The sequence below is a fragment of the Alnus glutinosa genome, chromosome 13, assembly GCF_958979055.1.
Source record: "Alnus glutinosa chromosome 13, dhAlnGlut1.1, whole genome shotgun sequence".
NCBI classification, from domain to species: Eukaryota; Viridiplantae; Streptophyta; class Magnoliopsida; order Fagales; family Betulaceae; genus Alnus; species Alnus glutinosa.
This window is the reverse complement of record NC_084898.1, coordinates 13,344,793-13,416,881: the sequence shown is the minus strand read 5'-3', so window position 1 is coordinate 13,416,881 and position 72,089 is coordinate 13,344,793. Positions and strand designations below refer to the sequence as shown.

The window sequence follows — 72,089 nt, the reverse complement described above, 5'->3', positions numbered from 1 at the left end:
CCCTCTGTGAATGACACACCAACACAGGCAGCTTATAACACTTCTCCCACAACACCTACATGTGATCCTTCCCCTTTGATACCTCCTGAAACACATTTAACTCTTCCCACCCATGTAGACCTTTGCACCACGTCACAAGCACCTACATGTGCTTCCCTTCCTTTGACACAAATTCCTCACTCCACTCCTAGTGCTGAATTAGCCACACCTCCTAGGCCTATCGCCCTTACTGTGTCCCTTCTTCCTCAACCCATGTGTGCCCCCCTTGCCTTGCCACATGTCCCTCTCTCACCTACTGCCGGCTTGGTCCAGCCCTCCCCATCTCCTATCCCACCTAATACCAAATTGGTTGCACCAACAACAACTCCATCTCCTGCTTCTTCAGGTGTCCCACGTGAGCCACATCCCTCTCAACCACTTCCCTATCATCATATGATCACCAGATCCCGCACTGGATCCCTCCACCCAGTCCTTTGCTGACTTTAAGCTCTACCATGCCACCCGTCATCCTCCTGTTGCTCTCCATGTTGTGCTTTCCGAAACTTAACCCACTTGCTTCACCAAAGCTGCTGCTGACTCTCGGTGGAAGGCTGCCATGACCCAAGAGTTTGAAGCTTTAATCTCCAACGGCACTTGGACTCTTTGTCCAAGACCTCTCAATCAACATGTCATTCGGAATCGATGGGTTTACAAAATCAAACAACGGTCAGATGGTTCAATTGACAGATTTAAGGCCCGGTTGGTAGCTAAGGGTTTTGAGCAACAAAGTGACGTGGATTACACTGAGACCTTTAGTCCAGTGATTAAATCCTCAACCATCCGCATCTTGCTAGCCTTGGCTGTCCACTATAATTGGCCAATCAAGCAATTGGATGTTTCCAATGCTTTTCTACATGGTTCTTTGATGGAGGAGGTTTTCATGGAGTAGCCCCAAGGCTTTATTGATGCTACTCACCCTGAGTTTGTTTGCAAACTCCATAAGTCCAACTATAGTCTTAAACAAGCCCCTTGGTCTTGGTATCAATGTCTATCATCTGCTCTATTGCATCTTGGTTTTCAAGCATCATTGGTTGATTCTTCACTGTTTCTTTTTATCCATGGGCCTGTAAAAAAATTTATGCTCGTTTATGTTGATGATATTATAGTCACTGGCACTAACATGGTGGTTATACAATCACTCATCTCTCAACTGCAGAAGAAGTTTCCCTTGAAGGATCTCGACCCTCTTGGTTTTTTTCTTGGAATTCAAGCACATCGCATTGCTGATTCATTGCATTTGTGTCAAACAAAATATGTTGCTGATTTGCTACATCGCACTGGGATGCTTGGTTCTAAACCAGCTCGCTTTCCCTGCTCTTCCACCTCAAAACTATCCAAATATGATGGTGAGCCACTCCTTGATCCTTTGGAGTATCGGTCTGTCGTAGGGGCACTTCAATACTGCACCCTTACTCGTCCAAACCTCTCTTGTATTCTAAAGGCTCTCTTCATCTTCAAGCCTTTCGTGACTCAGACTGGGTCGGAAACCCGGATGATCGTCGCTCTACCTCTGGTTTTGGTGTCTTTTTGGGTAACTGTTTGGTCTCCTGGAGTGCCAAGAAACAACCCGTCGTCTCCCGTTCAAGCACTGAAGTAGAATATCGCTCTATGGCCCTCACTACTGCTGAGTTATTCTAGATTCGCATGCTTTTCCCTGAGTTGCATGTTCCCTTGCTCGTTGCTCCGGTGCTGTGGTGCGACAATGTAAGTGCTCTCGCACTCGCTTGTAATCCTGTCTTCCATGCTCACACCAAGCACATCGAAGTCGATTATCACTTCATCCGTGAAAAGGTCATCAATCGGGATATCCTTGTCAAATTTATCTCCACTGTGGATTAATTGGCCGACATTTTTACTAAGGGCTTGTCTTCCGCTCGCTTTGCTCTTCTCAAGTCCAAGCTACTGGTCCTTCCTTCCATCATTAGCTTAAGGGGGGATGTTAAACTATTAGCCAGAAATCATGATCACAACAAATCACTCCATCACAACAAAGGCGCCAATTCATTCCAGGAAAGTCTTCGACCAACACACAAGGAAAGTAGCCGTTAGACCAATTGATGACCTTGCAAGAATGGAATGTTCAGCAAGTCATTATGCAGTAAAAGGAAACCAAGGCTGTACACCCCTCAAGGATCCTAACGAAGCGTACAGCACACAACAATATGTCTAAATATTTTCTGTAAATCATAATCCCGTAATTATGGGATTGCATTGTAAATACACATGCATCAGTTGTGTATATATATATAGCTTGTACACCTCTGTTCAAATAATCAAGAAGAAAAACAAATAATATTCTCTCAAGTCTATTTCTTTTCAGGCGGTAGGTATTAGATAATCTGGCTGTTGAGAATTTAAGCTGGATAGTGGTTTTTGTCTTGATTCTTCCCCACGCTCTTTTCTAGGGAAATAATTTAATCGCATTTTTCGCAACCAGGAATTTCTTGTTGGGTTCTTTGTCCTTTTCCTTGTAATTGGTTATAATAAATTTAGTTTAGACAAAAGAAGGAAACTCTCCTATTTCATTCTTATCTCATTGCACGTGTGATTTAAAATAATATGATAATATGTAAGCAGTTAAATATAATAATAATAAAAAATGATATATATATATATATATATATACTAGATCTCCATTCCATTCTTATCTCATTACACTTATGCGCCAGTATCCATTCGTCCTTCATTGTTATGTTGTGAATTTATTATTATACTATTTAAAACAATAAAATAAAAAGAGTAATGATATATACTAAACCCTCATTTTATCTTTATCTCACTTGATTGATGTGGTAGTGCACATTAACCCTCAGATTTTATTTATTTATTTATTAACAAATGATGATCCAAAAGTTTATAGACATTACCACATCAACCCATTAAAATAAAAAATGTTAATTTAAGGACCTATATACACACTTTCACATCAATTTAATAAAATAAAAATATAATAAAAACGTATATAGCATTAATCTTACTCATAATAAAATCTTTATAGACCACCAATTTGGCCATTATATCATTGGAACTAAGTTTAACCTAATTTACTAGTGAACCCAAATTCTTGTACTCAGGCTCCACATGTTGCTAAACCTTAAAATTTTTAGGGTTAAATGCTATTTTGGTACCTATGCTTAGGACCTTTATCAAATAGTCACTTTGGTTTAAAAAAATATCACAAGTTTACATGGCGTTATCTAATTGGCTGCATTGTGGGTCCAGGATGCATGTGTTTGCCGCATGTTACAATTGTGGTCATATTTAATGTACAAATATAATTTGTCATTTTGTTTATTGTAGATAACTACTGTATGCAGAGCTTATGGTGGCTATGTTCTTTAATGTGCCCTTTTCATTTTTAGTTTGTGCCATGTTCGTTTTATTTTTACTTGTACTTTGATTGTAAGGTTAAAATAAATAAGGATTATGTGCAGGACAGATTTGGTTTTGGTGTATATTGTATATATTATCTTATTATTATTGCATTGGTAATTTTAGGCCACCTTCTGTTTTCTTAAACGGAATTTTCAAGCTCACGCTTGGAGAATGAGAGTGAAGTCGAATATCTGTGTACACAGATTCCAAATGACGATGATTCAATCGATGAAGATGTGATTTGTCCATCGTAATGTAACGCAAGTTTTCTTTTCAGGTTGATCTACGATGGATATTGTCTATAGTTCCTCTCCCTCTGAGCCAATGAGTATTGCTCCACCTTCTGTGGCAATTAGCTTGTGATGTCAGTAGCAACCCATCCCAAAAAATTGCTTGGATGAGAGTCGTGGCCAATGCAATAATTTCAACCGACCCAGCGATTGCAGTGCATGTGCAACCCATCTTATTTGAAGCCTATAACATTCTCGACCATCAAAGTACCTTGCCCACACAAGTATTCATTTTTTGATCAATATCATCAATTCCATGATCATAACCTCTAAATAGTTCTAAAGTTATTATATTTGTACTTCTATCATGGTCAGGTTATGTAATTTTGTGATTGTGAAATATTCTTACTATCATGGTCATGTAATTTTTTTGATTGTAACATAGTTCTTAAGTTATTTTCTAGTTGACAGAATGTTTTGTCAAATTGTTTATCACTGAGCTGAGGTTGTGCAAGTGTAAGTTGAAGTCATTTTACAAGGATATTAACTTACCCTCTTTGAAAAAGTTGGTTTTGAATATTAATGTGGATAACCAAGTTGTCCAATCTCTAATTGATGGTTGTTGTGATATGGATGACATTTGAATGTTGTTATGGGTTGAAAAGTATACAGATGTCAAGTCTTCCTAAACTCAGGTGTATTGAGCTGCTACGAAATCCTCAACTCGAGAGTGTTGAGATCGAAGCATCAAATCTTGAATTTTTAGTTTTCAAGCGGAGACCATACCAAATCTTTCTAAACATCCACTCATTGATTGCTTGGACCTAGCAAATTGTAGTGTGTTGAAAATGATTAAGATTTCAAGTAATTGCTCGAAGAGTTTGACCTTTATTATGTAACGCTCCGCCTTTTACAAAAAAAGCATAAATGAAATTTTTTTTTTTGAATTTTTCCACGTAACGTTACTAACTCACCAGAGTTAAATGTTAGCAGCGGAATATATATATTTTTTTTCAATGATAACACATCAGAGCTTCTAACAAAAATACTTCAAAATATATATAAATAGTGTAATTAAATAATTACACATTAAAATAGTATTTGTGCCACATATAGCACAAATAATTTACAACCAAAACTCACAATAAATATAAATATTGTTTTGCGAATATAATAATAATAATAGACTAGATATAGTAGTCCACAAAAATGGGAGGCATTCCATCCTCAGATACTGCTACCAAGATCACCTAAAGGTCTGGACAATCCTGATATTCTTCTTCTTCATAACCTGTATTAATATATAATACAGAGAAACAATAATACAAAAATACCTAGTGAGTCCACTGTTTTCAATAATATTATAATTGCTAATTTATTAGAAATAAATATCATAATGCAATGACATAATAAAATGACAGTTTTATATGCACAGTCTTATTATAAAATAAATCATGAGCTTCTTGCGTTCAATCTTTAGAGACGTAACTCTAACACATAGATTCAAGGGAACGTAATTCCATTTAATAAAGTCTAGGAAATGTAATTCCTGTTAAGCGTGTTATAGGAGACGTTACTCCCGTTTAGCGAATGATAGGAGACGTAACTCCCGTTTAGCGCGTTCTAAGGAAACGTCACTCCTCTAACAATTTGTCTAAGGAGACGTCACTCCTCTAATAATTATTATCTTTTTGGCACAGGCAGATGTCACTCCCTGTTCCGTAGGCAGACGTAACTCCCTACTCTGTTGTTTATTAAATATTTTTGGCTCAGGCAGACATCACTCCCTGATCCGTTGGCAGACGTCACTCCCAACTTTGTTATAATTAAATTCATTAATTAAAATAACAAAATATGCAAAATCCACATGCGCAAACAATTAAATAAAACAGAAACCACAACATTATGGAAATTCAGCATCACCCTCAGTGAGTAAGAAATACTCACAGTTTTCTGCTATAAAGAAAGATCCACAGAAAAAATGACTGCACAGTTATATACATTTGATAATATATTAGTATAAAATACTAAAAACCTATTCGAACATTTTATCACTTTTGACTTACAAATCACTAATCCCAATTTCTAATGTTGCTTAGATATTATAACGGCATAAAATAAGTTAATTATATTACCACGTATTTCGTGTGGGCATTATTACGGCATTTATAAATAATAACCAAAACACTCATTTTAGTTAAAATGGCATTATAAAAACTTTAACATTAAAAAGCATATATATTTATTTTTATATCAAACAAACATAATAACTTACCAAATGTAAAAAATGAACTCTGTTTCAAAACAAGTGAATAGAATAATAACATTATTTTATTCTTATAAAATCCGAGCAGAATAACGGCATTAGTATTAATAAAGCCTAAAAATATTTTTAGAATTTTGGCGGCATAACAACATTTTTTGTAAAATATTACTTTTTACTCGGGTATCACAATGATGTATTTTATAAATTGTTCGCACTACTTAAAAAGCCCTATTTAAAATACAACACAAAATATTAGATAAATAAAGCTCATGGATTTACCAATATTAAAATAACATTTTATATAAAACTAGATATCCCTTTTTTGTATCTTTTCTTCCTTCTTTTTCTTCTACTTTTCTACCAACCAACTACACACGTGCACCCCTTCCTTTTTGTTTTATCATTTTCTTTTGTTTTTCTTTTCATTTCTACTCTTGCTTTCCCCTGTTCTTTTCTCCTTCCCCGACGCGCGCACACACACACAGTAGAAAAAGAGAGAGAGTTAGAGAGGCTTACTACAAAAAGGAGAGGATCCCTGCTGGACCGAGAGAAGAGGGAAGAGATTGGGTAATTTTTCTGAGTTTGGTTTCTTGATTAAGGGCATCCACCGAGAGATAATAGGGAGGAAAATCAGAGTTTTATGCTCTGTTTTTCTGCCTGTCCGTAATACACAAAGGGAAGGGAAGAAAGTGATTTTCCTGAGTTCTCTTTAGGTTTAGTGTGATGAAGAGTTGAGGGAATAGAGTGCACTTCTCTGATTTTCTGCACTATCAAAGGGAAGAAGAGGTTTGAAGAAAGTTGCAGAGATATCAAGCAAGAGAGATGGAGAGCTTCTATTGGGTTTTCTATTCCTCTTTCCTTTTCTTTTCTGTTTAAGGAAGGAGAAACTGCAGGGATGAATTTGCCTAGAGTTTCTGCCACCGTTCAGAAGAAGAGAAGAAGAAAGCTATAGAGGAAAAGAGAGAAACCGAGAGATATATGCAAAGAATCATAAAGAAAGAAGAGATAGTAGTGTGCGTGAAAACGAAGGGCTGCAACTCAATATATAGTAACAGGAAGGGTCCGGATCACTTGGGGCAGAAATGATCTAATGGCTGAAGTGTAAACTTGCTCAGCAAGTTGGTGCGCTGGAGGGGGAATGAATGTAGGCATTAAAATATCTTCAATCTTTAACAAACTAGAGATTGGATTCCAACTAAACTGACGTTAATATGCTAACTAAGTTTTTGCTTAGTTATATTTTTTGTCTTCTAGTGTCTCAAGAATGATGGGTTAGGATTCAACGTGAAAATGGGAATGCTACACCTAGATCTGGGCTAGCTTGGTTCATGTGCTGGGTTTATGGAGAATTAAAATGGCTCATTAATAACATAATTGAATTTTCGTCATATTCATAGGTATAGTTTTTAGCGGATGTTTTTAGATACTAAATAGAGTCCAAAAATTATGAAATTCGGAGGGTAGTTAGAGAACTTCAAGACGAGCATTTCGGCTTTTGAATCAATGAAAACGGAGTTCGTTTGATCCTATTTTTGTTATTCCAAAGTTTAAGGTCCGTTTGAGTTTTTATCAAATTAAAACTATAAAGGCTTCTAAATGAATATTTATATTTATAAATATTCATATTTATTCTTTTGCCTTATTGTTAGGTTTTAAAACATATTTTAAGATATTTTATTTAATATCTTAAAGTACGGGGTGTTACATATTAGTTGTTACAGACTAGTTGAAATTGACTTTGTTACTCCTAACTTACATAAACTCGAGTATAATGGTGAGGTTATAAGGAATCACCTCAACTAAATTTCTTATTTATGAGAGAGAAAAAAAAAATGAAAGAAAGAAAGAAAAAAATAGTATGTTCATGATTTAATAGGAATTTGTGGGGTTCATTCTTGCGTCCACCGCGGCCCAAAGGAAGAAGAGCATAAAGAATAGGGACAAATGTACCTATTATGATTTTATCAAACTTCATAAACTTTTTTTTTTTTTTTTTTTTTTTTTTTTTTTTTTCTAGTTTTTCCAAAATTTCACTGAAATTCTTTCCTGTTTTGAGCCGCGTTCGGACAGTCGTACTTTAGCTGCACGCAATTTCCATATCAAGGCTTCGCGCGTCCGAACCAAGGGAATGGTTGTCCGAACGGTTGATCAGATGCACACAATTTCCATATAAGTAGCTCGCGTGTCCAGACCATGAAGGCTGTCGTCCGGACGTCTGAATTTTGAATGCGCAACTTGCCTTATGGATGAGCACGTCCCGACGGTTGCAGCGATCTTCTCATATCTGTGTTTTGGAAAGAAATCCCATAGCTGGTCGAACACTGAGTGTCGTCCGGACGTGTTGTTGAAACGTCCGGACGGATGCAAACTGGAACAGTTCGAAGCTTCTCGACACAGAGAAAAGTCCGGATGGAAAGTTCTCGTCGTCCGGACAGATGATGCTTTGGACAGTTGGGCGTCTGAACGATATATCACGTCTTCTGGACGGCTGCAATGTATCCGATTTTTCTGACTTGTAGGCTGTGCAGAATCTTCTAGAAGACCTCTGAATAGCAGAATCCCTGTTTAAAAGCATCATTACATATAAGTGGTTTTGTCCAATAGAATGAAGCCAATTACAAACTAACACAATCTGATAGTGCTTTTCTGTCCGTCGGTGTTTTTCTTTTTCAATCGCCAATTGTACTCGACCTTGAGCAACTTCCATTCTCATATTTGCCTTGTAATTGCTATTATCTTCTTTCATAGTCATTTCACACTTTATAGTTGCCTTGTATGGTTCCAGCAAGCAACCTTAGTAACATTAGGACAAAAATTAATCCGATGCATAGAAAACTAAGGAATAATAGGTTCACATTTGATGAAAAGGAAAGATCATTTCAAACCAGAGAAATATGCCAATTTTCATCAATTCAACTCAAAAGATATGCAAAAATAACTCAATAATCCCATCTCAATTGCAATTCAACTTTCGAAAGCATTTTAGGAGTTGCCAAGTAAAACTGCAATCTATAGAAAAATAAGGACAAAACTTAGACATGAAAATTATCAAACTACCCATTCCTATAGAATATAGAAAATAAACTTCAGGCAAGAATGATATCCTTGTTACAATTCAAGATCAAACACATTGAAAAAGACTCATTAAACCGAGAAAACCCATTCAATGCCTCAATTGACCATTAATTCCAAATAAAATGTAGCAAGACAACCCTGTTTTCCAGAATCCAGGAAATGTCCACAAAAAGCCAACGCATGCAAGAGCTACATACCAATGTAAAGCAGTCAAATCTGTCATAATTCAGATCAAATAAATTTAAAACCACAATTCATTGCACCAATTCACATAAAGAAAATAAATTTCAAAAGAATTAATGAATACTGACTCAAACATTGAGAAGTCAAAGTACAGAAAAAAAGAAAAAAAAAAATTGCAAATTCTGAGAGCTATGACTAAAAGAATCAAATTGGGTAGCCGAAAAAGCTGCAGAAATCACCAAAGAAAAAAAAAATAGAAACATTAACGAGCGCTAAGCTGGGGAAAGTATGAGACTAAAATGACTCAAAAGATATGCAAAAATAACTCAGTAATCACATCTCAATTGCAATTCAGCTTTCAAAAGCTTTTTAAGAGTTGCCAATTAAAACTGCAATCTACAGAAAAATAAGGACAAAACATTGGCGTTAAAATCATCAAACTACCCATTCCTATAGAATATAGAAATGAAACTTCAAACAAGAATAATATCCTTGTTAAATTCAAGATCAAATACATCGAAAAAGACCCAACAAAATTACAAAATAACAACACAAACAGACAAACAAACAAACACTAGCAATTATCACCAGAAATCTTCATTAGTTCTCAACTGCACAATTCTGCATAAACCAACTAAACTGCATAACTCAAAAAACACACACATCACCAACTAGAAGCTTAAACCAACACCTATGCTTTTATACTCCAATTATGACAAATTGCCAGATTGCTAGATTTAACCAAGACTTCTGCAATGTGCTGTGTTTGCCTAATTGTGAATGTGAATAAATATAAACACATAAATTTTTCTTTTGCAAATTCACAGTAGCAATTTAGACATCTTCAATTACACACAGTAGAAAGGGTGATTAACTAGGAGCATTACATGAATCTGCAACTTCTTGAAAAGCTGCTCTTAAATCGGAGCACACAAAGAACAAGTACATGGAAACATCTCTCATTTTATTAAGCTCAAAGAGTATGCAAAATCAAACTATACACCCTCAAATTTTATGACACTAGAAGGGCCCAAGATTGCCCTTCAAATTAGGATCCTAGAATCTCCTCTGTTTCTCTTATACGTGTACAAAAAAGATAGGAAGAAGCCAACTCCATCTTCAATCAAAGCTCTTGAAGAACTAGCTTGCAAAGATTTCTTTACATGTACAATCGGACACGAGAAGCTATAAGCACATCTCTAATCAAAACAACTAGAAATCTACAACGAGGAACACAAAATGTATTTACAAAACTCTCAGAGATTCATGTTTACAACGGGCATATTTGTTCTCGCTCAAACTTGAAAACATGGTGCAGTAAACTCCCGTAAGAAACCAGCCAAAAGCCAACATATGAAAAGAATAACACTAAGAAAGATTAAAAAGAGAAACCAACGAAAATCCAACATGTGCTTATTGTATAAAGTTATAACTTATAACCTAATTTTTATAGTTTACATTATTATGAATTAGAATTTAAGAATTATGTGACATTATATGAGTATAATTTATAGTTATAGCATTATATATACTTAATCATATCACATATGAATTTTTATATCGTATATATATGAATTGTTAGATCATATTACATAATTTACATGATTAGATTATATTTAGTTACTAGTCAAACAAAATAAGTGTTGTTGTCTTGTTGATATGAATTATGAATCATATGTTTATTACATAATTTACATTATATAACGAGGATACATTGTGCCATATTAGTATATCACCTAACTTCTAAGATTTAGTATCATATAATTGTTATATCATATGCTAATTCAACTACCATTAGACTTAATATTTAGATCATTTAAGATATGACCATATGATTAACTTTTATCATTAAATTATATGTTATATAGATACTTATAGATATAAATATTTAATTATAGTTTATAGTTTATAGATATAATTATATGTTGTATACCAATTAATTATTGTTATTTAATAATTAATATTCAATATATACATACACATATATACTATATAAAATCATAATGACTATTGTTAAATTGTTACTTAAAAAGTAATATACTATATAAGTTATTTGTAATAATTAATATATACATATATTTATTAATTAACATGTATATATAAAAATATATATGAGCCTTGCTAATAAGCGAGCCGAGCCCTTATACGAATATGTTCGCGAACATTAAATGAGCGAGCCAAGTTTTATATGGGTATGTATTGTTTAACAATCGAGTATAATTTCATGTCTACGAATGACTTGTTTAATAACCGAGTTGCACATGAGCCGAACATCGAGCCGAGCCCAAGTGAGCTCACGGGTAGCTTTGCTTCGTTTACACCCCTAGTTAGATGTGAAAAAAGATAGGCCTTTTCGAGTCTTTGGAGACTTTGGAGGCCTTATAAGTGGTAAAAATGAGATTTTTCAGTGGTAGGAGACAATACACATTTAACTGATCCAACATTGTTCAGTACCAACTAGTTGGTGATCGAGTATCATTCTGACAGAACTCATCAATAGAGCGGTGTTTGGGTATCGATGTATCAGTACCTACCGATCGAGCGTCCCTTGAGTGCCAATCTATCAGTAATGATCAAAATGTAGAAAAATGGTGTTTTAAGTACCAAGGTTAAGGCCACATATTCGTCAACCCTACTAATAATAAGATATCTTGAAGCTTTCGAATTATAGTTTGTGGAGGACTATTACGACCAAGGTGAGCAAACTCACGTGAAACTACACACCAATGTTTTCGAGCATGTTTATTTTAATATAAAATGTGCATCTTTATACTGTTATGAAATGCTATGTGTTTTAATGTTGTGAACTTTGAGTTTCTAGTTAAAGCTAATGATTTTGCAAAATGAATGGTCGTGTGACTCTTAATGCTATTTTACATACATGGAAAATGAAATAATAATGTGCTTGTGTAACATGGCCACCTCTATTAAATAATGTGAAACTTATTGTGAAAGAAATCTGTGGCATCACTGGCATGTGCATAACAGCATAGGGGTGTACATGCGGACGGATATTAACCACCCGCATTCGCTATCTGCAACTATCCGCCCATGCGGATGCATTTAGCAAAAACCATTATTCGCATATACGGATGCGGATAGCAGTTTTAAGGTATACGAATGCGGTTGATAACTGCATCCGCAAACCCTTTATATATAATATATATTTCTTATATATTAATTTTAATAAATTCACCAAAATGATATAGTTTTGGAGTTTTAATACCAAAATGACGTCGATTTGGATTATGTATAAATTATGTTTACATTGGTTTGGTTGGTTGTATTGCTTTCTCGTGTAACACTTGGGCAAAAATGCAAAAGTAATGTAAAATCAATATATTTTCAAAATAGTTTAAATAGGCTTTAATAGAGATTCAAAGAATGCCCAAAAAGCCCATCACCTAATATGCGGATAGCGGATAATAACCGCAATAACCGCGTGGATGCGATTAGTAAAAACATGAAATATATGCGGATATATAAAAATGATATCCGCATTTTGTGGATGTGGTTGTGAATATTGCAAATAACTGCATCTGCATCCACATGTACACCTATACATATTGTGCATAATAGACTATACAGACTGACATATGGTCCATTGTAAGATGAGTAACATTTACCCTAGATCCGAGAGCTATTGTAATTGGCACAACCACCCACAGGGTGAGGGCCACACCTACGACATCTCTAGTTGAGTGGATCACCCAAGAATCAGGATCCAACTCGGTTGATCAACTAAGGGTGGCTGGCTATGTATCTCACTCACCTAGGGCATCGGGGTTGTACCATATGCCTTACAGACGCACAAACCCTACAGTTAAGGGATAAAGGGCACGGATGGTCCATAGTGAGAAGAGTTGTGACTTGTGATAAAATTATTTGTTATGTATACTAATGCATCAACATGATTTTGTGTCTTCCCATGTTGATAAACATTGTTGCATATGTGATTTTATTCCTATATTTCTAAAATGATTTAGTTCATTGCATAACTATATTTAACCCGTAATCTACTTACTAATTTGTGGACTTACTGTTTCAATTTGTTCCAACTATAAAACTATGTTTTAAAGAGATGGCAGTACTAGGATGTAAGCAAGGAAGACCTTAAGGTAAATGCAGTTGCTTGACATAATATTATTGACCCTATATCACTAAACGACTTATTATGGAATCCATAGACTACTCATGGTAGTTAGTGCCTTCGACTTAATAATTTAATATGATTTTGTGTATTAAGATATAGAGAGTAATAAATATTACGTAATGGCTACAATTGATGTGATAATATCTTAGTAGATGCTCTGGTTGTAAGGATTAATGTTGATAGTTATAAAGAAAAAAAAAAATTATGCTGCTTTAATCCTAATTATGGTTTAATTGTGACACTTTGAATTAATTACCAATTAATTAATTTCGAGAGCATTATAGGTGATAAGGTGGTGTTAGAGTAATCATCTGTGCGGACCATAAGAAGCTGACTTACGGAAAGTGTTTAGGCATTGATCCACTAGAGCATAAGATAGAATAGGTACATTTGCATATACCAACAAGTTCTTTGTATCTGTGTCGTCTGCGTAGAGACTTCAATTTCGTAAACACGTTTGGAAGGATTCTCAAACCTTAACCAAGCTAGTAGATTATGATTAAAACCTAACGAAGTGATCTGATTAAATCCTAACGAACCTTCCTTGCTAACAAAGTTAGAACCTGGTTTCTGGGACTTCGTTTCAACTAGATCTTTCGGACACCATGCAAAACGTCCCCTTCACAAGGGTCTGGTAAAGCCCGAGCTTTCGCTCGCGGGTGCGACTCTGAAGAATTATTTGCACTCAAGAAAAGTTGAACCTTAGCATGATGCTTCATGAGACAACAGGACCAAGTAACTTACCACTCTGGCAAACCCTTAGGGTCATAATGCTAAAATGCTCGGACATCATAGCAGATTATGTAAGAAGATCAACAAATACTAGAGAACTCCAAAACAGTACACAATATGTCTCTTAATATACTCCATTAGAATGAATGAACAATAGGAATCACCCAATGTCAATTACTTCTACAAAACAAAGACACAATTGTTTGCCAAGAGGTCTCAATCCTCAATGACAAACACTCTGCCTAAATAAATAAATTAATATAAGTGTCAGTCCAAAATACTTTAAAAATCTGAGGAGCATGCTCTTTTTTTTCTTTTTTTTTTTCTTTAAAAATGCGAGATATTTACATTTACCTTCAAATAATTGCAACCTCATTAGAGTTAAATCCTGACAAGGGGAAAGTCCTTCCCTTAACGGTCCCATGCCTTCCACACACACAAGATTCCAATGGAATGTTGTCTGGCTCACAAGATTCGTGAGAAAGCATAAAAATATCAAGACTGCTGGTGCCATCATCTTGTACTGCAAGATGATAAAGTGGAACACATATTAAAAGAACCCATTTCTGGCAGACAGCATATTTCCACAACCCTTAACCAGCCAAATTTGATCTCATAAACTAATACACTTTCAATGAGTTGGTTTTCACTTTTTATTCACAATGCAGTCAGACTTTGCCTCTAACATGTGGCAAATTTTCTCATCAGCTCTACACTCTCTGCAATAGTTGACCCAGCAGTCCCAACAAAACCAAGTGAAGCGCAGCTACAAACAGCTTCCTCTATGTAAAGAAGTACATCAGGTAATCTCTCAGAAGGGCAATGTTTTTTTAATCCACCCATTCCAAGACTGTCTGGAACAAACCCGAACCTCAGGCCATGACCAGCAGCCACAACTTTTCTGGCCGTTTTGATCACTAACTCGTCTTCTTCTCTCAGAAAATGCAGCTTAAACTGATTTGAATCTCTACTCAAATCCCCCAAGTAACTTCCAGTCCAATTACCTTCGGGAAGGTCAGTCATCACAAAAATATGAATAGCGTGAGGACTCTGTCTTAAAGATTCTACTTTCTGTTTCAAACTCTGAAAAGTAGCTTTCCAATGATTCTTGAACTGCCCATCCAACAATCTGAGCTGTGCACAAAGAAAAGGAGCCTTTATGTTCTTATCAACGAAATCCTTTCGTGCACTCGTAATTTCAGGGACAAATGGAAGAAATTCAATCTTCTCAATCAAAGACTGTATCCTTTGATCGCTTGGAGCATCATGAATATCAATGTATAGCTCTGAATCTCTGTACGGAGACGTGAAAAGGCTTCCAAATGCCAGTAGACTGGCTGATTCAGCTTCAGAACCGGGTCCAAGAGTCTTGTATACATCTCTTCGTCTCCTAACATATGAAATCTTCTTCTTCTTCTTGACCTGTTCATCAGGTTGGAACGAATCTAATACACCATCCTTATCATGATTTTGGTATGTCCAAACTGTAGTCCTGCAATCTTCACTTACAGCATATGTACATTTATCCACATTACCATTAAGCCCAGATAGTAGGGATCCACATTGCTTTAGCCTATCAAACAAATACTCGTTTGATTTGTTGAAGCAAACAAAATCTTTAATTCCGCACCATAGGGATGCAAAACCCCTGAAGTCTATGGCTCGAACAACAGATGAAGACACTAGCAACGAAATATCAATAATATCAGCCATGGAGACATACCTGCAACAATGATTCATCTTATGAAAGATCATAAAAGTAGAATCCATGTAATGATAGAAAAAGGGAATGGCATGTAAACCAAACTCTAGTTTTTCAACATATACAGTCAAAAAGACATGTAGAGGAAGAAAAGAAAGTAGATTTACTTACTGGGATTTTAGAAAACAAAGACCTCTAATCAACTGGGCCTAATAATACCGTGAACCCAGTAATGGAGAAAGTTCAATTTTTTTTTCATAAACCAAACGACTCCAATTTTCATTTCTCTTACTTTTTTTCTCACCAACCAAACAAATAACTAAGCAGAAACAACATATTTGACGCCATAAGCATGGGAATGTGAAGAAACCCAATAGAACCCACACTCTAATCTTATCAAATTCAACAAATCTCCTTCAGATTGAGCAAGATATGTGATACACTGATACACACACACAGAGTGACCAAAGCGACTCACCTGCCAGTCCTAAGTAGCTCAACCACATGGTCCCAAACCGCAGCCCGAATCTCATTCGGATCCGAAACCCTAAACTTCGGGCAGCTCCCTAGAGCAACGGCGTGGTGATCCAGAACCGGAGGGACAATCAAGGTGCGGTTGAGAATCGCGGCCATCAAGATCGCATTCTTGAACTCGGAGAGCTGGTTGCTGAACCCACTGTGGGGCGCGTACCAGAGGAATTTTTCCCCTGGGATTAGCGCTTGAGAGGAAATGCATTGGGGGAACTGGGAATTTGAGGTTTTGTTGAATGGTGAGATGGGAGAGAGCGAAGTTGGGGTGAGGAAGTAGTAGGAGAGGAGGAAGAGGAGGGAGAAGAGGAGGGTGAGGAGAGAGGATCTGCGAGAGGGTCTTTTGGTGAGCCATGGCTTGCGCGTGGGCCTGTTGGTGTGGAAGAGGTGGTTCATGGCTGCACTGCTGGTGCCTCGAATGGTTGGGTTTGTGTTCGATTCGGGAGGGGAGGAGGGGGATCAGAATTCGTACGCGCGCGACGGATCGGGGATTTCTCAAATAAATTTTAGGAAAAAAGACACTTTGACCCATTCTACGGCCTTGCAATATACTCTTCAATGTACCAAAATTTATATATAATTCTCCCGAACCTGCCAACACGTGACAAAAAATATAATCCATCCATTCGCCCGTCTGTTTAGACGAGAAGTCGGTCACGTGCAACCGTTTTAAGACATATCTCCTACCCAAAATACCCCTGCCTCATCCAGCCTTTTTCCCGTGCGTGCGTGCGTGTCTTTTTCTCTTTGTTTTTTATTAGTCTTGTGTGTGCATTTGGTCCCCACTCCCCAGTTTTCGCAGCCATTTTTCTGATCTCCTTCACCAAACTAGGGTTTTCAAAATAGGCTTCTCGTTTTCGACATTGCTGACTTGTTTTCGCACCATTCCTCGAAGATGCAACCATCGGGCATTGCTTCTACGCAACCATCGGGCACTACTTCAACGGACTCGGAGTCTTCAAGGAGTGGGGCAACTTTGAATGCAAAACGACTATGTTATTGCAGGGCACCGGCGTGTACGTTAACCTCCTACATCGAACGAAATTTCGGTAGAAGATTTATAAAATGCGAGAAGTACAAGGTAATTTAGGGTTTAGATTTTTAAGTTTATATTTTAAGCTGGGTATGTCGCATAAATGGTGCATTTAGGTATTTTAATGATGGGTATGTCGTATATTGCATATTGGTTTGAAAAAAATTTCTAGAGCCTGACATTTGAGGAAATAATGTTTGAACCTTTCGGTGTTGTAAGCTCGGGTATGAGTTGATTATATAATGATAGTCCAGTAAAAATACGGTTTGTGTAGGTTGAAATTTGAGGACCTTTTTTAGTTTAATGTTTTTTGAGTAATGATCAAAAAAAAAAAAAAAAAAATCGAGAGGTGAAGAAATTTGAGTACATCCGAGGACATTTATGTGTGGGTTGATTATATAAGCTCGGGTATGTGGGTTGAAATTTGAGTACCTTTTGTAGATCTTTTATTTTTTCTGGTTTTTTGTTTTGGTGTTGCAGATTAATCGGCTTGTCATTTTTGGGAGTGGGTTGATCCCAAAATGTGTTCACATGGAGAGAGGGTGGTACATCATTTGCGGGAATGGCAAATAAGTTTGATTCAAGAAGTTGCACGATGTCGTGCAATGGTGGAAACTGAAGTTGAAAAGTTGAAAGCAAAGATGGAGATAGAAGAAGCCGAACGATGTTAACTTGTAGTTGAAGCTGAAGTTGCAAAGTTGAGGGCAAATATAGAGTGTGAAATTGCTGCCCTTCGTAAAGAAAATGAGATTTGGGAGATCAAATACAAAGCATCGAAGAAGATTTATAAGACATTTATTGTATGTATATAGATATTGATAATTGTGTATTTGTTGTGGCTGGATCAAAATTGAAAGGTGTGTTCGATTCCAAACGTTATCGTATGTTGTTACCATGAAGACGATGGTGCTTTTGTTTAGGGTGATATGTTTGTGGTGATGTTTAGGCTGTTTTTTGCATGTGTTTATGGTGATGTTATTTAGGGTGGCTTTGTTTAGTACACATCATCCATTTTTTTTTTATGTGTTTATGGTGATGTGTTTATGTTGATGTTTAGTGTGGTTTTGTTTTGTAAACATCATCCATTTTTTGTATATGTTTATGATGTTGTTTACGTAGACAATTTGTATGGAATGCATGATGGGAACTAATATGGACAAGGTCATATTGGACAAACTGAATGCACCAATGATGTAAGGCTTAAATTAGGAAGCAAATAACCAACCTGTCCACATATATTCACTTGTAGTTGCAATTTTTTGTATCATAAATTTCACCAAAAATGCATTAACAAATGTGTCCACAAAAGTGTTAAAAAAATTGCATATCAAACACAAAAAGTGTCCAATTGTTTTAAGACATGCATACCAAAACATGCATACCAAAACCTGTCCAAAAATAATCAAAATGGTTGAAAGTTTTTTTTTGTATAAAAAATTGCACCAAAAGTGTCCAAACATGCATACCAAAACATGTCCAAAAATCTGTCCAACATGCATCCAAAACAGTATCATTACCAAACATAAATGACCATCTACATAAACAACATTTCAACATCTGCAAGTCAAACTTACATGATCCAAATCTGTCCAAGTCTATCCAAATCTGTCTAAATATGACCATCAACTACTTCCCACTAACCAAAAGTTCAACACCGGTCACATACAAACTTCCCAAAAAACATTCAGTCCAAAAAACAAACCATTACAACACTGGTCACATACCAATCATTACATTCCAAAAAATAAAAAGCATGCCCAATAAAAAAAACATCAATGCTTCCATTCTAGCCTTTTCTTTTTCTGCTTTGACTCCATAATCTGTAATCCTTTTTTCAATGGAATGTATCATCCTTTTTCCTTTGGCCCCTGTTGAGGATGTTGCCACTACACCACTATCAGCAACTTGTGGGGTTCTTGGAGTCAATCCAATTACTTTCCCTCTTGTATCTCCAGCAGCAATAGACCTAGCAGTCAAGTCAATAAAAATAGCAGGTTGAGGATTAATTGGAACTGCCCAAAACATGTTCTTGATTCAATCAGACTCTCTCCTGGGTGGTGGTGGTGGTGGTGGTAGTGGTCTGGGTGCTGCCGGTTGCCTGTTCTAGCTTGGCAATCTAAGTCCAACAATGTCACTTTCCTGCCATAAGTTTAGTACAAAGAAGATTGATAAATAAGCTAATAGGTAGGATGCATTTTAAAGACTAAACTAAAGTAAGATAAGCGCCAAATTTCTCTCAACTGTTGCAGTAGGTGGGGCAGTGGGTTGCTATGTATCACCAATAATTGTCCTTAAACTCTTCTAAGAACCAAAACACATGTGATTAATCACTATCATCCCCAAGTAACTAAAGTGAACTTTAGGTCAAAAATTGCGCACTACCCTTTTTCGATTGTTGGTTGTTGCTTGTGCCCCTCCCTTTCGACTATTGGTTGCTGCTTGTGCACCTTCCCTTGTACTACTGCTACATCCAATGGTTTGGGTCTGAAGGCCAACATCAATAATACATTAAATAATGAAGTTGCAAATCAAATATAATATAAACATATTGCTTAGTGAAACTAACACTTGGTGTGGGTGGAGTAAGCAAACTTGCTCCAGGTGGAGTAGGCAAATAAACTTCTGTCGCAGATTGTCTATAATTAGATGCTTGCTCCTTCTTATTTGGACAGGTCCTAGTGTTGTGTCCAACCACCTTACAAAGCTGCTCACACCTACCCTTCAATCTGAACTTTCTCATCCTATAAGGATTCTGAGGAACTCTCGACTCATCAAGACCTTTTACTCTGGCTTTCCAAGGTCTGCCTGGCATTAATCTTGATCTTGGTGGATCCAAAACATCATGCTCAGTCCTTATCCACTATTCCTCACTAGGCATTGGATATATGAGTGGAGCATAGGCCTTTCTGTACATCTCAATGTTATAACATGGATCCACATAATCCTCCGGGTGATGTACATGAAAGGTTATGGCAGAATGTGCATGTGCACATGGGATCCTAGTCATCTGCCACTTCCTGCAGCCATATTTCCTATTCCGGATATCAACAACATATTGCCTACTTCCTTGCTCCACTTTAAACATACCATCTCTAGAATAACAGGAAAGGCGCGCAGTCCGATGCCGCTTCACAAACGGACTCAAGCTTTTCAACAATTCTAGGGCACAACTTACCTTTCAATTTGCTGATGCCATCTCTTTTCAGTTGGTACCTTCTCATGAGCTGCTTCCTAATCATCTCAAGCATTGTCAGAATAGGCTTGTCACGAACCTTCAAGATATATGAATTGAAGCATTCAGAGATATTGTTGACAAGGAGGTCACATTTGGGAGATTCATTGAACCATGCTCGTGACCATCCTTTGGGGTCAACCTTGTCTAGGTAGTCAAAGGCATTAGGACTGATTCTCTTCATTTCTTCCATACGTATTCTGAAGTCGACTTCAGTATAAAACGATACTACCTTCCACAACAGTTCCTTTAGGGCCACCCCCCAAAACCAATTATCTCAAAAGTTGGCATATAAATGCCGTACACATATTCGGTGATCCGCCATTGGAATAACAGTATCAAAACTTGGAATAAGACCTTGCATCATTCCAATGTACAAAATGTAACTAAATTAACTAACCTTTTGCCGATCATAAATGAATGTAGGAGAAGTGTGTGCTTCTCATGTGAACCAAGATCTGAAACTAGGCACTCCAGGAACCAGGTCCAACTATCTTTTGTCTCAAATTCTACAATGGTAATTACAATTGGGTACATGTTGTTGGCATCTCAACCAATCGCAGCCAATAATATTCCATTGTAGGGTCCTTTCAAAAAGCACTCGTCTAGGCCTATGACAGGCCTATAACCTTCTAAGAACCCTTTCTTCATGGCTGCAAGGGACATGTAGAGTCTATGAAACTTAGCAGGCAAATTAGGGTTTTTTTTTTCAACCTTAATCATTACACAGTTGCCTGCGTTAGTACGCCTTAAAGTCTCACAGTAATCCCACAGCTTGCCATACTGCTCACCCAAACAACCGTACAACCTCTTCCCTGCCTTCTTCCTACCTCTGTACATTTGACTCCTACTTACTTCAACATTCCATTTCCTCTTGACTTCATCTTGTATCACTCGCAATGGCATGTCCGGCTGAATTTTAAACTTATCATATAGTTTATCTGATATCCACCTCGAATTGATAATTGAGCTCTTGTATAGTCGAGAACAAGTATGTTTTGGTCTTTAGGACCTCAATTCAAATGATGCTTCAGTCACCATCTGTCTACCATAAACTCTATACTCACAAGATGGATCTCTACATACTGCTACACACTTTGCTCTTTCATTTTTCACAAACTTTATGTCCTTTCCCCTTCTCACATTGTACTGCTTAACAACTTCTCTAAAAAGTTGTATGCTTGAGAACTTCATTTTAAGCTTCAATTCTGGATTGCCTAGGTCAATTTCCTAGAACTCCACACCATGGTGAGATGAAATCTCACCATCCTCATATTCACTAACAATTGGTGACAGTAGAATGTCACTTCTACCAATGTCAAAGTCTCCTTCATCAACCTCAACATCTTCAAATGATGTCATTGTGATGTTACCAGATGGCCCACTCTCACCATTACCATCATCCAAAATATCCCCACTCTCACCCCCACCCTCTACATCAGCACCATCATCACCATCACCATCCCCATCCCCATCCCTATCCTCCCGATCACCCTCCACACCCTCATCTATTTTTGGCATTGTTAAGGGGGCCAGCACTATCCACCAGATAATCAAAAACATCTTCATCATCACTTATTTTATCATCCCACCATGTGTCGTTATAATCAACCCTACCTCCATCATCTCCCTCTTCATTATTTTCCCAATCTTCCCCATCCTCACCTACATTACTTTGGAAAAAAACAATATAAAGTTCTACAATAAGAGTACCCACATGTTTGGCAACCATATAAGCCACATCATAATCCGAGGAAACTAGTTGTAAACCATCCACTAGATTTTTGGTAGGGTCCCTAACGTAAATCAAATCACCTGAACTGTACCCATATTGACCCAAAATAGACTCAATTAGGACAAATGTCATATTATCCGAATCAACATTATCTGGATGAACATCCACTTGACCCCCCCACATAAATACATCCACATTTTCTATCAAGCCTACCCCCATAGTTTATCTCAAACACCAACTTCATCCTACACATGCACACAACAAAATACATTATCAATGGGACAAGGGGACCACTATAATAAATAAGCCACTGCAACTAATATACACAACACATGTCAATAGCATCAGGGCCCAATGCACAGTACAACATCAAAATAATGGTCCTACATAATGCTCCAACATCAAAATAATTTAATAAGCACCCATACACATGGACCCACTACATATAAAGTAGCATCCATACATTATGAATGGACCCACTACATATAAACCCCAAAATGCCGACAAACCCTAATGCAAAGCAAACTTAGCCAAAAAGATACAAAGCAAACTTAGCCAAAAATTACAAATCGGGACCACTTTATTCCAATCACTGTCTTGGTTCAAGCATACCAAAATATTGAAAAAATGACATATCAGGACCACCATGAATGACTATAAAACCCATGGACCAAAACCTCCAAATCCCGACAAACTCTAACATTATTTTTTTATACCCAAATCGCAGTCAATTTATATATAAAAACATGAGACTTAACAAACAACATTAACAAAAACACCAAATCCGACAACCATAAACTAACAACAACCCCCAAATTCGAAACCCTAGATTAACAAAATTCCCCCAAATCGCCTACAAAAAAATACTTTAACCATTTAAAAAAAGGTACTGACCTTTATTGAACGCCTTTTGGAGTTGATAGGTCCCAAAAGATCCTTCGTTGTCGATGTGGAGTTTGGCGAAAAAGTCTTGGTGGGTCAGCCTTCGTGTAGAACCTTTGGAGTGGGGACCAAATGCACACACGAGACTAATAAAAAACAAAGAGAAAAAGACACGCACGCACGCACGGGATAAAGGCTGGATGAGGCGGGGTATTTTGGGTAGGGGATATGTCTTAAACGGTCACATGCAACGCACGTGATCGACTTTCCGTCCAAATAGACGGGCGAATGGACATATTGTATTTTTTGCCTCGCATTGGCAAGTTCGGGGGGGTCATATCTAAATTTTGGTACATTGGGGAGTAAATTGCCAGACCGTGGATAAATCATGGGGGCAAAGTGTCTTTTTCCCTAAATTTTAAGATTTTGTTATGTTACTTTTTATATGAGTAAGGTTAGAACCATCTTTTTTCCCTTTTAAATTGATGTCTCTCTTAAAATTATGAGATAATTGTACCATTGGTTCTTGGAGTTTGCTTAAATTATAACTCATTTTTTGTGGTACAAAAAGTTTATGGAAGGTCTCTGTGATAAACTATAATTACGAATCACTCCCTAAACCTGTTTTTCGTCCACCAAGTTAACAAATTCTGTTAGTTTGCCACGCCATACCAAATAAAAAATCGACACGTGTTTATTACAATAAAAATATATAAATAAATAAAACTTTAAAAATATCTATTTTTTTAAAAAAATAAAAATAGCAAAGGGGTGGCTATCGAGGGTGGCCCGGCGATGTTTGGGGGTGGCGCATGGCCTCCATTAGGCCTGGGGCGGCCACGTGTCGATTTCTTATTAGGTATGACGTGGCAAACTAACGGAATCTGTTAACATGGTGAACGAAAAACGGGTTCAGAGAGTGATTCGTAATTATAGCTTACCACAGGGACCCTCCATAAACTTTTTGTACCACAAAAAGTGATTTGTAATTTAGGCCAACCACAGGGACCAATGGTGCAATTATCCTTAAAATTATTATTGAATTTGAAATTGATCATTATTAGATTTTGATACAATGATCATTTTAAAACCATATCAACTTTAAGAAGATAAAAAATTAGTTCCTAGCATTACTTCTCTTTATATATTATAGTAATTCTAGAAGTCACTCTTGTGTCCCTTCAAGAATGATGTGCCTTTTAAAATCACCACTTGATCAAAATTCAATAGTGATCAATCATAACTTCAATGGTGATTTTAAAAGCTACATCACTCTTGGAAGGACACAAGAGTGACAAAACAGTGATTTCTAGTACTACTCATATATATATATATATATATATATATAGACTTTTTTAGTACATGAAAATTGAAATTGACTTCTAAAATAAATAGCAAGTGTGTGCACAAAGTGTCAACAAAAATAATAATGCGGAAATTAAATGACACCGAGATTTTTGTTGACGAAGTGGAAACTGAATTAAGAGAAAAACCACTCCGGGGCAGCCAAACCCAGGATATCCACTATTCAAAAGACAAAGCTAGATACAAGATAGTAACACTCACATATACCCGATGCAGTGGTGTACCTTGCTCTCTAACGTGTAACCCAATACGAACGCTTCCCAACCAGGTCTCTTACCTGAAAGAGTCTTCAATGGAATCCTTTACCTTAGGGCCGACCCCTAAGATAGACTTTAGATGTAGCGCAGCAACAGCACACTTGCAATGGCTTTAGAGGAAAAATAACGTCTCTGAGCACTTGTGGAATTCAATACCGAATTCTTGCAGTTCTCAATGCCCAGGGGCCTCTATTCTGAGGTGCAGAATGGGCGACTGCTGAAATATGCACGGACGCCGTCCGGACGGTGAACCTAGGCCGTCCGGACGGACAACAGTGAGACAGGATTTTCTGAGAATTTCGCTGAAAATCTTTCCTGTTTAAGAGCTACGTCCGGACGGTCGCTCATCCGCTGTAAGTAATTTCCATATAAGGCTTCGTGCGTCCGGATCATGGGGGATGAGCGTTCGGACGGCTGAACTTCAACATGCAATTTCTATATCTGCTATGCGCGCGTCCGGAACATGATAGGCAGTCGTCCGGACGGTTGAAGTCGAATCGGCAATTTCCATATTAGTTGCATGCGCGTCCGGACCAAGGCTGACTGACGTCCGAACGGTGATATTTGAATTGCGATTCTTGCCTTATGTATGAGCGCGTCCGAACGGGAAACCACATCGTCCGGACGGGTATATCAATCTTCCCTTATTTTGAACTTGGAAAGAATCTGAAGCTGATCGATCACTGAGAGGTGTTCGGACGGGCTGCTGATACGTCTGGACGGATACAGGCTGGAACAGTAGCTTCTTGATACAGTAGAGGTCCGGACGAAAAATGCACGTCGTCCGGATGGATGATTCTTGGTCTGACTGGCGTCCGGACGGTAAGGTACGTCGTCCGGATGGATGGAACAATAGATAGATGGGCGTCTAGACGGGATGGCTCGATCGTCCGGACGACTGACAGGGAACCGGAGATTTTCTGACTTGTAGACAGAATCTTCTGAATAGCGGAATCCCTTGTAAGACAGCATCTTTACAAACAAGTGATTTTGTCCAAACATAGAATGAGGCCAATAATACTAACAAACTCCCCCTTTGGCCATTTTGGGACAAAAATCACTTGACCGGTTTGGAGATACATTCCCGGTCCAAATAAAAAGTACTCCCCCTTTTTGTCACAAAGGGACAAAGAGTAAAACAGAGTAGTAAAACATACAACTGGAATAAAAATTACTCCCCCTAACGGTCTCAGAAGGACCTGGGAAACAGAGTAATATAAGTTCAACAGTTTTACAAAAAGTAGCTAAATATAATACCAAAGTCACAAAAGAAAATGGAAAAGAAAGCTACAAAAAAAATTACAGCCAAAGAGACTCAATCATCGACTGCCATAGGTGCATCCTCCTCATCATCACTACTGCCCGGATGATGGTACTTGAGGCACTCCTAGAGATCCAGTTGATTCTGCTCTACCCGCTTGTTTATGGAACGCACCTCCTGCTGTATAGATGTGATAGACTGCTGCATGGTGCTTATGCCTCCCTGAATAGCAGCTAAGGCCTCCATGATCTGGAAAACATTGATCTCTGGCTCTGAAGGCGGGACTGTCTGAGATGATGAGGCCATGTCTGGAAAGCCGACTGGCATGGCTGTAGGAATGGGCACCTCCACAGCTGTGCATTAGACTTCATCAAAGTCTGTTTGCTGAGGGGCTGCTGAATCTTCATCTTCGGTTCTCCATTAATGTTGATGCCTGACTGAAGAATGATCTGAGTGAGCAGGCAGCCAAAAGGGAGACCGGTATGACTCTCATCACGGGCCTCCAGCATCACGCCCATAATATGCTTGCATAGGTAGAAAGGCAAGCGGAGGTGAACGACGTAAACAAACTGGGCCTTCTTCAGGATCAAATCACTGCGCCTGGCAACTAGCCATAGATTGTGTTGAATAATTTTGGCCAACATGCGGTGTGTGGGAGATAGTGTGCCTATCCTGATGGAGGTGGGGCGCTCTTCTCCTTGTGGAATAGCATGGAAGAATTCTCTGAGCTAGTCCATAGAGGGAGGAAGCACCACCTCATTGTAAGGACTGGCAAGGAGATCAAGAACTGGTACCCCATCGAAGCGATTGATGACCTGGGGATCCACTGTGATGATATGCCCGTCAACAGTGGACTAGAGAACCATCCCACGCTCATCGTCCTGAGCCACCTCAAGGTTGGCATAGAAGAGTCTGACGAGCCTGGTGAGAATAATGCAAGCACATGTGTACAGATATCCCCAATGGTAAGTCTGGATAGTCTCATAGATGCTATCCAGAGGAGGTACCATGATGTCGGCGCGAACCACATTCCGCTCAGCGATGACGTTGCGGTCCATGATTTTGGCTTGAAATGCGCTTCTTTCTTCCTCTGTCCTCTGGCGGACTCTACGCTGGGAACTGATTGCAGACATGATTCTGCACAAAAAGACCAACAAGATTTTGACAAGAATAGTCCAGAGATAGGCTTGTTAGGTCAGGATAAAAATTGGGCAAAATAACAGCAGTAAAAGGACTATTTCAAAAATATAGACAGAATTTATCTCATTATAGTCCCACAGACAATCCCAACATGATAAATATCTACATAGCATAATCTAAAAAATATGCCGAAATAAACAACATTCTAACAGTTAAAAATAAAATGAAGAGAAAGGGTTTAGAAGAATACCTGGAATGGGAGAGAGATGCAAAAACAAAAAAAATGAGCAAGGAAAAATCCAAAAACTCAAAAATTTTGCTCACAAACTGCCAATGAAAGGATTTTGTGGGGCAGGATGGAGTGAGCGGCAATCTGGGGTATATATAGCCTCTGTGGGTCCCCCATCCGGACGATATATTGATGCCGTCCGGACGCTCGTTGCCTCGAAAAGGAGCAGACTGGTCGGGGGCGTCCGGACGATTATTCTTAATCGTCCGCCCGATACTGGCCGCGTGCGTCCGGACGTTAGACAATTCCTGTCCGGACGTCTAAGCTCCATCCCCGTCCGGACGCCAAGAGACTACCGTTCGGATGCTCCACAGTGAAACATCAGAAAACTGAGGAAAATTTACATAAATCAAATTTTTCCCAAGTTAGCTTCAGAACACGCATGTATAAACCACTGATAACATAATCAGAGAGTATCTCAAAACTAAGCAGAAATATAAAAGAGAGTTGAGATTTTAATTAGCACAAATATTTTCCTGGACATAGAAAATTCAAATAGACAACTCAACTCATGCAATGCGTGTGTGTGTGAAAACTTAACCCACAAGATATGACTAGCACAAATATGACAAAGATCAACTAGATTTTCTAGACTAGAGAGAAAATCAATGCAAGATTAGTCAAAAGTCAAACCTTATAACTTACTAGGGCCTAACCACCCTCATCTGATACACTCCCCCTGAGATGCAGCACCTAATGTTTTACTTGTACCATGAAGGTCAAAGTAAATGTTTTACTTGCACATAGAGGGCAAGGCATAAATCAAATTTAGCACATAAGCAGTGAATATACAATTTAAAGCACAGAATTCATATGATTAACTGCTTGTTTCTTATGGTTCTGCAAACTAAAGGGAATGCCAGAGTTTTAAGGTTCTAGGTTCAACTAGCATATGGTCAATTTGACCATCTTATCAAGGATCTCTTCTCTTATCCAAAATTTCTAGAAACACAAAGTCAGAGAAGGAAAGATGTACCTTTTAGGGGAGTCATGGATAGTGTACATTTTTCATCGCATGAGAAAAGAAGCTATCCTACTTTTGCATATACAGGAAAACACTTGGCAAATTATAGTCAGAAACTCTTAATTATATTCAAGCACAGTAAATTAATACCCAAGGAATTGAGATATCAGGAGAAAAGACATGCAATATCTGATATGCAAAGAGAAAAAATATCCTGCCAATTCTCCTAAATTTTTTATTTTTTATTTTTTTAATAAAAGACACAAAAAAAAAATGCAATATGAAAATGACATCATATGCAAAGCAAAATCAAACCTGATGATGCCATTACAGAAAAACAGTCGCTCGACTTGCTTTTTCTATCTTCCCCAATAAATACCTGCAAAGGTATCCAAACAAAATATAGGGGGCAAAACACAATACCACTGGTTCCTAGATTGCATATAAAATATAACAGCAAAATAAGCAATCAAACCTGATGCCGTAGGATTAGGAACCAAATCCTAGGCATGGACGCCCGAACCTGCTAGGTGCGTCTATTCCCCCTCCTGGGGTGGCTGTCTGTCTGAACCCAAGCTTGCCTTCCTGTAGGTTGCTGGTAGGACTGCATCATCCACTCCATCATATTCTACATCCAGATAGGTGGCTCACTGAGGGACTGCTCTACCTTCTGAGGCCTCCTAAATTGCTTAAATTTGTTCTTGGAGTTGCCACGGTGATTGGCCGGTACAAATCGTTGCTGAGGTCACTGATGCTGAGATGCCTGGTATCGTGGTCCATGAGACCAAGGAGCTTGATATCTTGGTACTTGATGGTATGGGGCCTGATACCATGGAGTCTGGGCCGCAGGTCTAGTGCCATGATCAGCCTGTCGGGGCACTTTTTTCTTGGCCTTGGCCTTTTGAGCTTTTAGGAGGGAGCACTGAGGACGAACATGCCCACTTAGACCGCAGTGATGGCATATGGGAGGTCTTCTGATGGAATGAGGCTTCTGAGTGCCTGGGACATCATCTTTGACCTTGTCCTTCCCTTTATCTTCAACAGTAGGAAGAGGCTCTGGGACTGTAGGTTTTACAAATACAGTCTTTGAAGTAGAGGGAGCATCAGAAGAGGGAGCTACATACCCGAGACCAATCTTGTCAATTGGACTCTTCTGGATGGACAGAATATGAGTCAGCTTCTCATCGGTGACTCTTTCTAGCTGGAGCTGCGTCTCTAGTAGCTTTTCCTCGAGCTCTTGTACTCTGAGCAGCAATGAACTCTTTTCAGTTTGTAGACTGTTCAGATCATAGAGTTGCTGCTTACGACCTTCCCTCAGCTTCTCATACTCTATATAGAGTGTCTTGTAGGCCTCCTTGAGCACTTCCTCATTATCACTGTGCTCCGAGTAATAAGAGTCCTCTTCTTCAACGAGCGGAGCCACAAAGGCTAGAAATTTCTCGGACTCTGGAGCTTCTTCTTCTGACTCATCACTGAGAGTCATATTATAAGCCTTACCCTTGCCCTTCTTAAGATTCCCGTAATCGGCCCGGATATGCCCAAAGCCTGAGCATTCAAAGCATCGGGGTCCTCTGGGATCTTTCTTCTCTTCTTCCTCAGGTTCAGCTTCTCTGGGAGGTTTCTTTACTCTTTAAGAAAACTTCTTCTTGAATCGATCATCTTTCATTAGTCTTTTGAAATTTTTGGCTAACATAGCCACAACTTTTTCTGCATCCTCAGAGTCATCTTCAGATGATGCTTCTACCTTCTTCTTAGAAGCCTTTAGGGCAATGGTCATCAACTTCTTGACCGGGGGCAGAGACAGCTCATATGTTTGAAGAGATCCCACCAGCTCTTCAATCTTCATCTCCTCAAGATCTTTGCTTTCTTCAATTGTTGTTACCTTAATCCTGAAATGCTCAAGCAAAGATCTTAGAATCTTTCGAATGAGTTTTACATCCGAGATAGGTTCCCAAGACTCACTATGGAGTTCCTTAGGTCACTCATCTTGGAGTAAAACTCTCTAAAGGTCTCATCTTCCAACATCTTAATTTCTTCAAATTTTGAAATCAACATTTGAAGTTTGACAGATTTTACAAGTTTTGTGCCTTCATATGTTGTATCCAAAATTTGCCATGCTTCTTTGGCTGATTCGCAGTTTGAAATCTTTGCGAATTCAGATGGTGAGAGTGCTTGGCACAGAGCATGGAGGGCTTTATCATTAGAAAGCCGTGCGTTTTTCTGAGGGACTGCCTCGAAGGTTGTATCCACTGGTTTAGTCCAACCAGTTTCAACAATACTCCAGCAGTCAATAGATTTTAAAAAGAAACGCATCCGGGATTTCCAATAGCCATAGTTCGTACCGTCAAAGGCAGGAACAGAATTAAGAGTTTGAGACATATCAATAATATAGAAGTCAACAAAAATAACACTCAAGAATTAAATCTACTCAGAGTGTACCAAGCTCTGATACTAATTGAAAATTGAAATTGACTTCTAAAATAAATAGCAAGTGTGTGCACAAAGTGTCAACAAAAATAATAATGCGGAAATTAAATGACACAAAGATTTTTGTTGACGAAGTGGAAACTCAATTAAGAGAAAAACCACTCCGGGACAGCCAAACCCAAGATATCCACTATTCAGAAGACAAAGCTAGATACAAGATAGTAACACTCACATATACCCGATGCAGTGGTCGTACCTTGCTCTCTAACGTGTAACCCAACACGAACGCTTCCCAACCAGGTCTCCTACCTGAAGGGGTCTTCAATGGAATCCTTTACCTTAGAGCCGACCCCTAAGATAGACTTCAGATGTAGCGCAGCAACAGCACACTTGCAATGGCTTCAAAGGAAAAATAACGTCTTTGAGCACTTGTGGAATTCAATACCGAATTCTTGCAGTTCTCAATGCCTTGGGGCCTCTATTTATAGGTTGAGGTGCAGAATGGGCGACTGCTGAAATATGTACGGACGCCGTCCGGACGGTGAACTTGGGCCGTCCGGACGGACAACAGTGCGACAGGATTTTTCGAGAATTTCACTGAAAATCTTTCCTGTTTAAGAGCCGCGTCCGGACTGTGAGACACTGTCGTCCGGACGGTCGCACGTCCACTGCAAGTAATTTCCATATAAGGCTTATCGCGTCTGGACCATGGGGGATGAGCGTCCGGACGGCTGAACTTCAACATGCAATTTCCATATCTGCTATGCGCGCGTCTGGACCATGATAGGCAGTCGTCCGGACAGTTGAAGTCGAATCGGCAATTTCCATATTAGTTGCACGCGCGTCCGGACCAAGGCTGACTGACGTCCAAACGATGATATTTGAATTGCGATTCTTGCCTTATTTATGAGCGCGTCCGAACGGGAAACCACATCGTCCGGACGGGTATATCAATCTTCCCTTATTCTGAACTTTGAAAGAATCTGAAGCTGATCGATCACTGAGAGGTGTTCGGACGGGCTGCTGATACGTCCGGATGGATACAGGCTGGAACAGTAGCTTCTCGATACAGTAGAGGTTCGGACGGAAAATGCACGTCGTCCGGACGGATCATTCTTGGTCTGACTGACGTCCGGACGGTAAGGCACGTCGTCCGGACGGATGGAACAGTAGACAGATGGGCGTCCGGACGGGATGGCTCGATCGTCCAGACAGCTGACAGGGAACCGGAGATTTTCTGACTTATAGACAGAATCTTCCGAATAGCGGAATCCCTTGTAAGACAACATCTTTACAAACAAGTGATTTTGTCCAAACACAGAATGAGGCCAATAATACTAACAGTACACGTAGGAAGGGGGTAATGCTAGACGCACTGACGCACTCCCGTGTCCCCCTTGTGTCCCTTCAAAACTAGTGTGAAATTTAAAATCATCATTAAATTTATGATATATCATTATTATATTTTGATCAAATAGTGACTTTAAATGTTACATCAGTTTTGGAAGGACACAATAGAAACATAATAAGGATTTCTAGCATTACTTGTGGTAAAGCCCATTATCAAATGGCTACCTCGATTTCAAGAAGTATTGTAAGTGGTACCTGTATACATCTAATAAACGGAGATCGTACTTTTATCCATGTTTTGTCCATAAAATTAGTGGTAATCCACTTAAACGCCTTTCAGAATGAGACACTTGTCATATATGGATTATTAATATTATTTAAAAAAAATTAAAAACATTATAATTTTCTTTTAAAAAAATTAAATAATTAAATGAACTTAAAAAGAAAAAAAGTTGGGGTGGCTCGACACGTGTCTCATATGCAAAGTTCCCGAGGGTAACTTACCATATTTTTTTAATTTATAAATAATATTAATAAGGCATTTGAGACACATGTCAGTTACTGATTAGTTTGACATGACATGCCGTTAAAATATTGGACGAAAGGATCATCTGCGTTTATTGAAAGTATACATGTATCACCTACGATACTTTTTGAAACTAAGGTAGTGATTTGATATCAGGTCTTTCTACGAGTACCTCAAGGTCCTCAAAAGTATTTAACCCCTTTTAAAAATAATAAATGTTACTATGACTTAATTTTAAACATTTAATTTGAAAGGGCAATGATTAAGATTAGAAAAAGTTTATTTGAAGCAAATTCCTTTAAGAATATAGCGCCTGATTCCTTAATTGCTGTTTAACAATTATGATCCGTTTATTTTGGCGTAAAATATTTTTTGAAAAATATTTTCCATATTTTTTGGTGTTTGATGCGACTGAAAATAATAGTCAAATCGAAATATTTTCGGTTTGACAAAAAAAGCTTCTATAATTTCGGAAAATGATTTATATTTTTTAATTTTGTAAATCATTTTCTAAGTTTGAGTATCTCCTTATCAAACCGCCGGACCACCACCAAGCTAGCATCAAGCCACCCCCGAACAACTAAAAAACAACCTCGGATCACTACCGAGCCACCCCTAAGCCACCTCTAGAACACCCCTAGACAACCAATGAGCCACCTTTAGACCACTCCTGGACCACCACCGAGCCACTATCGAGCCACCCTTAAACCACCTACGAGCCTTCACCAGACCACTACCAGAACTCAAATTATTATGTTTTTTTTAAAATATATATATATATATATATATATTTTTGGGTTAAGTACCTTTTTACCCCCTGTGGTTTCAAATTTTTATTTTTTACCCCCTGTTCTTCATTTTTTTTTTTTACCATAGATAGTATCTGTGCTATTGGAAAATACGGAGATAGTACATCCGTCCAATTTTCCTTCCAAAACTAATTGATTGCCACGTCATCCAATACGTGTCGATGTAATATTGCGACACTTGTCCCCATGCCACCTCATACTTCAAACCACTGCCACGTCAGCCGCGCCACTACCACCTCACCTAATTAATTTTAAGAGGGAAATTAAATTTTTCAAGATTTTAAAAATTCATACATGTTTATTTCCGTTTGATTTGATCATTTTTCACAGCTTCTCGATTATTCCTGTAGCCCTAATTTCTCAAAGTTTGTCAACCTCACCCAAACTCTTCCATCCTTTTCAATTTTCGTCCCTTTTGATCTCCCCCAAATCACAAACTTTCAACATTTCGGCTAGATATGTGTAGGTCGAAGGCTAGTTTGAAACAAATTTCTGGTTAGAAATTGACTTCCCTGAACCCACTCGCCCAACCTTCGTGACAAAACCTTGTTTTTCAAAGGTATTTCTGGCACCCGAACCTTGTTTTTCATGATGCATCATTTTTAGAACAAAAATACTTTTGTGAAGTTTCTTTGCGCTATGCGAAAGAACTTGACCTAAGAAGTTTTATATACAGTTTTTGTCTAAGGGTTGGTTGTTGGGCAAAGTATTTTATTATATGAGTTTAGTTTTGTGGGCAAAGCATAAAGTCCCGAACTTTATGTAGGGTATCCAATGCACGCGTTTTTGTGTGTTTTTGTCGGTTGTTGGGCAAAGCATAAAGTCTATAGCTTTTGGCAATTTATGTCATGTTCTTGTCGGTTGGTTGTTGGAATGGAATTTCGTGTTTGTCAAAAGGACTTGGATGGATTTGAAAGACCAATAATATATAGGAGAAACATTAGCACCTTGTGTCCAAATTTTATCAACAACACCCAAAAGGACAAAATTGATTGCCAATCCCAATTCAAGCCTACAGGATGTCTCTGTCTAAGGTGAAAAGCTTTTTTAAGGTTACCCCATAATTTGTTCTTATTGTGATGCAGGGTTCATACCTTTGCTTGGTTGTATCTAGGACATTCAACTTCTTTTCTTTCTAGCAAATGATAAGGAAATCAACTCTGGCTTAATTGGTTGCATGGCCTTTGATCCTACCAAACTCCTAAGGCTTTGGACAAGCAATAACTTATCAGTATGTCAACAAGAAACCTTTAAGCTATAAAGTCATGTATAAATAAAACCTAGGCTTTGTAGTTTCTTGAACCCGAAACTATAAAGTCATGTATAAATCAGTATGTCAACAATTTGACACTAACTACTGTATAGTATTTCTTTAGTTAGTTTATAGGCATGTACTTTTATGCTTGGAAGCATTTGCAACCAGATAGGGCACTCAACATTTAACTGATGTAAACAAGATATTGCTTTTAGGCTTATACTTGGTGTAAGTTGCTAAGGGTTACAGTGCATGAGCCTCTTTACCTAGGATTCATTTCCTTCTAATTTAGTAATTTTTGAAAAAAAAAAAAAAAACAGAAAAGTCTTGTCTAACATTTTACAACTCATCCTCATGTGTGTGTGTTTGTGTGTTTGATTTGATTATGAGTCTGTGAGTTTGATTATTCTCACTATTTACCAAAGTGGTGTAGAAATTGATCCAGTTTTTGATCTAATCATTTACCATCATGGGTCCCTGTCTGGACCAATGATGGAGTACATTGGAGGAGAGACTATGGAAATATATGGTTTGCATGCAGACAAGCTTTGCTTTTGGGACCTGACAAATGTCCTAGAAGATTACTTAGAGTACGAATACAATGATATACCTGAGTTGTACTAAAAGTACTATGATCAAAGCAACGAAGAGATACACAATCTTACTACAGACCAAGATTTCATGACTATGATCACATGGATTATAGATGGTGGCAGGAGGAAGTTGCACGTGTTTGTTGACCATGAACCAGAGGAAACAGTTGAATCGGTTTCAATTGAAATGGTGGCCCCAATGCTGCTCATCTCTCAAGCTCCTTCAGAGGTTGAGATAAACTATTCCAAGGAGGATGTGACACATCACACATCACAACCACTAGCACATAAGCCACCACAGCAGTCAGCCCGGCAACCTCGGAAGCAGTCAGTCCAGCAGCCAACAGAGCAGCCTCCACGGTAGTTTCAGGATGAGGAAGATGAAGAGGAGGACATTGAGTTGAGTGATTTTGAAGTTACGAATGGTGAGGAAGAAGACATTTTTACAGAAAAAGATGATGATGTTATACGCGAAGTGAGTGAGGAAACAAACAAATGGTTTTAGTCGTGGGAAAAAAGTATCTACATCGAAGGATGAAGTTGATGCAATAAATGACCCCAATGCGGAGTCTTCTAATAGTGAAACCTTTCACAATATGGATAGTGAAGAAGATGACAGTGAATGGTCTCCTAGACGAGTGAAGAGGTACCCCGAATGGAAGCCCAAGCGGGACTTGAAAGAAAAAGATGAGTTATCAGTAAGGTTGAAGTTTGCCAACCCTACTCAGTTTAAAGAAGTGTTACAAGTATTTTCAGTGCAAAATTCCTTTGACTATAAATATCAGCACAATGAGAAGATGTGGGTCTCCACAGAGTGTAAGAAAAAATGTGGTTGGAGAATACACGCATCTTGGTCGAATTGCAAAAAATATTTCTAGATCAAAATTTTTGAGCATGTTCATAATTGTGGCAGCCACAGCAACAAGAGGACAACAGTTAAGTGGGCTGCACATAGATATTTAGACAATTTTCGGGAGCAAAGAGATTTTAAACCGAAAGCTTTGAAGGAGATGATACAAAGGGATTACAATCTTGGGCTATCATTGTTGAGCTGCCACCATGCAAAGAAAATAGCATTGGACATTCTGGATGGAAGAGATGGTGAGCAGTATAAGAACATCAGAGAGTACGCCAATGCATTACTGCAGTGAAATCAGGTTACCTCAACATACATTCAGAGGGACAGAGTGTTCTTCCAACGAATGTATGTTTCGTTGGCAGTCTGCAAGCAAGGCTTCTTGGTTGGATGTAGGCCAATGATTTGTGTAGATGCATGTTTTATGAAGGGAAAGTGGGGTGGTCAGCTGCATGCAGTAGTTGTTCAGGATGCAAACGATGATATTTTACCAATAGCATATGCAATATGCGAGGCTGAAACTAGGGAGACATGGACTTGGTTCTTGGGACTACTGTTGAAGGCTATTGGGTATCTTCGGGATCATATGTAGTCATTCATGCCCAACACAAAATGTAATATTTAATGTAATTGTCTTGTGCTCATAAAAAATATTATCAAAAATATTTTAACAATTTTTTTTATTTTTTATTTGTTGATTTTTATTATTATTTTTTTTTTTTTCTAAAATAGGGGTTGATCCATTCTTTAGAGGATTTGATACCTTGCTTGGAGCACAGGTATTGTATCAAGCATTTGTATGCAAATCTCAAGGGCAAAGAATTTAAGGGAAAGGAGTTCAAGGATGCATTGTAGGGTGCAGCTAGGGCATCCAACGAGATACAATTCAAGTACTACCTTAAGGTGATTAGAGGCATGGACCAGAGAGCATACAATTACCTTAAGAAAGTAGACCCTAAGATGCCCCTAGTATTAATCCCATGCCCGAGCCTAATGAGTGGCGTGTTAACCATGATGTGGACACTATAGAGCCACCGATTCCAAAGAAACAACGCGGCAGAGCCAAGAAAACTCAGAAAAAGATGAACTGATGAGAGTGAGCCAAATGAAAGTGTTAGGGTCACTAGAAAGGGGTACGATGTATACTGTGGAAACTGTGTTTAAAAGGGCCACAATGTTAGGAGTTGTTGGCAACTAGAAAATTCAAATAGGAAGAAGTATCCCAAAAGGGTTTAGGAAGCCGAAGCCAATTGATGTGAGTTTTTTTTATTATTATTTATATTTTTTTTAAGTCATTGATGTGTTTAGTTATACTATGTGGCAGAGAGGACCCTCGGATATAGTGTCACCCCCTAGAACAACCGAAAACACCAACAGGGTTGGTCAACCATCAGGGGGACAACCCTCCTACTACAATCGAACCGATCAGACACAGACAAAGGCAGGTCTCTGACCTATTAGGGAAGAAATTAGTGGTGAGCTTCTCATAAATTTTGTAATGGACTTGCTGTCGTGTGGATTTTCCTTTAATAACTTTTGTTAATTTGTTGATGTTGTTACAGCTTGGGGGACCCTCAACCACAGTGGACCAAATGCAAAGTGGATCACAGCAGGATTCAGAAATTGATTCACAATCACAAACTTTGAGACATTAATATTTGATACATTAACACACTTAACTTTTGAGACATTAACATTTGGTGATTTTATGTTTATTAAGTGGATCACAACAATAGTTAGTGACTTTTGATGTAAATGTGTATTTTGGTCATTTTATGCACATGTGATATGGTGTATGTAATTTTTGATGTATTTGTGCACATGTGAAGTGGTGTACATGTGAAGTATGTGTAATTTTTGATGTATTGGTCCACATGTGAATTTTTGATGTATTGGTCCACATGTGAATTTTTGATGTATTGATATGGATCAATTATTGGCAATGGTGTAACATGCTATTATTGGTTTTGGGCCATTTTGGGTTTTGGTTATTTTTTAAACAAGATTGATTGTTATTTGTTCATTTGTTGTTTATGAACGTTTGAATTGTTGCCATCATATTATTTTGATACCCAACAGGCATACTGGTTATTTTTTGTACAAAACAGGCATACCAAATATTGTTTGTGTACAAAGGTACTATTTGTGATACAATTACAAAACCAATGTACCATTTCTAATACTTATTGAAACCATAGAGGGCACATTATGAAATTTATAAAACCACAAAGAGTATATAATGAACAAAAATTTGTGTTTAAGAAATAAATATTTGGTTTTTTTTTTTTTTTTGCGTTATATCAATTAGCCACACAGATTATTTTGTGTTTCCAATTGTTACATAGGACTGATTGTGTTTTATTCATTTTTTGTTTATGAAGGGTTCAATTGTTGTCAACATGTTATTTTGATACATGACAGGCATACAAGTTATTTTTGGTACCAAATATGCATACCAAACATACCAAATACTGTTTGTGTACAAAGGTACCATTTGTGATACAATTACAAAACCAAGGTACTATATTTGATACTTATTGAAACCATGGGGCACATCATGAAATTTATAAAATCACAGGGGGTATATAATGAACAAAAATTTGTGTTTAAGACAAACATTTGGTCATTTTTTGGGTTATATCAATTAGCCACACAGATTGTTGTGTTTCCAATTGTTTCACAGGACTGATTGTGTTTTGTTCATTTTTTTGTTTATGAAGGGTTCAATTATTGTCAACATGTTATTTTGATATACAATAGGCATTCATGTTATTTTTGGTACAATACAGGTATACTAAACATTCCAAATATTGTTTGTGTTTAAAGGTACCATTTGTGATACAATTACAAAATCAAGATACCATTTCTGATACTTATTAAAACTACAGAGGGCACATCATGAAATTTATAAAACCACAGGGGTATATAATGAACAAAAATTTGTGTTTAAGACATAAATATTTGGTCATTTTTTGGGTATATCAATTAGCCACACATTATTTTGTGTTTCCAATTATTACACATAACTGATTGTGTTTTGTTTATGAAGGGTTCAATTGTTGTTAACATGTTATTTTGATACACGATAGGCATATATGTTATTTTTGGTACAAAATAGGCATACCAAACATACCAAATATTGTTTGTGTACAAAGGTACCATTTGTTATACAATTACAAAACCAAGGTACCATTTTTGGTACTTATTGAAACCACAGAAACACATCATGAAATTTATAAAACCACAAGGGATATATAATGAAAAAAAATTATGTTTAAGACATAAACATTTGGTCATTTTTTAGGTTATTTTGGGTTGTCAATTGTTAAACAGATTATTTTGGGTAGTCAATTACACAAGAAGGTACCAATTGTGGTACACAATTGAAAACCAAGGTACCATTTGTGATACTTAATGAAACCACATGGGACAAAACAATAAATAAAACCACATGGGGTTCAAATTTACATAATTCATATATATATGTCAAACAATAAGTCATTTACTAAGTGCAACACAAGCAACCAACAACATTGTAAACCATGACAACAACAAAACATACATAAATTTTTTTTTCTCTTACCTTATAGATGTCATTTTCCTTCTCTAGATACTTTATGATTTCCATATGTTTATCATCACCCTTCTGCAATTGCTTAACCCTTTCCATGCAACTGTCATTTTCATTCTTCAAGTCTTTAATCCTCGCTATGCATCTGCCATTTTCATCATCTAGGTCATTAACCTTCTTCGTAATCTCAGCTAAGACCTCCACACCCCTTGCACAAGTTGGTTTGTCCAGCCATCTGAAAAATTGGCATGCAGCTTTTGTCTGTATGTTGAAGTATAGCAAGGCAATCAGTAAGAACTCACTCAAATTATCCAGTAGAAGTACTTCAATCATAAAACTGCTTACTCTTGAATTGTAGGTGACGCAACCCCAGAATCTTCTTCCAGGGTTTTCCTTAGTCCAGAGGTTTTCAATGGTGCTGGTAAATTGCAAAAACATACATAGGACATCTCAACACGGCCCACCGAGGAAGATCTAGATGATGACTTCATTTGATTCGAAAAAAAAAATAAAAAAAAAAAAAACCAATTTTTTTTTTTTTTAAAAAAAAATTAATCGATTGTAACTCAAAAACAAAACAAATTTAACAATAAGAACACACATTGTCTAAAAACTGCATTCCCTCCCGAATCTCGTAGGCCACTTGATGCCATTCGTCCGATTGTGACCTAGATTCTGTGAAACCACTGGGAGAAACGGTTGTACTGGAGCTGGGGGAAGCCATGGAAATCTACATCGGCCTTATCTGCTTCAGTTTCTAAGTTTGGATTGGGAGAATTCGTTGAACTGGAGCTGTTGATTATGGTTAGGGTTCTACGATTTTCAACAATTTTGGGGAAATGGGGGAGGAAGACGACGGAGTTTATCAAAATAAGATTACGTGGATTTCTAATAAATTAGGTGAAATTACTTAAACACGTAGGATGTATAAGGTGTGGCATGGGGACATGCGTTGCAATATTATACCGGCACATGTTGAATGACGTGGCAATCCGTTAGTTTTGGACAGAAAATTGGACGGAGGTACTATCTCCGTCTTTTCCCATAACACATGTACCATCTATGATAAAATTAAAAATGAAGCATAGGGGGCAAAAAATAAAAATTTGAAACCACATGGGGCTGTAACGTATTTAACCCTAATATTTTTATGTTGTGAATAAAAATTGATTTTTATAAGTTAATATGATTGAATGAAAATATAAACATATTTGTGATTTTCCGTTCGCACCAAATGCTAGAAAATATTTTTGGCAGAAAATAATTTCTTAAAAAATGATTTCCTTAAAAATATTTTTCGATAAAAAACATTGTACGCCGAAACAAATGGAGCAATAATTGAAGTCAAATTCCCTGATAAAAAGTTGACAAAATTAGTTATATGGTTTAGGTTGCATATGCGTAACATAAAGCAACGTGAGAACAACGACCATCTTATATTAATTAGAGGAATGATTTTTTTACATCTCTTAAAGAATTAATGTACATATCTTTTTTAAATCAACGATTGAATCATGTGGGTCTTATAAATCAAATGATTAATTTAAAAAACAAATGTACATAACATGTAAAAAAAAATGTATGTATATCAATTATAATAATTATAAGATCTAATCCATTGAAAGAGTGGATTCAATGTCATGCTTTCATTAAGTTCTGGGGCAAAACTTACGGTCTTGTTTAATTATTTTCAACTAATTTTTAAAATCTTATTCGGGTCCAGCTTTTTTATTCTTAAATGTATTCGGGTTTTATCCAACCCATTTCGCATATCAGATTTTTTCCAACTCAACCCAACTCCAAAGCTAATTTTTTTTAAAAAACAAGCTTGTTTGCAAATCCAACGCAATCAAGCTTAAGGGACCTTGGGAAACACAATTCAACAATTTTGTCAGACCTCGTAAACCGCAACTGCTGAGTAACATTTGCATTCGACTTTCTTATGTCTTCTTTTTTTCTTTTTCTTTTTTTTTCTTTTTTTTCATATATTTTCTTTTGTAAGAAAATAAAAAATAAAAACATTAAAATCATTCTCAATCATTTGTTGACCTTGATTTCCACACACTCTAATCATTGGGCAATGATTGACGGGGACGTTTTTCTGTCCTCCAATAGACACTATTTAATAAAAAAATAATTTGTAATAAAAAAATAATTTCTAATGTACCATTAGAATTTTTTTTTTATATTAAAAGTGATGGGTGGGGGACGGAAAAACGTCCCCCATAAATCATTTTCTCTAATCATTAGCTCTTAGATTTTCGAAAAGAAAATCCTCACCAATAAAACAACCATAAGCCAAACATGAAATTCTCTTTTATATTCAATTTGATACACCTTTTCAAAAATATATTCTCAATTTTGTTTTTTATTCTTAAACTATTCATATATAATTTCTTTTTCTTTTTTTTGGGTATTTTTTTTTAAAAATAATCACACACCGGTCCCTACAATTCTCGACAGTAAATGGTTAGGCGTTAGAATTTTTTTACATGTTAATAATGATCTATTGAATTTCACACCCCAACTTTACAAGGATGTGAAAAATCTTGATGTTTAAACATAATTCTATTGATTGGAAGTTACAAAAGAATTACAATTATGATTGTGGAATTATAATTTTATATATTCCAAATACCTAGACTATCTCTTCATTGACTCAATTATGTGCTTTGAAATTTTATGGATCGTGTGACAGGACGCAACTTTCAGGCTTTTTGAAAGAAAAAAAATGCATCATGACCAAAAGATCGTTGCTTTCAATATATTTTTAGTCTAAAGAAATAGCACATGACGTACCATAGAAGAGAGATCAATGAATCCAGGTGCAGAACTCAACTAGGAATTAAAGATGACAATTCGTGTTTGTATTTTAGATTCGGATCCTGTTGAAGCATAGGTATAAAACTACATAGGTCAACTTTAACTCGACACATTTAATTAAACTGGTCAGACCCTTTAATACTAACCTGCTAATTGTATTGGGTTCAAGAGTTTTGTAAAAAATTGCCAGCCCCAAATATTGCTTGTCGTATTCAAATTGTGTCGAAACATAAGTTTAAAACTATTTAGATCAACTTTAACTCAAATAACAGAGCATATCAATTAAACCTAACCCCCTAACTTTGAGTTGGATTCATATTAGATTTGCAAGTTGTGTCAAAAATTACCAATCCTACTAGAAACTCAGCACGCTGGAACAACTTCAAAAACCTTTCTTCCAATATACAACAGCAAACTCTTAACCAAAAAAGAGCTACCAAACTTGCACAAATGCATCACTCTGTACCTTACTCCTAATCCAAGCACTGCTTTTGGATTTGTGTTACAAGCTAAAATAATTATACAAGTAGCCACAACATATATATGTTCAGGTGTTTAGTATTGCATAACTTTTAAAGTATAGTGTCATACATGATCAACATCAGAGAAAAGAGGAATGAAACGAATAATATAAGACAAAATAGTAAAAGATTCAAATAAATTTCTGATGATAGATGCTAATATGCTATGGCGTACAAGATACGAACTGAATTAAGTAAACTTATATGAAAACAATCTTATTAAGGTGATCTGAAATAACCAAACCAAACCAAACTGCACATTATTAGTCTTGTATTAACGGTAACCTTAAGAGTTCACCCAGCATTGAGCTAACCTACAATCTCAAGCTCAGAAAAGCTGCCCATCAAACTGCATGGATTGGGCTGCCGCTCGAATTTATATTTGAACTGCCAGAAGCTGGATTTGCATGAAAAGCTGACTGCCTAGAGGACCCTTCAAGCAGATTCAGTGAAAGAGAGGATGGACTCGAACGACCAATAGATTCTCCTATGCTCAGTTTTGACATGCCAACCAGCTCATCAACATTGATCGGGCTCGTTGAATGTACTGCAGTTGGCTTGAGAACCTCGTGAGTGTCCTTCTTAGTTGCCTCATTATTGTATCCCGACCAACATGGAAGAGGAAATGGGAAGAACGGAGAGAAATAAGCAGGATATACCACTTGGTAGCAAGGTTGTGAGCTATCTGGCTTTGGAGGAAGAGGATCCCCATCATTGGAGTTTATAGACTCCATTGATTCACATTCTTCGTCCAGAGGAGGAGTGGTAGGCAATTGAGGATTGCCCTGTGTTTCAGCCAGTGATTGGTTGACAGATAAGAAGTCATGAGGAGGTACCATCGAAGTATCAACTGACTGCAGAAATATAAATAGCAAATACATCAGACACAAAAAGAAGAGAGAGAGAGAGAGAGAGAGAGAGAGAGCTCCAACTTCAAATTATTACCAATGTTTCATGCATCCACAAGCAAAAATAAAGAAACACAACATCACATATGCCAAGTGGACATCATAAGGAAAAATGCAATAGTTGTTTCCAAAGACTGTAAAAGAGAATAATCACACAAAGAATGGACATGAGAACCAGAAGATTTTGACAAGTCTTAACAACTAAATTATCCTTTGCCAAAATATAGGTACATACATATAGTTTGCACAAAGTCAGTGAAAGATGAGCTTAAAAAATCAGGGAAAAAGGATAGAATCCTCACAACCAGGACAAGAACCATATAAGAATTGACCATCCACATAATATGCATGGTCATGCTGTTTTAGTACTGTTACAATGGATGGAGGTTGAAAAAACATACCAAAATTATATGAAAGTAACAAAATGACAAGTGCATATCATATAATGTATCTGCAGGCATATAGTAGCTCCAAGCAGTTCTTTTTTTTTTTTTTTGTTTGTTTGTTTGTTTGCTTCCCCTGTTGAATGTATCAATGTGTCCCTGAAGGTACAGTTTATCACTTTATCACATCAAGAGGGAAAAAAGGGTACTAACTTCATCTGCTATTATATCAAACAGGCTTGAACGTCTCTTTCTCCTAGATACATTGATTTGCCTGATGAAATATTTTTGAGCATGGCTGGCCACTTGAGTAGGTGTCCTTGATATAACATAATTGCGAGATATACCACGCCAATCACCTTTGCCAAGCTTCTGTAATCCAAGTAAAAACATCCTATGTTCTTCTTCAGTCCATGGAATGCCTGCCAAGCCAATCATTAGCCATTTCAGAGACAAACAAGGCATGCAGGCATAAGACCAATACAATATTAAAAGCATCTCATAAGGTAAAAAATCTACAAAATCTAAGCTTCAGTCACACTAAATCTTATCATTTCATGATTTATAGACATCATACATAATTTTACATACCTATAGCTCAAACTTCTTTTATAAGTAATTCAATATCATTAAATAAACACAGTTGGGCGCAATCCTAATACACACGAAGTATATAGGAGAACACCCTAACCAGGAGAAAAAGGTGAGCAAAAGTTTAAAAAATCTGCAAAACTAGAAACAAGCAAGCTATGATGTGCCAATATCCAAGTATATAAAGTGTTGAACATGATCCTCCTCAGCTATAGCACCAAAATCTCTACATCTTCAAAGCTCTGAACATAATTCTGCTCTCTCCAAAAACACCACATTAAACACAAAGGAGCCAACCTCCATACTTCCATAATATTACCGCGCCCTGCCTGACATACCCAACTCACCAACAAATCGCTCACTTGTCTAGGCATAACCCAATCAACACCAAACAGAATAAGAATAGAGTTCAATAACTATCTTGCTACTTCACAATGAATCAACAAGTGATCAATGGACTCCCTACTCTTTTTCCATATGCAACACCACTCAATCACCACAAAATTCATCTTTCTCAAATTATCCAGCGTCAATATTTTCCCTAAAGCCGTTGGTCCACACAAAAAAGGCACCCTCGAGGGAGCCTCGATTGACTCATAAACTGAAAAGTATGTATCCTTCCTTAAACTTAAAAAACTTGATGTCTTGTTTCTGCTCCTCACCCTAATCAATCAAACTTGAGACACATAATTGCTCTAACAAAATAAGTATCCTTTAATTTTAACTCACCCTTTAAAAGCATTAACATGATACTTTAAAAGTTTCCTTGGCAAGTCCGCATTTGTTGTTAAAGAGTGCATCTTTCAAGAAAAAAGAAGCAATTTTGCCTTGACAGACATGTTACCTACACCCAGATAATCATCCTTGGCAAGCCCGCATTTGTTGTTAAATAGTGCATCTTTCAAGAAAAAAGAAGCAATTTTGCCTTGACAGGCATGTTACCTACACCCAGATAATCAGCCATGATTTAACAACTCATATGCTCGAAATAATTCATGTGCAGTACAAGTAATGCTAGAAGTCCCTTATGTGTCACTTTTGTGTCCCTCTAAAAATAAAGTGGCTTTTAAAATCATCATTAGGCTTGTGATTGACTACCATTAAATTTTGATCAAATAGTGATTTTAAAAACCACTTAATTTTTGGAGGGACATAAGAGTGACACATGAAGGCCTTTTATAATTACTCGTGCAGTACAGCTAAATGTTGACACATCTATACCATCTATTTAAAGGAAACACATTGTGGACAGTAATCAACCTCTGAAACCAAAAACCTTTTTCAACTTCCAAAAATGTCTACACAGACAGATAATTCACTTATATTGCATGTTCCAAATTTTAAGCACACTTAATTGTCAAAATTGTTGTAGTTAGGATTTTTTTTTTTTTTTTTTTAAAAAAAAAATTATATTGATTTAGGAGTGACCTAAAAAGCTGTTCACTTCTTAATTCTTTCTTCAAAAAAAGAAAAAAAAAAATCCCACTTCTTAAAGTTAATGCTACATTTCATAGAAAGGAAAGGCTATGGGAATAAGAAAAGGTTTTAAATTATAAGCCATACATTTTTATTATATTTGAACAGAGCACCCAAAAACATTTGATAAGAACATAGCACCCAATAACATTAAACACTTCCTTGCTTGCTTACTACTATTCAGAAGAGGAAACCAAACCAATATAAAAATATAAATCTAAAGCCATTTCATCCTCAATTTTTTCCATCCCAACCTCATGATACACTTTGCTATCCAGCTAAATTTGATTATAAACATGATTTAACAATCGTTAAACTCATAGAAACTTCAATGAATTAATGTCACTTCCTAGACCACAGGGCACGTTTTGGGGGATTAGGTTCCCCTATAATTTTAAAGAAATTTTAAATTCTCAAATTATGTGATTTCAGGCCTTTTTTTACATCAAACAACGTGAAAAATACTACATATTAAAGATATGACATGTTACTCAGGCAACCAAAAAAAAAAAAAATCATCCCAAAAGGCTTTTTATTCACTTTTGAAGAGAAGTTTTTTCTTTATTAAACCAAAAGACAGTTTTTTGCTCAAAACTTTTATACGAATAAAGTGTAAGAGCCTGTTAAAAATATACTCAATTCTCATTGTTAACATGTCACATTTTTAATAGGTAACATTTTTCATGTTGTTCGATGCATGAAACGACCTAAATTAACATAATTTGAAAATCTACAATTTTAAAGAAATTGTAGGAGATCCTGAGCCCGTTTTGGGGGGAAGGGTGGCAGAGATGTCATCCAATCTGAAGACCAACTGCACTTCCTAACACAATTGATACTTCAGTATATCATATCTGAAGTGAATAACTTTGTTCACATCCCTATAGGTCATATACTTTTCCTTGATAAGCAAGACTTGAACAAAATACCAAATAAAACCTTCTTACCACTTATTATACCACACCAAAATGCTTCCCTACATTCCATAAACTTGCATAAATTGACTGCACTTTCCAAGTGACTAAACTTTAATCCGCAGCCTCTATATCCATCAGCTCAGATCATATGCTTTCTTTTCGGCCCAAAGTCACAAAAAATGCTCAACTTGAAAATTTTTGTATTAAAACTACTTTCTCGAAAAGCTCTTTTTCTTCCTCTCTCTAGTTTAGGGATCACTGGCCCTTATATTCAATTCTAATTCCAAAACTAAACCAAACCGAACTCCTTTTCCCAAGTGGTTGCTTTATTATTATTATTCTTTCAAAATATTAACCCAAAAAAGAGGGGAAAAAAAAAGAAAGAAAACCCTTAGCCAATCTCCAACAGTGTCAAAGGCACAATCTTATCACACTCACTTCCTAGTACAATCATTCACAAAACCGCCGCGTAAAAAAAAACAAATTAAACATGTATAAATAGTAAAATCTAAAAAGAAAAAGAAAAAGTAAAACAAAAATCACCATTAAGGAGAGAAAAATAAAATAAAAAATTCACTCTCTCTTTTTTTTTTTTTATAAGTACAAAAAAAAAAAGAGATATCATTCAATTCCTATTCTAATTCCTCACAAAGTCAATCATAACCATGCAAAAATAAATAATAAATTCAACAATAATTAATGAAATCAAAAGTGAATAAGAAAAATTCTAAACCTTTCTTTCTTTCACGGCAAGCCGAGGAGGAGCCGGGCACGAAGTCCTCGGAGGCGTAACCGTCGGCGGCGGCACCGTGCTCCGGGGTCTCTCCCGGAGAACCTGGAGTGTTCGAACCGACCTGGTTGAGACCCGAACTCGACCCGGCGTAGTGGCTCAGATTGCCCATACTGGCGCTCTTCCGGATCGACCCGTCAGTCAGCCGGACCCCGAACAGCTTGACCCCGCGGTTCGGGCACGTCCGAGAGTTGTGCCCATTGTGGCTGCAATGCGAGCACCTCCGAGTCATATCTTCTCGAATCGGATCGGATGGGATACGAAATTAGCTTGATAGGATTCGGATCCAGTGGATCCGAATTGCTTGACCCGACAGAGTTTTGCGGGTTGGGTTTTGGACCCTTTTGGTCACTCCCTCGGCTTTCGCAGATGGGAGAAAGAGAAGGAGAGAGACAAGAGAACACTATCCATATATCTGCCCGTAGATAAAGATCAACGATTCCGTACTTCTCGCAGAATTGAAAATTTGATTATTCTATGCTGGCCGTCGATTTTGCCTAACAGCTTGTTGATGATCTTTTCAAAATTGTTTACCCTCGTAAGAGATCTGGTCTAGATAAGAGGGTAAAAACATGAGACAAATGCTGTAGAAATGCTAAGTTAGAACTTTTTTATTAAGAGGTGGATGTGAAATTTATTTATTAAAATTTGTAATATTTTTTTTGTATTAATTATTTTGATCATATCTAATGAATAAGCTCCATATTATTTTGATACATTTTTTTAATAAAAAATTTAGTACCCTTAACATTTCTTAATAGATAGAATATTAACTTAGAGGATACGTGAAAATATGTTTTTTTCAATAAAAATCTTATTGAACAAAAAAAAAAAATGAAAAATTAGTGCAAGAGCAAGATTATAATAATAAGATCAACCTAAATACGTTGTGTATACAACTATATATCATCAGGCTCAGGAAAAAAATAGAAATAATATCTCATTATGTGGTAATATGAGAAATAATTGTTGTACAACTTTTGTATAATTTTAATAATTTTTTTTTTCTATATATATATAATTGATCATTAGATCTGTTTCCTACTTATAGGTCATAAATATTTAATAATTAATCTTAAAAAAATTATTAAAATTATACAAAAATAATACAAGAAATATTACTCGTCCCAATATTGGTCGGCATATACGCTTAGGAAAATATAAAAATGAGAAGAAATATGGTAATACACTTTTAAACTAATATTCCATCTTTGTAAGGAATCTAACGCGGTTTAGTAGAGAAAATCTTAGGGAGTATAAAAATAAGGAAAGAAAAAAGAGAGATACCCGGGGTCCACACTTTTCAATTTGTTTGTTATCTTTTGCTTTTAATTATCAAAACAAACTGAAAAAAAAAAAAAAAAAAAAAAAAAAAAAAAAAAAAATCAATACAAAAACATTAACAAATAAATCAAAATATAAAATACTTACAATTATTTTCATCTTTATGTTACTTCAAATGCATTTAAAAAAAAAAAAAAAAACTCAGTTGCTCAAGCATGTACTTAGTCAATTTAAAATTTATTTGAAAAGTTAAATCTCAAGTAATTTTACAAATACATTAAGCATTCATTAAAAGATGAGGTGACTTTTAAGATCACTATTTCACACGTGGTGATCTTAAAAGCCACATCATTTTTTGATGGACACTTGATATATACTTAATGTACATGTAAAATTACTTCTAAATCTCACATGAATTTTCTCATATTAACTAATAGAATTACTCTATTAACTATCTAAATTGTTAACAATTTAAATAAATAATTATTGTGAATTCCAATCGCTAACAATTTAGATAGATAATTATTGTGAATCCAATGCCTAAATTAGTTTGAGTCTTCTATCTGGATTATTAATTAGTGTTTATGATTTTCTTAATAAGTCATAACTCAAATCAAATTATTCTTTATGACCTATCTATAGGTTTGAAGATCAAATATTTCATATAAAGAAATTAATATCAAATGTATAAAGAGATTTCAAATATTATAATATTTATTTATTCAAGTATATTTATTTTGAATATTATATATAAATTTATTAAAAAAAACTATGCATTTCTTTATTCATCCGCTTATTAGGATTGTCTTAATTGAACGACAAAACCCTCTCTCTCTCTTGATATTTTTTCTCTAGAGGAAAAATCGAAGAAGAAAAAGTTTTGAGTTTGCTTGGTTTTTGCTCGCGGGGGGGGGGGGGAGGGGGGGCTTCACGCTTTCCTTTCCGGGTACTGGTGTCTCCTCTTAGCCTTTTATGGCTAGGGTGGTTTTTTTTGTTCCTCCTTAGCTTGTTTTCAAGGGTGGATGGTCATTTTCTCCAAGCTTTAGGGTTGTTGGAGCTTTGTTTCTTCACGGTTGTTTTGAATCGGTGGAGGTTGTTTTTTGGTTTGTTGGTTCTTTGTTTTTCTGTTGTTTTTTGGTGCAAGTAGAAATTTTCTAGTGCTGGGGCTTTCCGGTGAGCTCCGTGGTGAGGAAAGAGGACGTGTGTTGTGTGTTTTTGGAATGTTTGTTTGGATCGAAATTTTAGGATCTAGATCCACGCTTCTCTTCTCCATTATTGCACAACACCGCCCTCACCTTTGGGTTTCCCGGCGTCCTCCGAGTCCCCCGACGTTCGGCGTGTTCTCCACCGCCCCCTCCTCATCGGTGCGTGGCATTCACGCGCCAGGGACCTTCTTGGCGAGTGATGGCCACGTGCCACTCTCCCGGCTTCCATTACCACGTCAGACGGCGGTTCTCGAAATATCGTTCCCTCCCTTCACCGAGCCTCTGTTTGGGTTGTATTGTTTTTGGGTTTTTTTAGTTGTAGTTTTCTGGCTATCTTCGTTTGTGGGGGTGTTGTTTGTCGGATGCTGTGTTATTTAGTTAAATCTGCAAGCTACTTGTTAGATGCTTGGATTTTATTGGAGTTTTTCGCTTTATAGCGTAGATCAACCATCTTTTTTTAGTAGTGATGCTTATTTGGTTAGGGTGGCTTTTCAATGTATGTTCTTGTAATCTTTGGATGTTTTTTTAGGTAGTTTACTCTCAAATCAGAACTTAATTCTGATTTTCTGTTTAGGGAGTTTTGGTATTCCTTAACAATGTAATTGGACCTTTGGGTCTTTGGTTTGTTTTAATGAAAGTAGTATTCTTTCTTCAAAAAAAAAAAGAAAAGAAAAGAAAAGAAAAAAAGAATTGTCTTAATTGATAAATGGGGATGCTTCTTTATATTGTTGATTGAGTCTCAAATTGGTGTAAAGGGTCCCACTGTAGAGGAAATTAGATATCTCTGTTTTTTGACGTAGTCAAAGGTGCGAGATTGAGGGGGGCGACACGTGGTCGGTGTAGGGCTGGCACCGCAGAATCTTGGTCGGTGAAGATTTTGTAGGGATAGTCGGCGTGGGCGTGGTAAAGACTTAAAACGCAAGTACCGAATATTCTGAGGTGTAATCGCTTATTGGATATCTTATCGTACACAAGCTTATCCACGTTATCCAAACACACAAGACATATTTTACTACTGGACCCACTGATGGTGAAAAAGGCAAGTACGAATGAGTAGGCACGTGGTCCTCTGACTCCATGGACGGTCCATAGCTCCTATCAAAAGTAACTATCAAAATATTCCATTACCGACAAAATAAAAAATAAAGATTAAAAAAATTTAAAATTTATCCATTAAATTTTCACCACTTTTTTATTTACGCATATAAATTTTAAATTTAAAAAAGTGACATTAAAACCTCCCACACTAGACGCTTTTGCAAATTAGACATTTATGCATTTTCCTTTAAAAAATCTTCAAAGTTTTAAAAATTTACCATTTGAAAATAATTAAACAAAAAAAATAAAGCAGAAAAATTAAAAATATAAAAAATTGGTAGCCTTTTTCATATTAACCCCACCCCCTCCCCCCTTTTTTATCCTTTCGAGATGGTTATTTTTATTTTCAATCACTTAAAGGATATTTTGAGAAGAAAAATGTAAAAGTGTCTAATTTAAAATGTGATGATAGTTTAGGGGTCTGTGTCACTTTTTAAAATTTGAATGCCTAAATAAAAATATGATTATAGTTTAGGAGGTTAAAATATATTTTTCTCTAAAAAAAAATCCCCAGTACTTCCACAGAAAACTTCCAAAGCTCATGAAAAATGTCTTGCTGCTTTTTTCGTATAAAGATGAGGATTTTACCTCAAAAATTTTAACATTTTTAGAACTAGAAAAATAAATATTAACCTTTTTTTTTTTTTTTTTTTTTTTTTAAATTAGAGATAATGAAAAATCTCAACATTTTATTAATAGTTATGAAGATCCCATAATTAAATGTGAAATTCCATATCTATTCTAATGATATGAAATTACATTTTCATAATTTTTGAAAATAGAAATATTACATCCTTACAACATCCTCATTTCTGTAGTTACCAATACCATGCTATAAGGATAGCCAAATTGCTAAAAGCATTCACATTGAACTTTTCAAAAGTTATCTAAATTTAGCTATAAAGATTTACTTTAGTTGATTTAGATAGCCACTTTTCAAAATTACTGAACATCAAACGCTCTAAATATTTATATACTTTAACTAAATATTCTATTTGTTGCCCAGATAATCAATCCTAGAGGGAGAGGAGAGGGGAAGGGAAGGAAGGGAGGGAAGGGGGGGGGGGGAGGGGGGGGAATAAAGTTGATGGTAAACTACTTTTCTTTCAATAATAATTATAACATATAAAGAACTTAAAACAATATAAGATGCAGTATTAGCAAAGAATAAAGAATATAAATATGAGCACAATAATAGAGAGAGATTCAAACTCTATGATTTATCGTGGTTCGGTTTTCCTGACTTAAGTCTACTCCTCAAGCACACCACTTGAAATTTTAGTCCAATAAACCAAACTCTTTTGCAGATGGAGTTCAAACATTTACACTTCAAGGGCACACTGCTCTTTTTCAAGAGGTGGTATATCTCGTTCTCACCTTATAAGGGTTACACCAACCCTTTTGATACAATTGATTGTGGATATGATTTAAGATTTATCTCACAACAATAATTCTTCTTTTTGAGAAGGATATACAAATGAAGCTCACACAACAATAACTCTCATTTCTAAGACTATAACTCTTGAATGAATTGAACTAGAAAATGCTCAAAGGAAGATGAATGTAAGAGAACACTTTGAAAATAATTATTGACTTATAATTTAAACCAAGTGTGTGTGTTTGTGTGCAAACAAATATCTTAAATGCGGAATTTAAATAAGACAAGATATTTGTTACAAAGTGGAAATTCTGTGAAGAGAAAAAACCACTCTGAGGCAGCCAAACCTAGGAAATTCACTATCTAAAAACAAAGCTAGTTACAAGACACTCATACTCACATAACCCTATGCAGTAGTCATACCTCTAACTCTAACGTGTAACCCAACACGAACGCTTCCCAACTAGATCTTTCACCTGAAGGGGTTTTTGATAGATTCATTTACCTTAGGGCCGACCCCTAAGATAGACTTCACACGAACAACTGAGCACACACCAGCAACGGCTTGAGAGCTAGCGGATCTTCAATTCTCCCTAAACACCCTCTCAAAGCACTATGGAATTCACTGTCGAATTCTATACAAAACACTAGCCTAGAGCCCCCTATTTATAGGCTTAAAGAGACCTAAAAAACTGCTGAGATTTGGACTCTGGCTGGAGAGCGTCCAGACGGGAGTTAGCCATGTCAGAACGGTTTTCTGCGGTATCCTTTCAGAAACAGCGTAATTCTATCTTTATCAGGTTCACGTCCAGATGGCTTGATCGAGCGTTCAGACGGTCTTCGCTAAAATCCTTTCCGCGTTCGAATGGAACTCTGGAATATTCTGAAATACTGGACATTGTCTGGACGTGTTGCCACGTCGTCCGGACGGCTTGCAGAGACTTCCCAAACAGTGTTGACTTCTTAAATTCAACTCCTTGTTGAATATTGATTGACCTGGCGTCCGAACGATGTTGCTCTAACGTCCGGATATCTTCATTGTTATTTTTTGGACACTGAGGAGCGTTCGAACGCCTTCAAAGGCCGGTTCGGATGGTTGCACAGAAACCGGTTGTTTTTGTCTTGAATTTTGCAAGAACTCTTCATGGACATCTTTAAGAAGCTTGTGATCAGTTATTGTCTTTGATTTGATCATTGTCTGAATACATGAAGATTCTGAATTGAAAACCGACCATCCTGTTAAAATGCAACCATTACATAAAGTGTTTTTGTTATATCCAGAATGTAGCCAATAAAAATACTAACACACTTGAATGCTTAAATTTGGAAGTGTAAATTATATCTCTTTAACAAGGGTTCCATACATATATTTATAACCTATATAAAGAATATAGCCGCTTGAAATGCTTTGTGCGAAGTCATTATATCCGTTTGAAATATACCCTTATGACATCAAGGAGACAGATTCAGGAACTGGTCCGGATCAATAGCCTTATTGTCATTGAAAACATTTAGGTTTCACTTGGTTCGCGGAATAGACCCCCGGAATGGAATGAATTCCTTTATTTGTCAAGACGGTGCAAAGAGCTAAGGATGAAAGAAAGACATCAAAAAAATTTGTCAAGGAGTGTGAGATTTTTTAGGTAAACAAGCATGAAACTGTCCACCCTGTTGGGCTATTGCAACCTCTTCTATACCTACCTGTGTTTGGTTAGACATATTAATGGATTTCATTGAGGGACTGCCTGCCTCTCATGGCTCCAGTGTCATTCTTGTGGTTGTGGGTCGGTTTACCAAATACGACCATTTCATATCTCTTTCACACATTTATACTACTTCTAAAGTTGCCCAAGCTTTTTTAGGCAAATGTCCTTAAACTCCATGGTATGCCAAAGACCATTGTCTCTAACAAAGATGCTATCTTTACAAGCTCGTTTTGGAGGAAGCTATTTCATCTTCATGGTATCACTTTCGCCTTTAGCTCGGCATATAATCCTCAATCAGATGGTCAAACCGAAGCCTTGAACAAATGTTTAGAGACATACCTACGGTGCTATGTTGGAGTGACCTAAGGAATGGAGTGCATGGTTACCAATGGCAGAATGGTGGTACAATACGAATCACCATTCCTCGACTGGGATCACCCCCTTTGAGGCTATGTATGGGTACTCTCCACCATATCTATTGTCCTATGTTCCTGGTACCTCAACCAATATTGTTGTTGATACACAGCTACGAGACCATAATACAATTATCAACCTCCTTAAAGAACATTTGCAGCAAGCTCAGAATCGAATGAAGGTCCAAGAAGATAAGAATCGTACAAAAAGGGAATTTCATGAGGGAGATTAGGTTTACCTCCGTCTGCAACCTTATAGACAACAATCTTTATCCATGCGCAAGAATATGAAGCTTTCTCCACTTTTTTTGGCCTTTTTCGAGCATTAGATTGGTACCATGGCTTATAAGTTGAACCTTCCTACCGATGCTCACATCCATCCGTATTCCACATCTCATGCCTGAAAAAGAAATTAGGTCAACAATCTACACCTCTCCTAACACACCCTCCTATAGATCATAATGGGGAAGTTAGACCTAAACCTAAAATTATTGTAGATCGGTGTTTGAGTATGAAGAATGGCAGGGCTCTTACAGAGGCACTTATTCATTTGAAGGGTGCTCCTTTGGAAGACGACACTTGGGAAAACCAATGTAAAATGCAAGAATACAATTAAAGGACTTACTAACCTAATAAACCCATTACAACTAAGGGGCCCATTAACATAATAGACCTATAAAGGCTCACTAGCCTAATAGACCCCTTACATTATGCCCTTGATTAGTGGTTAATAGCAGAGAGTAGAGAAGATAGGTGAAGAGTTGTGTAACACACCTCTTGCTGTGATACATTCTAAAATAGGATTATGGACTATTTGTGTATGTAAGGATAGAATACATATGAAATGGGTGAAATGAATTGTATTTGAATTGATATAGAATTACAAGTGCTGATAAAATTTGAGGATGTTAGGCCTCCATTATTGTGACGACCCATTTTTTTTTTTTTTAAAAAAAAAAAACATGCATATTGCGTAAAATGGATCCTCACAGTGGCACGACTACTTGTCGTTCAGCCAACATAATGTACATGTTCCATTACCTGTATCTGATATTCAGAGTAACATCTAACACAGCGGAATATATTATGATACCAATCAGTCATAACGGAAAGCACATCTATAACTAGTCTGTGGTCCAATCAAAAGAGCCAATTACCCATGTCTATCTGTTTTAGGCTTACAACATATACCACGATTACAAAAGAATGGCTATACCAAAAATACGTGACACATGCGTCACAAGCCATATACAAAAATATCCAAAAGACAAAGGACTCCGTAGTCCAACAAATTACGATCGTCACTGTGGGCTTCAATCGTAATACCCCAAATATAAAGCCACTGGGTCATCATTTAGCTCAGGAGTACCAGCAATCACAGCATCAGAATCTGCACGATTCCGGGGGTTGCTGCATTCGCACAGGTGAAATTATGAGCCCACCGTCTTAGCATAAATAAATACACTAAGACCTTAGAGGTATACTAATCACTGAGTTTTCGCAAAGAACCAACTTTTCATTTTTAGCCTCTTATACACTATAACAGCTACTAATTTAAAGACTTTTGTTTGGAAACCCTCATAGCTGATATAGCAAACACCGACTAATAGAAAACATTTAAAGCATACTATGTAGCTGCGAACATATATAGAAGATCCAGTCATCCCACCTTGGAAGCAACTACATATCTTCTCACCTACTATAATACTTTTGTATTTGGTGGCTCAAATGTACAAAGAAACAACATTGCTAGATATAGGTAACTTCATGTCAAAAGACACTTACATTACCCAATCCATTAGCGTACAATCTAAGTACATCAAGCATAAATCAATGGCGGCTCAAATGTACAAAGAAACAGCATTGCCAGATGTAGGTAACTTCGTGTCAAAAGACACTTACATTACCCAATCCAGTAGCGTACAATCTAGGTACATCAAGCATAAATCAATGGCGGCTCAAATGTACAAAGAAACAGCATTGCCAGATGTAGGTAACTTCGTGTCAAAAGACACTTACATTACGCAATCCAGTAGCGTACAATCTAGGTACATCAAGCATAAATCAATGGCGGCTCAAATGTACAAAGAAACAGCATTGCCAGATGTAGGTAACTTCATGTCAAAAGACACTTACATTACCCAATCCAGTAGCGTACAATCTAGGTATATTAAAGCTTGATGCCTTTAAATCATGTAAATAGAAATATACATATCATAAAAATAGCACACACAACACACCATGATATATTTATGCATATGCAATGTCCCCAGAGCACTTGGCTCAAGAAACCGAGTCCCAGAATCAAGTAGCCGTGTCCCAGACACAAATAGCATGGTCCCAGACTCAATTAGCTAAGTCCCGGACTCAAATAGCTGTGTCCCAGACACAAATAGCCGAGTCTCAGACTCAAATAGCCGAGTCCCAGACTCAATTAGCCGTGTCTTCTATTAGAATCTCACTTACGACACGGACAATCCGGCCTACTTGTCTTCCGTTGTTTTGGGCCAACATGTTTATGTGAGCATTGACGACATTGCCAATGCACTTGGTTGCCCTACTACCGACTCGAGAGGCCGCTTTGGTGAGTACCCTCCACATTGTGATTTGCATTTCATTATTCGTGACATGTTTGGAGGGGCTTACGGAGATATTCGACGCACTTGTGCGAAGAGAGCACAATTGCCACCTCACCTATTACTCATCGACTCGGTCTTAAAGAAGAATGTGTGTCCATTGGGGCATAACACACAGGGGATAGGTGACGTTTTAGCTGCTCTTTATGCTTTTGAGAAGAAGTATTGGGTGAGCATCCCAGAGCTGATTTGGAGACAAATGCACAAGTCCTGGGAAGATATGATCGAGAAGAGGCTGCCGAGTGCTGCACCGAGGCCATTTCCCTTTCCATGCCTCGTTACCAAGCTCATCATAGATAGTGGAATTCCTCTTCCAGAGTGGGCCAATTTAGATAGGAATATCCCGGTGTTCGGCCTAGCTCAGTGGACGCAGAGTATTTCCCATATGCCCTAGTTGGGCGAGCCATAGGTCGACATGGAGGTCGATGATGCACGTGCAGATGAGACGCACGCGGGTGAGCAGTCATCTCCTGGGCAAGCTTCAGATCCGTCCTCTGTCACCGATTTCACATTACTGCAGAGTCAGTTGGACACTTTAGCTAGAGAGATGCGCGACACGCGTACTGAGATGCGAGAGACTCGCACAGAGATCCTGGCTCGGCATAGTGCTATGGGGGACATGTTACGTCAGATTCTAAGATGTCTTCCACCACCTCCAGATGCCGCGCCATGAGTGCTGTTGGGCACCTATCTTTCTTTGTTTTGTTTTGATTATGACATGTATTTTTGATAGACATTGTGTTTTCTTTTGGTTATTTTATGTTTTGCACAATGTACTTTTAATATGTCATTTTGATGTACCGGACAGCGTTTTTGTTTTAATACTGCCGTTCGGAATGTGAAATGTTTCTTTCTTGTTTCTTTTTCTCTTGTATATTATTCTTGTTTTTAGTTTTGCTTTTCAGGTTAACTGTTTCCACCCTCTAAGTATGGGGGTATGCTCTGAGCCATACTTCCCCCAATCAAGTTTTCTTATATTCCTGATTTTGTGCTTACTTTTGATATACACATTGAGGACCATGTGTCCTTTAAGTTTGGGGGTATGGAGACACTTTTCATATTTTGTCCATAATTTTTGTATATCTTTTATGTTACTCCTTATTTTTGTATATCTTTTATGTTACTCCTTAGAATATGGTTGATTTATAATTGTGAATTGCATTTCATTGACAAATTTAAGCTTTTGAACACATGATCTTACAAGTAGAGACTCTAAGTGTGTTCACTCACCTTTGGCTATGAGAATGCATGTGTTGACAAATTTAAAAAACACGAAATACATTGGCATTTCGCTTGTGGGGTATGATTTTAAGTTGTAAACCATACATAGTTGTTTTGAGTGCCTTAGATGGAATTTGAGTGTCTTGTGGGATGGATGACGTGGGCATAGTTAAAAAAAAAAAAAGAAAAAGAAAAGAAAGAGAAGCTTCATTGAGTAACCGGACCTCTTGTCTCATTAAGCATTGAGTGTTCGCGTCAAAAGATGTAAGTTAATAATAAATTGTTAGTTTGACTTCGTAGTTCTTTTTGACTTGAGTTATTAAGCCCTTTGGGATGTTCTACATCTAGTACCCTAAAGCCGTTCGATTTGGGAGTTACTGGCCTAACACTTGGTACATAGGTCAATTAGACACTTAATGGAGTTAAGTATTGCACAACCATATTAATATTGTAAATAAAATTAAAACATTGCCTATGCCTTGGTTATTCCATCTTGTGAGGAATTTGAAGAAATTTGAGACATTAGAAGTACATATATGTAGGAAATACTTTGAAGCCCCATAGCTATATGTTAATATTTGAGTGCATCGATTTAAACATATGATATCTTGTCCAGCCATTTGTGAGTGAGTAGACATGAGTTCTCTAAATTGTGTGAGATGGGTTTGTTAGTTTAAGATTGTTCACGAATAGGAGTCCATTATTTTGAAGATACTTCATTCTTAGGGTTAACATGAATAAAAAATGTTTGTAGGTAGCATTTCTGCTAAACCTGCACGAGACTTCATTCGTCCACTAGGGTAGCCTAGGGGTTTAAAAGGCTTATTGCATGTGCTAAGTGCAATCGTGTTTCCCATGAAAGAGGATTTATAGTAGTTGCTTATATTTAATTTTTAAATTATAATGCTAGGGACTAGCATTATGTAAGTTTGGGGGTGTGATAAGCATTGAATGTTTACATTCAAAGCTCCTTAATTTACATATGTTAAACCCTAATTTGTGTTGTTAAATAATGTGTTATTATGTTTTAGTGTTTCATCTCTTTTTTAGGTCTTAATTGAAAACAAGAAAAAAATTGACAAGTTAAGCCTAATGAAGACATTTGAAGTTCAAGTGCTCCTGCCTAGAAGAGGAAAATCGATCAAGTATAATCGATCGATCGAAATTTCCTTGCACAAAAAGTCGATCGATCGATTCTTCAGTCGAACTTAAAGCGATCGATCTACATTCAATCGATCGAAATCTCCAAGGCAAAATAAATCGATCGATCGACTTCGGATGTCGGCAAATTTTTGTGTGGCCTAAAATCATCCTCAAGTTGTGCGGTCTTAATCAGAAGTTGTCACCATCATTTTGTGCGGCTGAGAGTGATTGTTTGAGCTAGGTTTGTTGTACCAAATCCTCTATAAATAGAGGATGGACGTGAGAGTTAAATATATAGATAGTTTTTAGTTGATAATCTTATTTTTAGTTTTTGTGCATTCAAGTAATGCACCATTTTCTTCATGTTTTCCAGATAGCTTAGTTTAAAGGTATGTTGATGTTGTAACTTATTTTAAATTCGTTTTTAGTAAAGTGAAGTTGGAATCTAGTTGATGCAAGTGTTCTTTACATTTTCCAGCATTTCTTTCTTCTTCTTTGTGTCATTTTATGTTTAATACAACTCTGGAATCCTAAAATTCCAGAGTCTTGAGCTAGCTCTTTAATGCTTTTCTTATGTTTTCTTTCCTTTAGTTCTTGTTTTTGATTATCCTTAGTTGTTAAGTTAGATTCCTTCATTAGATTAAATTGTTTTTCATCTTGTTAGTATCATATTTTAGTTCCTAGACCTCTTAGAGAAATAAGTTCTTCTTCTTCTATAAGAGAATCCCAAATCTCCATGAGTAGCTAATTTAGTTGTAGGGTATCAATGAACTCTTTCTAAGTGCCATGGTTTGATTGTATTGTTCTTGGATTTTTATACAAGTGTAATGATTACATAGCCTAAAGATGGTTATGTAATGGTGCTTATGACACAATTTATGTGGACTTGATAACTCATGCTAGGGAACACATATTACTCCACACTCTTTTAGTTTAATTATTGCTTAAATGCTTTTCCATTCTAGTGTAATTTTATGTGGAGATTATGTGTTAACTAAGATGGTTTATGCTTTTTCCATAGATGTGTATGCTTATTAAAAGGTCTTATAGTCCATACTAGGGAGCATGAATCATTCAACCCTAGATATAAGTTGAATGACTTTTGTATAAATAGATGGATTATCATTTTCTTTAACTAAAGTAATTTCATGTTGAGGTCGTCGTGTGATTGACAATCATTACGCGTTCGTATTACATTTGTGAAGGAAATCCGGGAGGAATATAGTATGCCATGTGTATGAGGATTAAGTGAAACCAATGCCCTATACTTTCCTTTTTCTTAAATCTCTCCATTTTACTTGTTTCAGCTTAGTGATAAAACTAAACAAATCATCTTTTTCATAATTAAATTAGGCAACGTCTTAAGTATTTCATAACTAAAACAACCCCCCAATCCTTGTGGTACGATACCCTCCTTAGTTCAATACTACAAAGTCTCGTACTATTGCGAGTGGTTACAAATATTAAAATCCACGTAGTTGTAAAAACCGATAAATTGCAAAACCAAAATTCTTATTTATAATCATCGGTTGGATCGCTACCACATGCAATGCATCATGTCCCAACTTTATAACTCACACTAAAAATCCCAATCATTTACAATGCAACCCTAGTCTACAAAATTCCCAACCACCACGTACAGTCACACAATTCATTCGAACTCCACATATCAAATACGTATTTCAACATCATCATAATTTCAAGATATTCAAAAGTACTCAAATCATCCAAAACAGATCATAATCAACATACAGTTGGTTCAGGTTCGTAAAACAATATATATTTTGCAATTCATCTTATATGAAAATAATACTTCTTAGTAAGTAGAATACTCACCTTGGATTGCTCGTACTCCCGATTCCAACAATCCAATGTTTGACCCGCAAAGTGCCACTCTAATCACAACACAATGCACCATTTAGCTATATAACCCACAACTATAACCATTAGCACTTTGAATCACTTAAAGGCTATAACACGAAGTTACCCATTAATTAACTAAACCTATATATAGAAATATTCCTAAGTTTACAATTAAAATCTCTAATTTATACAAATTACTATTTTTAGGACCTAATCTAAAAATGTCTATTTTTCATGAAACCCATAGATAATTTTGAATTATTTAACACTTTCAATGCAATTAATCTATAAATTCACAATCTATGTTTTAAACACTTCAAAACCCCCAAATTAATTTAACCCATCAAACTAGGGTTTATCAACTTAATCCATAATTGCAAAACACTGCCCCAATCACAATATCATTAACCCAATAGCATTTACTAAGGATTAATCCCCTAAAATACAATTAAAATCAAATAACTAAAAGTTAGGGTTTGAGGAAAACTCATCACAAAATCACCAACCGAAACCCAAGGTTTGGGTAGCTTCAAGCAAGTTCCAACAACTCAAACACCTAAAGAACATAGATAATTAAACTCATTTTTTCAAGATTTTAACCCAAACATCTCAAGAACACAAGTTTAATTTACCTCAAAATGATTGGTGAAAACATAGATCTGAGTGCAGGGATCATGTTTCTGAAGACGGATTGAAGATCGAACCATTGGATCTTCGTGGATCAAGGTTTTTGTATGAAAAATACTTAAGAAAAACCTCTCCCCTTTTTTTGTTTTTCTCACGGGTCTGATGGACAGAGGCGCTGCCTCTTTCCCTTTTTGTTTAAGTGAGGCGCATGTGCACCTCACACTTACATTTTTAATTTCTTTTTTTAAATGAAGGACCATCATGCCCTTCATAATTAAAATGGCCAACGGCCATTTGCTCAAATGGCCGAATGGCCTTTTGAGCAAAGGCCGTGTGGCCATTGTTTATTTTATTTTACTTTTTAATTCATTTCTAATTTCTTTTTCTTTTTTTTTTTTTATTATTCCAAATTTTCTTTTATTTATTTATTTATTATTATTATTATTATTTTATCCTAAAATATCACTTATACTTTCTTGGACATTACAATTATAGAGAACTAGGGCTAAACAAATAAGCTATTCTTGATATATCGAAAGTCTGACTGAATGACCCTCTCAATTGATCAAAATGGGTCTATCACTTGAATGAGCCTAACTCTCAATTAACCTAATAATATCAAATGGGCTTAATTTATTTAGCCCAACTACCTATATTAGACCTGTTACATTACCCATTCCTTCAAAAGCATCTTGTCCAAAAGGTGCAATTGCAAAGAAAAAAAAAAGAAAATTCATATAATCACTAATTAGCCCTGACAATTAGCCAACTCATGTGAAGACCCATAAAGCCAAATGCCCATCAATTCTGTCACCATTATGTAAATCATTCTCACACCATTATGTTAGCTTTGCGTGACACAGCGCCCAAGCCCAAGCCCATCCACGATACACATGTTTCCACTATTACAAGTATCAGCATGTGAATCTAGTATATACCATGAGGAAGTCACCCTTTTGGATGATGGACAATGCTATATCAATTCACACTCTCAGTTTTGTGAAGGATGTTGCCGTACATATCTCTTTCGCAAAAAACTATTTCACACCTAATACACCGCCTATCTATTTCACTTCTCAAGGTGCCCTCACAACTCTGTACAATTGACTTCCTATAACGACCCGCACTTTTACAAAAAGGCGTAAGTGAAAATTTCAATTTTCACATATCGTTATAACATCAATAACGACGTCATCAGAGTATAAATTGACAGCGGAATACATTTTCTTCTTTTACAATAACACATCAAAGCTGACTGAATAACCTCAATATATAAATAATAACCATTTGTTCTGATATAATAAAATACATCCAATTAACAACATATGTACCGCATGCGGCACAAACATTACCTAACCATTGTATATAACATCTACAAATTAAAGGTCTCATCCATAACCTAGTAGCTCCTGCAAAACTCGCATGTGATTGTGGTTAACACCACAATCCCATACTGTGGTCGAGTGAGTCAACAGTCCTCAACCACATAGTGACACACTGATTTATTTAACAATATACAATGCATCCAAATGATGACAGTTATATCCACATACATACATTCATATCCACATACAATCATACTCGTTCTTTTACTTTAACTATTCACATACTCATAACCATATCTCTTGTTAACACATCATTAGCGCTATCTTCTCCCCTAATTTAACATACTATTAACGCTATCTTTTCCTCTAATTTAACATACTATTAGCGCTATCTTCTTCGCTAATTTAACATACTATTAACGCTATCTTCTCCACTAATTAATCACACCATTAGTCAACCACATACCTCATTCTTCTATCACTACTTTTCTCTATTATTCCTTCAACCTTTGGTTCATCCGTTGGTCTTATCAGTGTATTGATGCCTTTGTACCAAAACTTTCGTTTATCTATTGGTCTCCTCAATTCACTAACGCCTTGGTACCTAAATCTCCAGTCTTTTTATCAAGACTTATATCACACCACAATATAATCATGCAAGCAACATCACATCCATAATCTCAACCAAAACATGTTACACATATTAAATGCCAGACATCAATTAGCATATAATCAAATAAAACAGAGATCATTACATTGCTAAAGACTAAACTACACGTATCACCCTCAGTGAGTAAAAAATACTCACAGTTCTTTCCTGCTTCAAAGATTTATCCACAGATATAATCACTGCAATATACATATATAATACAAGCAAATAGTGAATCAGTACAATTCACTAAACATAGATTTTAACCCTATACTTATTTTCGATTTCTTAATCCAATTATTGTTTCGATATAGTAACGGCATATAAAATCATTCAATCATAATGCCATATATTTCATGTGGACATTATAATTGCATTCATTATTAAATTACCAAAATACCCTTAACCATAACAATTACCAAAATACCCTTTTAAAAATACCAATTTTAACATCATATAATCAACACATAGTTAACACTACATAGCCCTAAATCAGCAAATCCACAATATCCCCACATCACAGTCCATTCGGCCAACTACCACAATTCTAAGATTCCCAACTTTTCACACAACCCCAATATTTGGTCAATTATACTTCAAACGATCAACCAACAACAGGGAATTAAACTCTATTTTGAAAACCTTATTTTAAAAACTTTATTTTAAAAACATAACTTAAATCATTAAAGGATAAGAATCTTATCCAAAATATCTCAAAATATCTAAAATATCTTTTTTTAGGATATTTTGTAAAATATCTCAAAATATCTACTAGGATATTTTGTAAAATATTTTCTGAGATATTTTGTAAAATATCTCAAAATATCTTATGGGATATTTTGTAAAATTTATCAAAATATCTTTTGAGATATTTTGTAACATACGTAATCATAAAACATGTTATTCTTTTCATTTCTTAATCTGTTCTACCTCTTATCTTCTAAAGTGTTCTTTCATTTTCTTATCTCGTTCTACCACTTATGACATAAAAACTAACTTAAGGACTTTAGAAACTTACCACGAGCAAACTCAAGAGAGATTAGATCTGGCTAAAGAGTGTGATGAAGAAGATCCTTGATTCTCCTTTTCTTGTACCAATTCGAGAGGTAGAGAGAGAGAGAGAGAGAGAGTTAGAGATATCTATATATGTTCGTGAAGAAGAAAATTGAGTACTTCTTCTTTTGAACCGAAACTAAAAGGGAAAGAGCAAGAGCTCTTCATGCTACGGCATCCATGGATGGTGTGATGCAAAGAGGCATGAAAGAACTAGAGAAATCAAGAGAAGGTAGAGACTTACCAAAAGTTGCCATCCAAGGGAGAAGAAGATGCAATCCTTCTTCTTTGATGAAATTCCAATTAAAGAGGACTAGAGGAAGAGCTAGAGAGCTTCTTCCTTTCTCTTGATGCAACCGAACCAAAAGAGAAGAAGAGAGAGTTGCAAAAATAAGAGAGAAGCCCAGAGAGAAATTTGAGAGAGTTTCTCCAAGAGAAGAAGAACATGCGATTTGTGAGAGGAGCCATCCTTTTATAAAAGAATGAATGGCCAAGATCTTTCCACCATAATCTCATCTAATGGCTTAGGAATCAACTTGGAGAACAAGTTTATGAGTCATCAAGTAATCATCACCTTTTCTAAATATCTCTTGTCTTCAATTTTCATTTAATGGTTGGGAGAGTTTCTTAAGCATTAAGTTTGGATCAATGGTTGAGAGTTTTGCCCATGGGTAGATGAGGTGTTGCTATGAGTCATCAAGCAATGATGATTTGTTAGAAAAGATATCACGGATTAAGCTTTCAAAACAATACATTCAAGTGTGAACACATTTAGAATGTCATGATGAGTTATTCTAGTAATGATCACTTTAGATAAAAATCAAGGAAAGAAGAGAAGAACGTAGAAAGGAGAGCTTCACTTAGCATAGGTGACTCACCCATCTAAAAGGAATATTAATCATAGCTAAGAGTGACTCACCTCTTATCCAAAAGGAATAATAATCATTACTCATAAAATATCCTTATCTTAGTAACCTTATCCTATAGTTAGGTAATTTTATCCTTAAATATTTATTTGACCTTATAGTAACTATTAAACTACCATACAAGACAAGAATAGACACTTTTCAACTCAAGAAAGCATCAGAAAATCAATAGGGTGACGTGGCAGAATCTTGGGCTGCCATGCATGCATGTTGTCCAGTCCAGGGGCAGTAGGTTCACGGACAGTTTCAGCAAACCTATAAAAATCGGATTTCTATGAAACTTTATAGGTAGATAGAGGACTCCAAGACGAGCATTCTGGCTTTTAAATCGACCAAAATGGAGTTTGTTTGACCCTATTTTTGTTATTCCAAAGTTTAAGGTCCGTTTTAACATGTCGATACACTTATACATATTTTTCAATAAACATTTAATCTCTTTTGTTAGTATTTTGGCCTTATTCTGTGTTTGGACAAAATCACTTATATGTAAGGATGCTGCAAACAGGGATTCCACTGTTCAGAGTGAAGTCAGAAGAATTTCAAAGTTCCCTGTCAGCCGTCCGGACGATGTGTCATCCCGTCCGGACGTCAGACAGACAAGCATCATCTGTCCGGACGACGTGTTTCTTCCGTCCGGACACCTACATTGTATCGAGAAGCTTTTGTGCCAGCTTGCTCCGTCCGGACGTTTTCAGCAGGACGTCCGGACGCCTATCAGTTCTCGAACGGTTCACTGATTCTTTCCAAGTTCAAGAAAGGGAAGATCAATCAATCGTCCGGACGATGTGGTATCCCGTCCGGACACGTATCTCCGTAAGGCAAGAATTGCAATTCAAAAAGTTTAGTCGTCCGGACATTTGACAGTTGTGGTCCGGACGCTGGTGCATCGTATATGGTAACTGACGATTCGACTTCAACCGTTCGGACGTCTCCCCCTTATGGTCCGAACGTACGCGTATCAGATATGGAAATTGCGTGTTGAAGTTTAGCTGTCCGGACGCTCCTGCCCCTTGGTCCGGACGCGCGAAGCCTGTTATGGAAATTACTTGCAGCGACCGTGTGTCCGTCCGGACGATCGAGCCATCCCGTCCGGACGATGTTCTTATACAGGAAAGATTTCTCCGCGAAAATTTCAGAAAATCCTGTTGCACAGTTGTCCGTCCGGAAGGTCATGGTCCACCGTCCGGACGGCTCACAGGCTTATTTTGCCTGACGCCCATTCTAACCCCCAACCTATAAATAGGGGCCTCTGGGCACTTAGAGCTGCAAGAATTCGGTGTGAATTCCATTAGAGCTCAGAGACGTGATATCTCCTCTGAAGCCGTTTTTCAAGTGTGCTGTGCTGTAAACCGAAGTCTATCTTAGAGGTCGGCTCTAAGGTAAGGAGTTCCATTGAAGACCCCTTTTAGGTAGGTGAACCTGGTTGGGAAGCGTTCGTGTTGGGTTACACGTCAGAAATCAATGTACGACCACTGCATCGGTACATGTGAGTGTTACTATCTTGTATCTAGCTTTGTCTTCTGAATAGTGGAATTCCTGGGTTTGGCTGCCCCGGAGTGGTTTTTCTCTTAACTGAGTTTCCACTTCGTCAACAAAAATATCCGTGTCATTTACTTTCCGCTGTGCTTTAATTTTTGTTGACACTTATGCACACACTTTACTTTTAGAAGTCATTTCAATTTTTCAATTGGTATCAGAGCAGGTACACTCTGTTTAGGATTTATTTCCTGAGTGTGATCCTCATCTTTTGTGACTTCTATTTTTTACACCTTTTATCATGAATTCTTCTTTGTTATCTAGTGAGGATTATGATATTATGCTCTTTAAGGTTTTTAATAAATTGAAGAATGCTCAACATTCTAAAATTTTTCATAAAGAGCTTAAAAAGGTGAAGAAAGAAAAAGAGTCTTTGATTGTTCAATTGTCTGAATCACATGCTTTGATTGAGTCTTTGAGATCTAAGAATACCATGCTATTTGACATTATTGATTCACTTGAGAAGAAATTGGAAAAATTCTCTAGTGATAATTTGAAAAGCATGCTTTGTATTCATTCAGATATTTCCAACAAGCCTGATTTAGTTGTTGATGACTTGAGTGCTTCTACTTCACATGTTGCTGATTCTGAATTAGATTCCATTATTATTAAGCCTGTGATAGTAGACACTGCTTGTTTGGATAATTCTTGCTTGAATAATTGTGTGATGCCCAAGCCCAAGGAATCAGGAACACAAGGTAAGTTTGTTCCTACTTGTCATAATTGTGGAAAAATTGGTCATATTAGGCCAAATTGTTATTTGTTGAAATCCCACAGGCCTTAGATTAAGCAGGATGCTATGAGGAAAAGTGAAGTTGATGATTCTTCCTCATCAAAATATGTCCCTCCGCATAGGAGACATATAAAAGGTAAGGGCAATGTTATTTATAAGAATGCTAATCATAATTTTGCAGAAAATACAAAGAAGCATTCAAACAAAAGAAGCTTGCCTACCTGCCATCACTGCGGCATCACCGGTCACATCCGACCCAATTGTCCACATCTCCAGGCTCAGAAGTCGAAGGTTCAGAAGGAGCTGCCAACAAAAGCTACATCAGGCACTCTACTTCCTACGGCACTTCAGGCTCCGCAGCATCAGCAAAGGTTTGTTCCTGCCAATCAGAGTGGCAAACCAAAGAAGAACAAATCAAGGGGCTACAAGAGAAAGCTGCAGAAGCCCAATGGCAGCCATGGCTATGAAGGATTGCTTAGCCTAATGCAAGGTATGCTAAGGAGAATGGACAACATGGACAAGACCTGCAAGCCACCGCCTCAAGTCTAGCAGGTATGGGTCAAGAGTGATGAGACCATTCACCCCATGAGGGGGAACGAACGCACCTAGCGGATTCGGGTGTTCATGCCTAGGATTTGGTTCCTAATCCTAAGGCATCAGGTTTGATTGCTAGCATATTTTCCTTGTTATATTTATGTGCTAGTTATCTAGGAACCAGTTTGTTCTGCCCCCTTGTGTTTTCTTGAGAAAACTTTGCAGGTATTTTTGGGGAAGACAGAAAAAGCAGGTCGAACGACTGTTTTTCTGTAGTGGCATCATTGAGCACACACAGGTTTGATTGTACCTTAGCATATGATGTTTTTTTCCATATTGCTTGTTGGTTTTTTTTTTTTTTTTTTTTTTTTTTTTTTTAAATAATAATAATTTGGGAGAATTTGTAGGATGTTGTTTCTCTTGGCTTATTAGATATTGCATGCATTCTTGTCTGATATCTCAATTCGGTTTGCATTGATTCAATATGCTTAGATATAATTGAGAATTTTGACTATATTGGCCAAAGTGTTTTTCCTGTTTATGCAAAAGTAGGATAGCCTCTTTCCTCATGCGATGAAAAAGTGCACTATCCCGGACTCCCCTAAAGGTACATCTTTCCTTCTTTGACTCTTTGCTTTTGGAAATTTTGGATAAGAGAAGAAGTCCTTAATAAGATGGCCAAATTGACCACAGGCTAGTTGAACCTAGCATCTATAAACTCTGGCACTCCCTTGCAATACCATAAGATTCGAGTAGTAATTCATAAAAAGTTATGCGCTTTAAATTTGTTTAATCACTGCTTACGTGCTTAAACTTTCCTTGCCCTCTATGAGCAAGTAAAAAAATTATACGTGCTGTATCTTAGGGGGAGTGTATCAGATGAGGGTGTCTAGGCCCTAGCAAGTTATAAGGTTTGACTTTTGGCTAATCTGTTTTTGATTTTCTCTCATGTCTAGAAAATCTAGTTGCATTTTTGTCATGTCTTGGAAAGTATTACCTTGTGGGAAAAGAGTCTCCACACACACACGCATTGCTTGAGTTGAGTTGCCTATTTGAATTTTCTGTGATCAGGAAAAGTTATTTGTGCTTATTGAAATCTCAACTCTCTTTTTATCTCTGCTTAGTTTTGAGATGCTCTCTGATTGTGTTATTAGTTGATTATACATGCGTGTTCTGAAACTGCCTTTGGAAAAATTATTTGTCTGCAAATTTTCCTCAAGTTTCAAAATTTTCAGTGTGTTGTGTGTGGACGGACTTATTCTTACGAGAGCAGTCTTACCATATGCTGACCTAGCAATTGCTCATCCGGTCAGGATCTCTATACGTTTAAGACTTGCTTCTCTTTTTCTGCCATACACACATCTTTGCATTTTTATTGATTTATCATGGCATCTTGTGTGTTTTTCTCGTGGATTTCTCCCGAGATTTTGGCATTTTGTGTACATCTCTTCTCATCCCATGATCTTCATTGTGTCTTCCATTATTCTTTTAAGTCTTTGTGCTTTTAGAATATTGGAATATTTGTTGGGATATTTTATTGAGATAGTGTGCATGAAAATCCTTCTCTGTCTGTGTGTTGGGCTGATCATGATATATTTATGCCTTATGAGTAGCTGCATTGCTTATATTTCTCTTTGGCATCCATTTGACAGTCGTTTCAAATACCACATTATGTTTGGAACTAACAGGATCTAATGGTATTTTTGGAGATATTTCTGATTGGTTTTTCAGGAATACGACATCCAACGGCTCCTAGCACAGTGATTGACAGATGCATCCTTTGGAAAACTGACTGTTGTTGAAGTCGAATGTTTAATGTCCAAAGGTCTTGGGATTTGAGATGAGCTTTTTCCCCTAGCTCGTGCATAGCCTTCCATAGCAGTCCCTCAAATCTGCATCAGTCAGAGGTTCAGTGGTGAATCTCCTCAGTTATCTTGCAGACCAGTTGCTTAGAGGATGTCAATCTGCGGATAACCTGGTTCAGGCTTTGCAAAATCAAAGCAACTGAAGGCTTTTCAGTCCATGGCTCCCGGCTTCTGGAGCTAGAAGCCGAAGTTCTACAAATCCAGCTGTTACGGATTTCTCTCCGTTACTTGATTTCAGTAGATCAGCAGGATTTGGTACTTGGAGGATTTTTGTTCCTCTCTTTTGAGCCACTTGTAGACTTTTCTCTAGTTTCCTATTGTTTTGGATTTTAGAACGTTTTTGTCTGTGGATATTATTACTCTGTTTACCCTTGTGCTTCTGAGACATTAAGGGGGAGTAATTGTTGTGTGGTTTTTCTCATTACTCTGGTTTACCCTTTGTCCCATTATGACAAAAAGGGGGAGTAATTTTTATTTTGGACCGGGAATGTATTTCCAAACCGGTCAAATATTTTTGTCCCAGAATGGCCAAAGGGGGAGTTTGTTAGTATTTTGGCCTCATTCTGTGTTTGGACAAAATCACTTATATGTAAGGATGATGCAAACAGGGATTCCACTGTTCAGAGTGAAGTCAGAAGAATTTCAAAGTTCCCTGTC

The 72,089-nt window shown here is 36.9% G+C and overlaps 2 protein-coding genes and 1 long non-coding RNA gene across 3 annotated transcripts; all 3 read right to left on the bottom strand.

Moving 5' to 3' along the window:
• Nucleotides 1–14,141: 14,141 nt before the first annotated feature.
• LOC133853627 (O-fucosyltransferase 30) lies at nucleotides 14,142–16,796 on the bottom strand. Its single transcript, XM_062289616.1, has 2 exons — nucleotides 16,234–16,796; nucleotides 14,142–15,776 (listed from the first exon to the last, which is right to left on the bottom strand). Exons 1-2 carry the CDS (start codon nucleotides 16,677–16,679, stop codon nucleotides 14,735–14,737), a joined length of 1,488 nt encoding a protein of 495 aa, XP_062145600.1. The 5' UTR covers nucleotides 16,680–16,796; the 3' UTR covers nucleotides 14,142–14,734.
• A 26,486-nt stretch (nucleotides 16,797–43,282) lies between these two features.
• Nucleotides 43,283–48,629, bottom strand: LOC133854237 (transcription factor KUA1). The gene is made up of 3 exons (XM_062290331.1): nucleotides 48,181–48,629; nucleotides 44,677–44,885; nucleotides 43,283–44,026 (listed from the first exon to the last, which is right to left on the bottom strand). Exons 1-3 carry the CDS (start codon nucleotides 48,467–48,469, stop codon nucleotides 43,517–43,519), a joined length of 1,008 nt encoding a protein of 335 aa, XP_062146315.1. The 5' UTR covers nucleotides 48,470–48,629; the 3' UTR covers nucleotides 43,283–43,516.
• Nucleotides 48,630–56,391: 7,762 nt separating this feature from the next.
• Nucleotides 56,392–66,252, bottom strand: LOC133854034 (uncharacterized). The gene is made up of 4 exons (XR_009896760.1): nucleotides 66,083–66,252; nucleotides 65,804–65,873; nucleotides 62,158–62,216; nucleotides 56,392–56,731 (listed from the first exon to the last, which is right to left on the bottom strand). It is a non-coding gene; the product is annotated as an uncharacterized LOC133854034 (long non-coding RNA).
• Nucleotides 66,253–72,089: the final 5,837 nt, after the last annotated feature.

What these genes read in the sequence shown, in the direction of transcription:
- LOC133853627 (XM_062289616.1), bottom strand. Translation starts at nt 16,679, where the DNA reads ATGAACCACCTCTTCCACACCAACAGGCCCACGCGCAAGCCATGGCTC. An exon ending in GAGCTACTTAGGACTGGCAG is followed by an intron (nt 15,777 to 16,233) that starts GTGAGTCGCTTT and finishes TCATTGTTGCAG; the next exon opens with GTATGTCTCCATGGCTGATA.
- LOC133854237 (XM_062290331.1), bottom strand. Translation starts at nt 48,469, where the DNA reads ATGACTCGGAGGTGCTCGCATTGCAGCCACAATGGGCACAACTCTCGG. An exon ending in TTGCCGTGAAAGAAAGAAAG is followed by an intron (nt 44,886 to 48,180) that starts GTTTAGAATTTT and finishes TTGGCTTGGCAG; the next exon opens with GCATTCCATGGACTGAAGAA. An exon ending in TTGATATAATAGCAGATGAA is followed by an intron (nt 44,027 to 44,676) that starts GTTAGTACCCTT and finishes ATATTTCTGCAG; the next exon opens with TCAGTTGATACTTCGATGGT.